The sequence below is a fragment of the Hemitrygon akajei genome, chromosome 8 (genome assembly GCF_048418815.1).
Source record: "Hemitrygon akajei chromosome 8, sHemAka1.3, whole genome shotgun sequence".
Taxonomy (NCBI): Eukaryota; Metazoa; Chordata; class Chondrichthyes; order Myliobatiformes; family Dasyatidae; genus Hemitrygon; species Hemitrygon akajei.
In genome coordinates, this window is record NC_133131.1 from 250887 (window position 1) to 322975 (window position 72089).

Here is a 72089-nt window from a genome sequence, read left to right on the forward strand (position 1 = left end):
ACAGAAAGGATGTGGAAGCCATAGAAAGGGTGCAGAGGAGATTTACAAGGATGTTGCCTGGATTGGGGAGCATGCCTTATGAGAATAGGCTGAGTGAACTCAACCTTTTCTCCTTGGAGCGATGGAGGATTGGAGGTGACCTGATAGAGGTGTATATGATGATGACAGGCATTGATCGTGTGGATAGTCAGAGGCTTTTACCCAGGCTGAAATGGCTAATACGAGAGCTAACAGTTTTAAGGTGCTTGGAAGTAAGTATGCAGAAAGTGGTGAGTTCATCGAATGGGTTGCTGGTGACGGTGTGGAGGCGGATACAATAGGGTCTTTTAAGAGACTCCTGGACAGGTCCATAGAGCTTAGGAAAAGAGGGCTATGGGCAACCCTAGGTAATTTCTAAAGAAAGTACATTTTTGGCACAGCATTGTGGGCCAAAGGGCCTGTATTGTGCTGTAGGCTTTCTATGTTTCGTTGTCCGTTGGTGAGCTGAGCCCAGATAAACTCTAGTGAACACAGGCCTGGACTCAAGGCCTCTGTGTGTTGACCTAGTGAGCTCCAGCCACCCACACACTGTCCCTATCCTGCACACAGAGGTACACACAGCTTCCCCATTCAGGTCAAGATTGCTTAATATCATTTCCAGTATAAAGAATCAAAATTAGGTTTATTATCACCGACATGTGACATGAAATTTGTTAACTTAGCAGCAGTTCAATGCAATACACAATCTAGAAGAGGGAAAAAAATAAAATAAAAATAATAATAATAATAAATAAACAAGTAAATCAAACATGCAAAAAACAGAAATAAGATATATTTTTTTAAAAGTGAGGTAGTGTCCAAGGATTCAATGTCCATTTAGGAATCGGATGGCAGAGGGGAAGAAGCTGTTCCTGAATCACTGAGTGTGTGCCTTCAGGCTTCTGTACCTTCTACCTGATGGTAACAGAGAGAAAAGGGCATGCCCTGGGTGCTGGAGGTTCTTAGTAATGGACACTGTCTGAGACACCACTCCTTGAAGATGTCCTGGGTACTTTGTACGCTGGTACCCAAGATGGAGCTGACCAAATTTATAATCCTCTGCAGCTTCTTTTGGTCCTGTGCGGTAGCCCTTCACCCCCACCCATACCAGACAGTGATGCAGCCTGTCAGAATGTTCTCCGCAGTACAACTATAGAAGTTTTAAAAGTGTATCAGAATCAGAATCAGAATCAGACTTTAATCGCCAAGTACCTATGCACATACAAGGAATTTACTTCCGGCAGATGTTGTCTCTCTGCTCATAACAATAATAATGATAAATATAAATGAAAATATAGATTATACATACTGGTAGTGCAATCCAAGTAATAGTTAGCCGACAGTTAACCGGCAGTTAACTGTTCAGCAAAGTGACTGCAGTAGGGAAAAAACTTCTCCAGTGCCTATTAGTCTTAGTCTGGAGGGATCTGAAGCGCCTACCAGACGGAAGCAGATCAAACAGTCCGTGCGCAGGATGGGAGGAGTCCTTTATGATGTTCCCCGCCCTCTTCTTCAACCTGGAAGAGTACAGGTCCACAATAGAGGGCAGGGAGGCTCCAATAATGCGCTCGGCAGTCCTCACTGTGCGCTGTAGCCTGGTTCTATCCTGCTTGGTGGCGGCTCCAAACCACACAATGATGGAGGTGCACAGGACAGACTCAATGACTGCAGTGTAGAACTGCAGCAGCAATTCCTGAGGCAGACCGTATTTCCTTAAGAGCCACAGGAAATACATCCGCTGCTGGGCCTTCTTCAGGATGGAGCTGATGTTCTGCTCCCACTTCAGATCCTGAGAGATGGTGGTTCCCAGGAACCTGAAGTTCTCCACGGTGGACACAGGGCTGCAGGACTGTGAGGGGAGACATAGCGGGGGGATGTCTCCTGCCAAATCTCTTCAAATGCCTAATGAAGTATAGCCGCTGTCTTGCCTTCTTTATAATTACATCGATATGTTGGGACCAGGTTAGATCCTCAGAGATCTTGACACCCAGGAACTTGAAACAGCTCACTCTCTCCACTTCTGATCCCTCTTTGAGGATTGGTATGTGTTCCTTCATCTTACCCTTCCTGAAGTCCACAATCAGCTCTTTCGTCTTACTGGCGTTGAGTGCCAGGTTGTTGCTACGGCACCAGTCCACTAGTTAGCATAACTAACTAACTCCTATATGTCCTCTCATCACCACCTGAGATTCTACCAGCAACGGTTGGATCATCAACAAATTTATAGATGGCACTTGAGCTATGCCTAGCCACACAGTGAAATAATTGAGAGTCAGGATCTGATGCAGCACAAAAAACTCAACAAGATGAAGAAAACAATAACAAAAAAACCCACAATAAATACATAAGATAGCTTCTCTACAGATTGATTGTATGTCCATAAAGTGACGCCAGGCACAGGAGTGTCTGTACATAAGGTGACTGACAGGAAATGAGAAAGTAGTGGTGACTGGGGGTGTGGAGGGGTGGGTCAGTGGGTGGAGGGGTTGATCAGCCTCACTGCTTGGGGGAAGTAACAGTTTTTGAGTCTGGTAGTCCTGACGTGGATTCTACATAGCTTCCTCCCTGATGGGTGTGGGACAAGCAGCGCACTGGGTGGGTGGGATCTTTCATGATGTTACTGGCCCTTTTCCAGCACCTTTCTGTATATATGTGGGTAGGCTGGTGCCAAGATGCATTGACTAGTTGTGACTGCACATTGCAGACTTCCTCCAGTTCATTCAAGCATAAACATGAACAGTGAAGTATATGTTAGCTCCCTGGATGCTCAGTATGAGGGATGATTAATGCTTAGCTGACGGTTTCTCTGTTGCTTATTCTGTTTATCCCTTCCCATGCCGGGTGCCCACTTCACGATGGCTGAGCCCTACTGCCTCTGCTTGCACAGAGTGTCCTGCTGTTTCCTGACCTCATGTGCAGTGACTGAAATTGGCCAACACTTGCAGTCCTCTTGTGGAGCCGTGATGAGCCTCACCTACGCAGCACAATAGCATAGTAGTTAGCACAACACTTTACAGCGCCAGTGATCTAGGCTCAGATTTACCGCTGTCTGTAAGGAGTTTGTACATTCTCCATGTGACCATGTAGGTTCAGCTGCTCCGGTTCCCTCCCACCTCCCAAAGACATACTAAGATGTGGCCATGCTACACTGGTGCCTGAAGCATGGTAACACTTGTGGGCTGCCCCCAGCAAATCCTCGGACTGTGCTGGATGTTGACGCAAATGACGCATTTCACTGGATGTTCGATGCTTTGATGTACATGTGACAAATAAAGCTGATCCCTGACACGTGTACTTCATCGGGGTGGAGATGCCCTGGGAGGAAATTCTGCCTCTCTAACTGCCTAACCCTAAAAAAGTACATCATAGAAACAATCCTTTCGGCCAAGCACGTCTGTACTGACCACGATGCCAAATTGATCCATGCTTACGCACGACCCCAGTCTTTGGACAGCATGAGGTCAGCAGTGGCCCCTGTCGCATCGAGCTGGAGTCTTCTCAGAGTCAAGTTGCTTGTGAATGCAGCCCAAAGCAGCAGTAAACTCTATCCAAGGATAAACACTGGCATGGGACCGAAAGTCAACAAGTAAGGGAAAGTTGAAAAGAACATAAAAATTACTATGAATTACAATGAGAATATATAAAAGTAAATAGATCAAAACAAGAGCAAAATAATGTTCAAGATTGTTTAATGTCATTTTAAGTATTTATAAGTGGGTGCCAGGGTAGCATAATCATTAGCACAAAGCTATAAAGGCTCGGGTTGCCCGAGTTCAAAGTTCAGTTCCCGCATCCTCTGTAAGGAATTTGTACATCCTGTGGAATGTGTGGGCTTTCTCCGGATGTTCCCAGTTTCCTCCACAATCCAATGACGTACTGGTTAGTAGGTCAATTGGTTATTGTAAATTGTCCTGCGATTAGGCTAGTGTTAAAAGTAGTGGGATGCAGGGCTAGAAAGGCCCATTTCGCGCTGTATAGCAACATGTAAATAAATAACCAAGATGGCTTTAATACATTATTTGATAGTATGTCCATAAAGTGATGCTAGGCACAGGAGTATCTATAAACAAGGTGACTGACAGGAAATGATGTGAGTGGGACAATAGGCGAGGCAATTATTTGTACATTTCTTACTGTAACACATAGTAATTTTTATGTACTGCAAAACAACAAGTTTCATGACATATCAGTGATAATAAACCTGATTCTGAAAGGCAGATAGGTGGCCAAAAGCTGGCTGTGGAAAGCTTTGAGCTCAGTACAGGCAGCTGGTTACATCTGGTCTCAGAGATACTCCCTGCCTACTGGCACACAGTCAGAAAGCCTGGGAACCTCGACCTACCAAGGCTTCCTTCTCACATCCAGATCCCAGATTATTCCCAAAGGGCCAACAGGCTCTTTGCCTGCCAGGGGTGTGTCACTGTGGAACAACAGAAAGCATTCAATTTCCAAATACCGTCAGCACGAAGCCTTCCACACGTTGAAGCAGAGTACTAAAACAGAAGCAGGTTTGGATCCTGTTGCCTCGGCAACCTCCGAGTGACAGGCTGCTCTGAACCTCTCACTGAGGCCAGTAGGGGAACACTCCCCCCTCACTTCCCAATCAGGTTTATTATTCCATGCTGTGAAGTGTTGTTTTGCTACAACAGTACATGGCAATACATACATATTATGATAGGTTTCAATAAGAAACAAAAATAAATAAGTAGTGCAAAAAGAGAGCACAATAGCCATTTGGAAATCTGACAGCAGAGGCGAAGAGTGACCTCCACAGAACTGACAGCTTTGTGGCCAAGTCTGCAGATGATAGGTGCAGGTGCAGGGGCAGGTAGTGTTGAGGAAGCAGGGAGTCTGCAGATGATAGGTGCAGGGGCAGGTAGTGTTGAGGAAGCAGGGAGTCTGCAGATGATAGGTGCAGGTGCAGGGGCAGGTAGTGTTGAGGAAGCAGGGAGTCTGCAGAAGGACTTTGGCATCTTGGGAGAATGGGTGAAGAAGTGACAGATGGAATATAGTGTAGGTACTTGGTGTCATGCACTTTGGCAGAAGGAAGAAAGGTGTACAGTCGATTGCTTTCTAAACAGGAAGAAAATTCAAAGATGAGAGGTGCAAAGAGGCTTGGGAGGCCTTGTGCGGGATTCCCTAAAAGTTAACTGGCAGGTCGAGTCGGTGGTAAGGAAGCAAAGTGCAATGTTAGTGTTCATTTGGAGAGGACTAGAATATAAAAGCAAGAACGTGATGCTGGGGGCTTATAAGGCACTGGTCAGACCGCACTTTGGGCCCCTTATCTAAAAGCAAAATATGCTGACATTGGAGAGGGTTAATGAGAATGATTCTGGGAATGAAAGGGTTTGAAGTACAAGGAGCTTTTGATGGCTCCTGTACTCACCTGTACTCACTGGAAGAATGAAGGGGGGGATCTCACTTAAACCTATCAAATATTGAAAGGCCTGGATACAGTGGATGTAGAGAAGATGTTTCCTATGGTCGGGGACTCTGGTCCTAGAGGGCACAGCCTCAGAATAGAGGGACGCCCCTTTAGAACAGAGATGAGCAGGAGTTTCTTTAGCCAGAGGGTGGTGAATCCATGGAATTCATTGCCACAGACGGCTGTGGAACCCAAGTCATTGGGTATATTTAAAATGGAGGTTGACAGGTTCCTAATTAATCAGGGTGTCAAAGGTTATGAGGAAAAGGCAGAATAAGGATAATAAATTCAGCCATGATAGAATGGCAAAGCAGAGTTGATGGGCTGAATGGCCTAATTCCACTCTTATTTCTTATGGTTCCACCTCCCTCGCCCCCTCTGCTAGGGTGGGTGGGTGGGAGCGTCATCCTGCGGAAGAACCCTTGCCAAGGAAGGACAATTTACAAGAGGTGCCTTCTTTTGGATTAACCATTAGACAAAGACGTTGATGTCAGGAACCTCCACAGACGCAGGAAATCTCTGGGAGTCCTGGGGGGTGGATTCATTACTCTGAAAACACACAAACCCTGTCAATTTCACACTGCCAATTGTGTGATCGTGCTCTGCCATTACACTCCCCCATACTTCAGCAATCCCACTGGTGAAGGGATGAGAAAGATGTAATGAAAGGTTAAAAATGAAAGATTAACTTTATTCATGCCCACAGCTTATTCAGGTTTACTAATCCATACAATTTAGGAATGTGGGAGAAATCTGGGGCACCTGGGGAAACCCATGTGGTCACAGGGAGAAAGTACAACTCCTTACAGACAACAGTGGGAATCAAACCCTGATCGCTGGTGCTGTAATCACTACACTACACTAAATACAAATTCCTTATATACCCTTCAACCTGTCATCAAATCTCCTGCTTTGTATGAAACACTCAGATAGAAATCAATAGTAAGCTGGGTCCAAAATCTCCTCTATATTCAGCTAAGTGTTCCAGCAAATCGCACTGCCATTTCAAAGCTCCACCTGTCCTGAACTCTCGTCCACCTCGCTGTGGCTCTGGCGAGGCACCACAGGCATCTTCAGAAGTGCGCAACAGGCTCAGGACACTGGGCGCTGTGGCCCTTTCAGGAAAACACCTTTAACTACATCCACCCAGCAGTGGTCAGCACAAACATCGTGCAGGCCCAGAGGGAGATGCACACGATGGCTCCCTGTGCATGGCTCCATGAGCAGAATGCCTCATTCCAAACCTCACCAAGAACTTGCTTGGCTGTCAGTGAGTGGAGCCTGACTTATCAGCACAGAGACTCACCCCAACACACACAGCCTCAATACAGCTGTGAAGAGAATCATACAACTTCCTGCTCTTTGTGAATGGTGTATTTGCAAAGAAGGTGTGGGAAAAGATGCAGATAAGATCAGCTTTATTTGTCACATGTACATCAAAACGGTGAAATGCGTCATTTATATCAAAGCTGTGCTGGGGGCAGCCCACAAGTGTTCCCATACTTCTATGTCAACAAAGCATTCCCCCAATTTATTAACTCTAACCCATACATCCATGGAACATGGGAGGAAACCCACCTGGCCACGAAGAGAACAGACAAACTCTGCACAGACAGTGGTGGGAATTGAACCCCTCTCATAGCTGATACTGTTAAATGTTCTGCTATTATGCAGCCAAGTTGCGCGCTAAGGTCCTAGTTGAGGTTCATCCCTAGCAGAGGACTTTCTGGTGTACAGGCTGTGCCCAGGGACGGACACGCATCAAGCGCTGCTGGAAGATCATCAACTCAGTAAAAGTCACCTCCAAACCAGTGGACGCATTGATTTATTTAGAGACAGCACAGTAACAGGCCTCTCACGCTGCCCAGTTACAGCCATGTGTAATTGTGATCTTCCAGTATAACTACATTTCCGTGGGTGAATGCCGCTAACTGGCGCATTTCAGATGTCAGAGCACCTGAGGGATATATGGAAGCTCAGTGCAGCCAAAGCAAAGGTTGGTGGGGGAGGAGCACAGTCTATGGTGCTGACACTGCTGGATCCTGATGTGGGCACTGTCAATGACTAGCACCGGACCTTTGTACATGGAATGTACAGACCTGACCACACGATCAATGTAAAGAACTGCTTTGTATTTCTTTTATACATTTTTATGAATTAAGATTCTTTTTGAAATATAAAAGACAGGCACATTTGTACAGTTCTCAGCTCCACCACCCCTCCCATCATATCAGGGAGAGAGGCCACTCATCTCAACAGATCATTATCAACCAAAGTGCCACGTTGTGAACAAGCTATGAATTAAACTGACCTCACACTCACATTTATAATTACAGTAATTAGTGGGTGATCACACATTGTTGATCATCAGTCTGCTGCAAATAAAGAGCCATTACATGTCCCCAGAGCAGTCCAAATGCAGCTACAATCATCCTACACTAAATCTGAGTTGCTGGAAGCACTCAGCACATCAAGCAGCTTCTATGGAGAAAGAGGCACATTAACAATTCAGGTTGCAGACTAACCCTACAGATGAACTATCACCAGCCTAAGGTGGTAACCAGTTTCTCTTTCACATGTGCTGACTGACCTCCTGCAGATTCCAAGAAACATAGACAGTAAGAGCAGGGACAGGCCATTCAGCTCTTCGAGTCTGCTCCACCCACCAGTACCTGTCCCCACCCTCTTCCCTCACAGGCTCTGATCCTTTTAACATTAAAAAATAGCATTATTACATATTGAGATATGAAAACATACAGTGAAATGTATCACTTGCATCAAATCAAAATCAATGAGGTTTACGCTGGGGGATGCCCGAGGTAGCAACACGTTTCTGGTGCCAACATAGCATGCCCACGACTCACTAACACAAACCATAAGATATCGACCTCCTTCCTGAATACAGTTCATTCTCTGTGGTGGAGAATTGCACAGCTTCACCAAAGTCTGACTTTGACTTAAGATTTCCATATTTGGCCTTGGTAGTACATTTAAACATTAGATTAGTTTTATTTGTCACATGTACAGTGAAATGTATAACTTGTGCCAATGACTAACACAATCTGAGGAGGTGCCGAGGGCAGTCCACAAGTGTCACCATGCCTCTGGCACCAACGTAGCACGTCCACAACTTCCTGACTGTAACCCGCACATCTTTGGACTGTGGGAGGAAACCCACACGGTCACGGGGAGAACGTACAAACTCCTTACAGATAGCAGCAGGAATTGAGCTCTGCAAAGCATTATGCTAATGAACCGCCCGTTTTAAATGTTTACTATTGCAGTTCATGAAACTGAGCCCCCATGTAAAACATAGAAAACAACAGCCAGATATCCATTGACCAATTAACCTTCTGGCAGCAACATTGACAAGAGAGCAGCCCAGCCTTCCCCACACCCCCATTTATTACTGAGGAATGTTATCCCTACCTGTCTGTCCCTTTAAAACAGAGATGAGGAGTTTCCTTAGCCAGGGGGTAGTGAATCTATGGAATTCATTGCCACGGATGGCTGTGGAGGCCAAGTCATTGGAAATATTTAAAGCAGAAGTTGATAGGTTAGAAACAGCACAATATAGGTCTTCTGGCCCATAATGCTGTGCCAAACATGCCTTTACCTTAGAAATTACCTAAGGTTACCCATAGCCCTCTATTTTTCTAAGCTCCATGTACCTATCCAGGTGTCTCTTAAAAGACCCTATCATATCCGCCTCCACCACAGTCGCCGGCAGCCCATTCCACGCACTCACCACTCTCTGCGTAAAAAATCTTACCCTGACATCTCCTCTGTACCTGCTTCCAAACATCTTAAAACTATGCCCTCTTGTACTAGCCATTTCAGCCCTGGGAAAAAACCTCTGACTATCCACACAATCAATGCCTCTCATCATCTTATTTGGCCTTGATTAGTCAGGTTGCTAAAGGTAACAGGGAGAATAATGGAGTTGAGAGGGATAATAAATCAGTCATGGTGGAATGGCAGAACAGACTCAATGTGCTGAATGGCCTAATTCTGCTCCTATGTCCTATAGTCTTCACAAACAAGAGAAAATCTGCAGATGCTGGAAATTAAAGTAAATCTCACAAAATACTGGAGGAACTCAGCAGGCCAGGCAGCATCTATGGAAAAGAGTAAACAGCTGGCATTTCGGGCCGAGGCCCTTCATCAGAACTATAGTCTTCAAATGGATCACACTTTCTTGACACTACAGTGGAGTGAGTGGTGGGCTGGATTCCGTACTAAACCACAATGTCTTGACTGTACGTCGACTTGTACTAAACTAACACCAGCAGTTTTAGGTGCCTGGTTTCACTCCTGATCCCAGATACAAGGAGTCATAGACAATCAGTTATACAGGATTGACAAAGGCCCTTTCTAAGCAAGACCCATATCCTTCTAAATATTCCTTATCCACAAACCTATCCAAATAGCTTTTGCACATTCTCCCCATGAATGCCCGGCTCCCCTGAGTACTCCGCTTTCCTCCCACACCCCAAAGATGTACTGGGATGTTAACTGGATATTTAAATGCCCAAAAAGGATCAAAGAGCAGTTGATGGTTGTTTGTGAGACAGACTGAGTTGCAAAGGAGATGGGCAGTGATGGGATTGCTCCTGGGAGCCAGCAAGAAGCTGGCCTCTTTGAATGGCCTCCTGTTGCCGTAAGTGTGGTAAAGAACGGAAGTCAAAGGGTTGTTGGTGATTGTGAGCTACTGGGTGCACAGGCAGAGGCTCCTCATTGGGGAATGCCTGGAAATTTGACAGAAATGATTGGCACTAGGTTAATTGGAATAGGGTAGTTTGGCAGAGATGGGGAAATCCCATAATGACACAGCATGGAAGGAGACCATCCAGTCAATCAAGACCCTACCTATTCAGATTTAGATCAGCTTGATTTGTCATGTATACATTGAAACAGAGTGAAATGCATAACTTGTGTTAATGACCAACAATCTGAGGATGTGCTGGGGGCAGCCCACAAGTGTCTCCACACTTCTGGTGCCTTTCCTAACATGACCACAAACTCCTAACCCTAACATCTTTGTAATGCCAGAGAAAATTGGAGCATCTGGAGGAAACTCACATGGTCACGAGGAGAATGTACAAACTCCTTACCGACAGCAGGAAGCCCCTCGCCTCTCCCTGAAATCCTTCCCTTCAATACCTACCCAACTGGCTTTCGAACCCTGTCATGCAATCTGCCTCTACTACTCCACTGACCCTGCAGTGCAGCTCAAGCACTCGCTGTGTTAACAAAAGAAGATTTTCTTCATTCCTTTCAGTTCGTCTGTCACCACCATCCTTCCCTTATCTCTAAATAAATTAAAAAACAACTCCCTCACTCTTCTACCCTGTGCCTCATGAAGCCCAGAAACCTAGGTGTTTTGTTTTAAACGTAACCTGCCCTGCAACTGTCAAGGAACAATGCAAACATGAGGACGAGAACCAGAGTAAGCAGTCTGGCCCTCAGGCCACTCAATAAGATCACAGAGCATTCTCTACCTCAGTACACGTGCAGGCACTAACCTTTTATCCTTGCATTGCACCTGGGTAGCCTCCAACCTCACGGCATGTAATATCCGGTCATTTCTCCTCCTTTCCCCCTTCTGTCTTTTTCCATTCCCCATTCTGACTCCCTCTTACCCCTTTCTCTTCTCATCAGCTGCCCATCATTTCTCTCTGGTGTCCATCTTAGGGATAGTATCAAGTCCAAAGAAGAAACATATAAATTAGCAAAAAAAAAGCGGCACACCTGAGGACTGGGAGAAATTCAGAGACCAACAGAGCAGGACAAAGGGCTTAATTAGGAAAGGGAAAAAAGATTATGAGAGAAAGCTGGCAGGGAACATAAAAACTGACTGTAAAAGCCTTTATAGATACGTGAAAAGAAAAAGATTGGTCAAGACAAATGTAGGTCCTTTACAGTCAGAAACAGGTGAATTGATCATAGGGAACAAAGACATGGCAGACCAATTCAATAACTACTTTGGTTCTGTCTTCACTAAGGAGGACATAAATAATCTTCCGGAAATAGTAAGGGACCGAGGGTCTAGTGAGATGGAGGAACTGAGGGAAATACATGTTAGTAGGGAAGTGATGTTAGGTAAATTGAAGGGATTAAAGGCAGATAAATCCCCAGGGCCAGATGGTCTGCATCCCAGAGTGCTTAAGGAAGTAGCCCAAGAAATAGTGGATGCATTAGTGATAATTTTTCAAAACTCCTTAGATTCTGGATTAGTTCCTGAGGATTGGAGGGTGGCTAATGTAACCCCACTTTTTAAAAAAGGAGGGAGAGAGAAACCGGGGAATTATAGACCGGTTAGTCTGACATCGGTGGTGGGGAAAATGCTAGAGTCGGTTATCAAAGATGTGATAACAGCACATTTGGAAAGAGGTGAAATCATCGGACAAAGTCAGCATGGATTTGTGAAAGGAAAATCATGTCTGATGAATCTTATAGAATTTTTTGAAGATGTAACTAGTAGAGTGGATAGGGGAGAGCCAGTGGACGAAGTATATTTAGATTTTCAAAAAGCTTTTGACACGGTCCCACACAGGAGATTAGTGTGCAAACTTAAAGCACACGGTATTGGGGGTATGGTATTGATGTGGATAGAGAATTGGTTGGCAGACAGGAAGCAAAGAGTGGGAGTAAACGGGACCTTTTCAGAATGGCAGGCAGTGACTAGTGGGGTACCACAAGGCTCAGTGCTGGGACCCCAGTTGTTTACAATATATATTAGTGATTTAGACGAGGGAATTAAATGCAGCATCTCCAAGTTTGCGGATGACACGAAGCTGGGCGGCGGTGTTAGCTGTGAGGAGGATGCTAAGAGGATACAGGGTGACTTGGATAGGTTAGGTGAGTGGACAAATTCATGGCAGATGCAATTTAATGTGGATAAGTGTGAGGTTATCCACTTTGGATGCAAGAACAGGAAAACAGATTATTATCTGAACGGTGGCTGATTAGGAAAAGGGGAGGTGCAACGAGACCTGGGTGTCATTGTACACCAGTCATTGAAGGTAGGCATGCAGGTACAGCAGGCGGTGAAAAAGGCAAATGGTATGTTGGCATTCATAGCAAAAGGATTTGAGTACAGGAGCAGGGAGGTTCTACTGCAGTTGTACAAGGCCTTGGTGAGACCGCACCTAGAATATTGTGCGCAGTTTTGGTCCCCTAATCTGAGGAAAAACATTCTTGCCATAGAGGGAGTACAGAGAAGGTTCACCAGATTGATTCCTGGGATGGCAGGACTTTCATATGAAGAAAGACTGGATCGACTAGGCTTATACTCACTGGAATTTAGAAGATTGAGGGGGGATCTTATTGAAACATATAAAATTCTACAGGGATTGGACAGGCTAGATGCAGGAAGATTGTTTTCAATGTTGGGGAAGTCCAGAACAAGGGGTCACAGTTTAAGGATAATGGGGAAGCCTTTTAGGACCGAGATGAGGAAAAACTTCTTCACACAGAGAGTGGTGAATCTGTGGAATTCTCTGCCACAGGAAACAGTTGAGGCCGGTTCATTGGCTATATTTAAGAGGAAGTTAGATATGGCCCTTGTGGCTAAAGGGATCGGGGGTATGGAGAGAAAGCAGGTACAGGGTTCTGAGTTGGATGATCAGCCATGATCATACTGAATGGCGGTGCAGGCTCAAAGGGCCGAATGGCCTACTCCTGTACTTATTTTCTATGTTTCTATGTTCCTTTCCTTTTTCCTATGCTCCACTCTCCTTGATTAGATTCCCTCTTCTTCAAACCTTTTACTTCTTCCACCCATTCCCTTGGTTTCTTAATTCATCCCCTCTACCCCATCCAGCCACCTTCCCCCTCATCTGGCCTCACCTATCACCTGCCAACTTGTGCTCCTTCCCCGTCCCTCACCGTCTTATTCTGGCTTCTTCCCCCTTCCTTTACAATCCTGATAGAGTATCTCAGACCAAAATATCAACTGCTCATTCTTCTCCATAGATGCTGCCTGACCTGCTGAGTTCCTCCAGCATTTTGCGTGTGTTGCTCTGGATTTCCAGCATCTCGTGTTTGTGTTTATTCTTGGATTATTTTCTGTTTTGCTCACCTCTCCCGTCCCTGTACCCTTTTAGCATTGTACATATTCACTGGGCCTAAAAGGAATATTTTGTCTTACTGAGTGTTCAATTTCATCTGCCACTTCAGACCTCATGTGAATGAAAACCATGGGAGCATTTGCTGCCTCTGGAGTTTAGAGAAAGAGGGAGGATCTCACTGAAACCCGTCAAATATTGAAAGACCTCAAAAAAGTGTCATGGAGAGGATGTTTCCCACAGTGGGGGAGTCTAGGACCAGAGGACACAGATAGAGTGGGTGTGGAGAGGATGTTTCCCACAGTGGGAGAGTCTAGGACCAGAGGACACAGATAGAGTGGATGTGGAGAGGATGTTTCCCACAGTGGGAGAGTCTAGGACCAGACGGCACAGATAGAGTGGATGTGGAGAGGATGTTTCCCACAGTGGGAGAGTCTAGGACCAGAGGACACAGATAGAGTGGGTGTGGAGAGGATGTTTCCCACAGTGGGAGAGTCTAGGACCAGAGGACACAGATAGAGTGGGTGTGGAGAGGATGTTTTCCACAGTGGGAGAGTCTAGGACCAGAGGGCACAGATAGAGTGGGTGTGGAGAGGATGTTTCCCACAGTGGGAGAGTCTAGGACCAGAGGGCACAGCCTCAGAATTGGATGTCTCTTTAGAACAGAGCTGAGGAGGAATTTCTTTTGCCAGATGGTGGAAAATCTGTGGAATTCATTGCTACAGATGCTGACGAGACCAGTATATTTAAAGCTGATAGATACCTGATTAGTAAGTGTGTTAAAAGTCACAAGAGAATGGGGTTGAGATGGAAAATAAATTCCATCGGAGTTCAATTCCAGTGTCCTCTGTAAGGAGTTTGTGCATCCTTCCTGTAAGTGTGTGGGTTTCCTCCGGATGCTCCGGTTTCCCCTCAGTCCAAAGGTACCGAACTGGTCATTGTCAATTGTCCTGTGATTAGCCTAGGACTAAATCCGTAGGTTGCTGCGCAATGTAGAGGGCTGTATCACGGTGCATCTCTAAATAAAAAAAATACCAGAGCAGCCTCGATAGGCTAAATGGCCTAATTCTACTCCTACGTCTTATGGTCTTTAATACTCTGCTTCACGTACTTCACCATGCCTCCAACTCCAGTGTCATTTGTAGATTTGGAAATTATGCCTTGTACGTTAAGTACAAGTTGCTAATGTACCTCAAGAACAAACCTGGTCCTTTAACTCAGTCCAGGGAACTCCATTCTACACTTCCCAATGGTCTAAAATACCTGTAAAAGCCTAGAGTTGTAGAAATAACTGTGATCTGACAGATAGCACAGAAGGGGCTGAAACTTTATTACATTCTCTTGCACCAGAGGGGATAACTTCACTCACCCACTCACTCAACTATTCTCACACCCTATACACTCACTTTCAAGGACTCTTCACCTCTGTTTTCCTATTTATTTATTAATAATTTTGGGGTTTTTTTGTATCTGCAATGTCTTTTCCACATTGGTTATTTGTCCATCTTCTGTTATGCAGTTGTTCATTGATTCTATTGTGTTTCTTTGTATTTACAATGAATGTCCACAGGAAAATTAATCTCAGGGTCATACACATATAGTGCCATCTATGTACTTTGAACTTTCCTCACTGTAATGATTAAAATCTCTGACTCGCCCACCTGATCACCCTGCTCTGGAGATCAGGCCGGGGAGGTTTCTATCCTCGACATGAAAGGACCAAACACAGGTGGGCCTTGACACAGACTCCAGTCTGAAACAACATCCTGTTACATACAAGTTGCTCTGCTGCCTGTATCACCAAACACTCAAGCAACTTTCCACATATGTACAGTGGAGAACAGTTTAATTGGTTGCATCACCGGCTGCCGTGGACGGGCTGTTGCATAAGATCAGATAAAAGCTGCAGAGGGTTGTAAACTCAGCCAACTCCATCACAGGTACTAGCCTCGCTACCGTTGCATACATCTTCAATAGACAATGCCTCAAAAGGGCGGCATCTATCATTAAGGACCTCTTCTCATTGCTACCATCAGGAGGCGGTATAGAAGGCAGGAACAGCTTCTTCCCCTCCACCATCAGATTTCTAAACAGACAGTGAACCCAAGAACACTAATCAGTGTTTTTGCTCTTTTTGCACAACTCATTTGCATACATATTTCTTATTGTAATTTCTCTTGCACTGTAGTGTTGCCACAAAACAACAAATTTGATACATGTCAGTGATAACACACCTGATTCTGAACATCATTCTTCCTCTTTTCGAATAAGTATTTTTGTGTGACTCATAAAAGCTACAGTGGTTATTAAAGTTTAAGTACTGTAGAAATTCTTAAGCTGAAGTCACATGATGTCTCGGAGGAGTCAGCAGCTGACCACCAGCACAAGACCCAGCCAGGGTCATTGCCTCTCACACTTGTCACATAGATGCCATTCTCAGAAGCTCAAGACATATTTTAAATTATTCCTCCAATGCAGTAAACTTTTGGGTGAATTAACAAATGTCAAGAACTACTAAGAGCATGAAAAAAAAACTGAGTATAGAGTCCCGATGAAGGGTCTCAGCCCAAAACATTGTCTGTTTATTCCTCTCCATAGATGCTGCCTGACCTGCTGGGTTCCTCCAGCATTTTGTGTGTGGTGCTCTACATTCCCAGAACCTGCAGGATCTCTTGAATAGAATGTGGGGTAGGAACAATCATGGTATCTGTGCAAGTTCTCTCTCTCTCTGCCCCCCCCCCCCCCCCCCAAGGACAGACACAACATGACAGGAGGCATGCTTTGGTGCTCCTGGGCAATAACTGACAGTCAGATCACTGCTCAAAGAACAAGATATTCTCCTCTACGAGATTTCCTGCTTTCGAATGCAAGTTTATTGTATACAACCAAATGAAACAATGCTCCTCCGGACCACGGTGCACGTATATCACACACGCACAACACATAATAAAGGATAATTCAACATGCATTGCACAGATAAATAGCAAAAGGCCTGCTGACCTAATGACGAGATCTCCGTGGTGACAGGGTATTCATTAGTCTCACAGCCTGAGGGAAGAAGCTGTTACACAGTCTGACAGTCCTAGTCCTGATGTTCCTGTACCTCCTTCCTGCTAGAGACTTCAAGTCAAGTCACTTTTATTGTCATTTTGACCATAACTGCTGGTACAGTACATAGTAAAAATGAGACAACGTTTTTCAGGACCATGGTGACTTGAGGAGATTCCACCAACGACGTTTTGTTCAACACAGAAAAGTTTCTCCTTAGCTACAGAACTACTCACCCTGTGTCTCTACCCCACCTTCCTTCCGTCTTAGGGTGTAACTATTCAGACACTTCCAACAGAATGCCGCCTGAAGATATCCACACTGATCAGATAATGTGTGGCATCCCTTCCTAGGGTCCACGCTACTGACCACGGTAGCTGGGAGTTCAGCTCTCAGCGTAAAAAAAAATCAATAGCAAAGACAGTACGAAGAGAGAGATAGCAGACTCACATAGAGACAGACCCCTCTCCCACCAGCTCCACATGCCCACACCTAGCACAAACATTCCTCCGTCTCTATATAGAGGCCAGTAGTAGCACCAGGCTCTGAAGCGAGCGTCTGCCATGTGCAGAAGGGTCGGGTCACATTCAGTGTGAGAAATCACTACACAACGCGCACTTACCGGGCACACTTGGTTACGTTACAGCACTCTTCAGCAGACAAGTTGGTAAATGCTAGTCTGAGGGGTGGGGAGAAATGGGCAGGACTGCAGATCCTCTAACCATCCAGGACCGTATCTGAGCCCGGGACACACCTTCCATACAATGACCTTGCAACAGGAAGAGCTCTCTGCCAATCACAGCCAGCGCGCCAATGAGATCATCGAGCGCTGACGTCAGGGGGGAACCCGAGGGAATTACCGGGCCGGTTAGTAGCCATCCGGTAGGTGGGCGAGCGAAGTGAGTGACTGCCAGATGCCGTCGTTCACGACGCCGGTTGGCGGGCCCCCGAGTCCAAATGATCACCGCGTGGCCGCCAGTTCCTGCCACCTCGTTGGAGCGGAGGCCACATGAATCCCCTCGCTTCCCCCCGCCACCGAAAAAAGGATCCTATTTAAAGAGGCCAAGGCGTAGAACGATCGGCGTTTGAACTCCGCCAATCTGGGTCGGGTATTGGGTGGAGGGCCAAGGAGTTCTGGTAGGACTTGGGGTATGAGGCTAGTTGGGAGCCAGCGAGTACTGGCAACTTCTCTCTGCTCACCCGCCCCTCGTGTTGCTGGTTATTCACAGCACCAGCCGGTTTATCCACAGCGGCCCACTACCAACTATACAGTTAGAGATGAAAGCGGGAGCCCGGTCTGTCCGCTGTCCGCCCGCCCCCCTCGGACCTGCCCGTGCGCAGAGTCCAGCTCACTGCCCGCCCAGTTACAGACGCTGGATTTCCAACACGTGGATTGGAGAGAACTGCTGTCTGTGAAGGGCAGAGAGAGCTGTGCGCAACGTAGAGCTCAAAATGATCAAATACCGCAAAATAGGAACCGAGAACGGCCATAGATTCTGCGGCCGAGGGATGATTAACGTCGACCCCTTTATTATTAGCCAGAATAATTATCAATTCCAGCAGGAATAAAGGTGTCAACCTTTTAAAGAAAGTGTACCTTAAACAGAACCAGAATATGGGAAACGAAACAGTTAATATTTCATGAGAACAGAGAGAGGAAAAACCAGTTAATCGAGGTAGGGAGGGACATGGGTGCTTGCGGGTGAAATAACGCCCCAATGGAACACGGCAGGGGTTGGTGCCCAGTCCCAATCTACAATAACACACAAGATGCTAGTGGAAATCGCCAGGTCAGGCAGCGTTTATGGAGAGAAATAGATAGTCAACGTTTCGTGCTGAGACATAGCTGCTGACTGATCTGCTGAGTTCATCCAGCATTTTGTGTGTGTTACTCTGGATTTCCAGCATCTGCAGAACCTCTTGTGTTGCAATCGACAACAAACCGGCTCATCTAACTTCGATGTTACCGGATTCATTATGTTCCAAGGCTGAAAAACAGTGAACCAAGCCCGTGTCCTCAGGAATATAATTTTTTAAAAATCATGTACTCTTCCTTAGCTGTCAAATGCAACTGAATTTCACTATTGCTGGACCCCGTATGTCCTATGTAGCTAACAGCCACACCTATGGCTTCGAGAAACACCCTTGAATTACAGTACTCGGAATTAGAATCAGGTTTAATATCACTGGCATATGGTGTGTAATTTTGTTTTGCGGCAACAGTACGTTGCAATACAGAAGAACACTAAGTTACAATAAGAAATGTATAAAAAACAATAAATAGCGCAAAAAGAAAGCAAAATAGGAAATGTCCATGGACCGTTCAGAAATCTGATGGAGGAGGGGAAGCTGGCTCTAAAATGGTGAGTGTGGGTCCCTGGGCTCCTGTTGGTAGCAATGAGAAGGGGACATGTCTCGGGTGGTGAGGGTCCTTAGTGATGGATGCTGCCATTATGAGGCAACGTTCCTTGAAGATGTGGGGAGGCTGGTGCCCAGGGTGGAGCTGGCTGAGTTCACAACTTCCTGCAGCTTTCTCCAATCCTGTGCAGTGACCCCTCCTGTACCCCCTCCCTGATGGTAGCAATGAGGAGCGGGGTCTTCAGGCTCCTGTACCCCCTCCCTGATGGTAGCAATGAGGAGCGGGGTCTTCAGGCTCCTGTACCCCCTCCCTGATGGTAGCAATGAGGAGAGGGGTCTTCAGGCTCCTGTACCCCCTCCCTGATGGTAGCAATGAGGAGAGGGGTCTTCAGGCTCCTGTACCCCCTCCCTGATGGTAGCAATGAGGAGAGGGTATGTCCTGGTGATGGGGGTCCTTGAGGATGGATCACTTTTCGAAGATGTTCTCGATGCTGGGGAGGCTGGTGCCCAGGGTGGATCTGGCAGAATTCACAACTTTCTGCAGCTTTTTCCCTTCCTCCGTACCAGACGGTGATGCGGCCATTTAGAATGCTCTCCACTGTACATCTGTAGAAATGTGCTAGTCTTTGATAATATACCAATTCTCCCCAAACGCCTCATGAAATATAGCCGTGTGCTCCCCTCTTTGTGATCCCAACAATATATTAGGACCTGGACCCAGGAATGAAAACTGTTCACCCTTTGCACTGCTGATCCCTCTCTCCGTTATTCCACTAATGTCACTTCAGTATGTTTACACTACTTCAGACTGTCCTACAACCTTTGTACCATCCTCCTGTTCTGCACTCATCATTGTACTTGCCCTGTATTTATTACTATTACATACACTTGTTACCCTGTGAGCTTTACACCAACAAGGAATTTCATTGCACCCTTGTGTATATGACAATAAACTAATCTAATCTTGTCTTGGGTGGTGGGATGGAGATACATCTCTACCAAAGGAGGTGTAAGATGTTCTTTCCCTCCACTAGACTGCAGGTCATCCTTCAGCAGGGTGTAGCATTTGTTTAGCCCCCGATCACGGTCACGTGAAACCATGGGAGCAGATGGTGGATGCACATCACAAGTCTTGGTTATGTGACCACTGGTGGCAGACAATCTCTGATGAGTAATGATAATGGCTGATTTGTAAAGACATTGCCCAGAAGACAACAATGGCAAACCACTCTTGTGAAAAAATTTGCCAAGAACAATCATGGTCATTGACAATGATCACCTTCATCATGTCAAAGCACATAATGATGATGTCATATGACGAGCACATGATGATGATGAATCTAATCTTTGGATGTTTCTTCCTCAAAAGGCAATGGGAGCAGAGTTTTTGAATATGTTAAGACACACATGTTCTTGGTAGACAAAAAGTGATTTTTTTAAACTGGGAGTGAGAAGGAATGTGGAGAGAAAGCTACAGTCCAGGCCCTGTTCCTAATACATGTGCTCCATATTCACACCCTTCCTGGGTCAATATTGAAAGCACTCGCTGACAACTTGATAAACAAGTGCCGTGGAATGTGTCTGAACTAGCTTACGGTATATTGTAACCAATACCTGCCCTAGTGTCCCTGGCATCCAGCACGTCTTCAAGGAGCGATACCTCAAAAAGGCAGCATCTATTACGAAGGACCCCCATCACCTAGGACATGTCCCCTTTTCATTGTTACAATCAGGACGGAGGTATAGGAGCCTGAAGGCCCACACTCAATGATTCAGGAACAGCTTCTTCACCTCTGCCATCCGATTTCTGAACGGACAATGACCCCATGAACATACCTCACTATATTTTTTTCTCTTTTTGCACTGCTTATTTAATTTAAATTTTTATATATATACTCACTGTAATTTAGTTTTTATTGTGTATTGCACTGCATAACAACAAATTTCACAAATATGCCAGTGATATTAAACCTGACACGCACAAAATGCTGGAGGAACACAGCAGGCCAGGCAGCATCTATAGGGAGAAGCGCTGCTGATGTTTCGGGCTGAGACCCTTCGTCAGGGCTAACTGAAAGGAAAGATAGTAAGAGATTTGAAAGTAGTGGGGGGAGGGGGAAATGGGAAATGATAGGAGAAGACCGGAGGGGGTCCTCTATATCCATGGCCTCCTCTATTGTCAAAATGAATCCAGACTCAGGTTGGGGGAACAACACCTTATGTACCGGCTGGGTAGCCTCCAACCTGATGGCATGAACATTGACTTCTCTAAACTTCCATTAATGCCCCTCCTCCCCTTCTTACCCCATCCCTGACATATTTAGTTGTTTGCCTGTTCTCCATCTCCCTCTGGTGTCCCCCCCCCCCTTTCTTTCTCCCGAGGCCTCCCATCCCATGATCCTTTCCCTTCTCCAGCTCTGTATCACTTTCGCCAATCACCTTTCCAGCTCTTAGCTTCATCCCACTCCCTCCGGTCTTCTCCTATCATTTCGCATTTCCCCCTCCCCCCCACTACTTTCAAATCTCTTACTATCTTTCCTTTCGGTTAGTCCTGACAAAGGGTCTCGGCCCGAAACGTCGACAGTGCTTCTCCTATAGATGCTGCCTGGCCTGCTGTGTTCCACCAGCATTTTGTGTGTGTTGTTGTTTGAATTTCCAGCATCTGCAGATTTCCTCGTGTTTGGATATTAAACCTGATTCTAATTCTGAAATTGTTGTGCCTTCATTCTGGACTGCATGGGTGCCTGCTCGCTGCCTGACTAGTTCACCTCCATTGCAGCTCAGCACTGTTATCAAGAGAAGACAGGGATGATATCTGGTCACTTAAACATCTATTCAGACTCTGGGCTGCTTTGCACCACCACAAACAATGGCATAGTTTTTTTACGGGCTGTTATTTCCTCTGGGGGAATCTGATTTCTTCCTCAATGTTTATGAGAAAGCTTCTCAGCACTGTTCCCTCAAAGCTGCACGGGTGCATAGCCGCGCAGTAACGGAAATGCTCCCATATACATAGCCTTTGTTGCAGTGCAGTTGAATTTTCTTTTATATAAAGTTTTATTAAAGTGCTGTGCAGTTTTCAGGTCATGTAAAGATTTCCAGCTCAGAGCTATGGTTGGTCTGCGCAGTTGTAAGAAAATTAAGAGGGAACATTGCTTCTCAGATTTTCACTTCTCTGGTAATACCCTGCTACAACAAAAGTCATTTTGGGAAAGAACCATGAGTTGATTTACTTCTCCATGAGAGAATGCTCAAAATCTCAGGTTATTCGGAGTCCTTTTTTTTTTACAAAACTATAAAAGTTTATTTACAACACATACAAAAGAATACTCAGATTAAAATATGGTTACTACTGTCTATAAAACAGTCAATACACCAGGGGGCCCACTGTTCCCCGAAGTGCCCCATTGCAACTGTGTGCACCCTCTCCGAGGACAACCAGGCACAAACCTATCCTCGGAAGAGGGGCAAGCGGTCGGCCCAGGCAGCACACTCCACCTTCCGCCGCCTAGACCCATGAATGGCCATCTTGGCCAGGATAAGCCCACCAGGAGATCCTCCTCACACCCTGCCCCCTTCCTAAGTGGGTGCCCGTAGATGAGGAGCACAGGACTAAAGTGCAGCCAGAACTGCAGCAGCAGCTCCTTGAGAAACTCAAAGAGCAGCTGCAACCTCTCACATTTGTGTAAGTGTGGTACACTGACTCCTCCTGGACAGGTGGACAGTGAACCTGCTCAAAAAGCTGTTGTGCAGTACTGTAGCCCTCCTTCATTAGTACCCCTCTATAATGAAGCACTCTCTCAGCATTGCCCCTCCAAGAACTTATCTTTCCTTGGAACGGCAGTCTGAGAATTTAGTCCTGAACGGCTTGTATTGTAGGACTCTCAATACTGTCTCTCCAGTAATGTGCACCCTGTCAATACGGTATGATGGAGCTGAGGATGAGACAACTGGTTTACAAGTAGATGATGGGTGTAACATGAATGTAAGGAAGGACAAGCCAACTATTGGGTATAATTGCAGACAGTGCAAAGAGTTAAATTGCACCACAGAAGCAAAATTCATAAGGGTGAAGAATACAGGACTGAAGATGCTGTATTTAAATGTACGTAGCATTCAGAATAAGGTGGACAAACTCGTGGCACAATTAGAAATTGGTCTGTATGATGTTGTGGGCATCACTGAGATGTGGCTGAAAGAATGCCATATTTGGGAATATAAAGGATATATTTTATACTGATAGGACGGACAAGAAGGCATCAGTGATATGGCTCCATTGGTAAGAGATGGAATTACTTCTTTAGAAAGAGGTGACAGAGGGTCAGAGAATATCAAATCTTTGTAGGTGGAGTTAAGAAACTGCAAGGGTGAAAAAAACGTTATGGGAATCATATGTAGGCCTCCAAATAGTAGCCAAGATGTGGGGGTGAGATTGAGATGTGGGGGTGAGATTGCAAAGGAAACTGGAAAGAGCATGTAATAAGGGTAATGACACAATTGTAATTTATGACTTCAATTTGCAAGGGGATTGGGAAAATCAGGTTGGTGTCGGATCGCAAGAGAAAGAATTTGTTGAATGCCTATGAGATGGTTTTTTAGAGCCGTTTTGTGCTCAAGCCTACTAGAGGAAAGGCTATCTTAGATTGGGTGTTGTGTAATAATTCAGATTTTATTTGTCAGCTTAATATAAAGGAACCCTCAGGAGGCAGTGATCATAATATGATTGAATTCATACTGCAGTTTGAGAAGGAGAAGCATAAGTCATGCGTATCAGTATCACAATGGAAAAAAGGGAATTATAGAGGCTTGAGGGAGGAGCTGCCCAGATAGATTAGAGAGGACACTGATGGGCATGATGGCAGAACAGAGGTAGCTGAAGTTTCTGGGAATAGTTCACAAGGTGCAGTATAGACATGTCCCACAGAAGACATTGTTCCCAAATGGCAGGGGTAGGCAACCATGGCTGACAGGGGAATTTAGGACTGCATAATAGCCAAGGAAATGGCATATAGGGTAGCAAAAGTGAGTGGGAGATTGGATGATTGGGAAGCTTTTAAAATCCAACAAAAGGCAACTAAAAAAGCCATAAGAAGGGAAAAGATGAAATATGAAAGCAAACTAGTCAATAATATAAAGCAAGATACCAAAAAGTTTTTCAGTTATATAAAGAGTAAAAGGGAGGTAAGAGTTGATATTGGACCACTGGAAAATTATGTTGGTGAGGTAGTAACAGGGGACAAAGAAATGGCAGATGAACTTAATAAGTGCTTAGCTTCAGTCTTCACTGTGGAAGACACGAGCAGTGTGACAGAGGTCTGTGTGTGTCAGGGAGCAGGAGTGAGTGCCATTGCTATTACAAAGGAAGAAGTGCTAGGCAAACTCAGAGGTCTTAAGGTGGATAAGTCACCTGGGCCAGATGGACTACAACCCAGAGGCCTGAGAGGTTGCTGAAGAGATTACAGATGCTTTGGTCATGATCTTTGAAGAATCACTAGATTCTGGCATGGTCCCGGAGGACTGAAAAATCGCAAATGTCACCACTCTTTAAGAAGGGAGGAAGGCAAAAGAGAGGAAATTATATGCCAGTTAGCCTAATTTCAGTGGTTCGGAAAGTGTTGGAGTCTATTATCAAGGATGATATTTCAGGGTTCTTGGAGACTAATAAAATAAGTCAAAGTCAGCATGGTTTCTGTCAAGAGAAATCTTGCCTGAGAAATCTGTTAGAGTTCTTTGAGGAAGTAACAAGCAGGATGGACAAAGGAGAGGCAGTAGATATCATTTACTTTGATTTTCAGAAGGCATTTGATAAGGTGCCTCATGTGGCTGCTTAACAGGATAAAATCCTATGGGGTTCCAGGAAAGATACTGGCATGGATAGAGGAATGGCTGACAGGCAGGAGGAGTGAATGGGAATAAAGGGGGCCTTTTCTGGTTGGCTGCCAGTGACTGGTGGTGTTTCTCAGAGGTCAGTATTGGGATGGCTACTTTTCACATTGTTTGTCAATGATTTAGATAATGGAACTGATGGTTTTGTGGCAAAGTTTGCAGATGATACAAAGGTAGGTGGAGGGGTAGGTAGAGCTGAGGAAGCAATGAGATTTCAGTAGGACTTAGACAAATTGGAAGAATGGACAAAAAAGTGGCAGATGGAATACAGTGTTGGGAAATGTACAATAATACATTTTGGTACAGGGAACAATAGTGTGAACTATTATCTAAATGGAGAGAAAACACAAATATCAGAGGTGCAAAAGGGACTTGGGTGTCCTAATTCAAGACTCCCAGAAGGTTAATTCACAGGTTGAGTCTGTGGTAAAGAAGGCAAATGCAATGTTGCCAATTATTTCAAGGGAAATAGAATATAAAACACGGAGATAATGCTGAAGCTTTATAAGACACTAGACGGCCACACCTTGAGTATTGTCAACACTTTTGGGCCCCTTATCTCAGAAAGGATGTGTTGTCATTGAAGAGAGTCCAGAGGAGGTTCACGAGGATGGTTCCGGGAATGAAGCGATTAACGTATGAGGAGCATTTGGCCGCTTTGGGCCTGTACTTACTGGAATTTAGAAGAATGCAGGGGAATCTCATTGAAACCTACCGAATGTTGGAAGGGCTAGATAAGGTGGATGTGGAGAGGATGTTTCTTCTGCTGGGGTATCCAGAACTAGAGGGCAAATTTGAGGGATGACCTTTTAGAACGGGAGTAAGGAGGAATTTTTTTAGCCAAAGAGTGGTGAATCTGTGGAATGCTCTGCCACAGACTGCGCTGGAGGCCAAGTCCACGGGTATATTTACAGTGAAAGTTGATAGATTTCTGACTGGTCAGGGCATCAAGGGATATGGTGAGAGGGCAGGTGTATAGGGTTGAATGGGATCCAGGATCAGCCATGATGAAATGGCGGAGCAGCCTCAATGGGCTGAATGGCCTAACTCTGCTCCTGTGTCTTATGGTCTAATACAAAGGTTCCAAATGTTCATTTATTATGAAACCATACAACTCTGAAATGGCCACAAAACCGAGAAAGAACCAAGCAGCACAATCATCAACCCCCAAATACTTCCTCTCTACATAAAATAAATGAACAAAAATGGGACAGGCACATCGTCTCCGCCCCCCAAATCTCCCTCCCCAGCACACAAAAAAACAAGAAAGATCATGCAAGAAACACAGAATATAAAAAACTATAAGTCTGAAAAAAGTCTGAATTAATTTCCAAATCGCAGAAGACCTGGTTAACATTCTCCAAGCATAGTGGCAGATGTTTTCATCTCTGGCAACAAGCAATCCTATCAGTGATCAAACGGCAGTCTCTCTCTCTGGTAGCAGAGCAGTCCCCCAACGATAAAAAGACAGTCTCCCCTCTCCTGTGATAAAAAGACAGTCTCCCCTCTCCAGAAGCAGAGCAATACAGAACCTCTGACAACATGATGTTCCCTCTGGACTGAACCTTCGATTGTCAGTGCTCCCTTATGCCCCACCAGTGGTATACTCAGTATACAATGCCTCAGTCTTGCCCTCCATGTGTCCAACATACTTTGTACTGCACTCACCACCACCTTTGATACAGCCCACAACAGCAAACTGGTATAGGGTGCTGGAGCTTTGCTTAGCCACACAGTCATAGGTGTAAAGCGAGCAGAGAAGGGGTCTAAGCACACATCCCTGTGGTGCTCCTGTGCTGATGGAGGTTGTGGAGAAGTTTTTGCAAACGTGAACTGACTAGGTCCTACAAGTGAGGAAATCCAGGATCCAATTGCACAAGGTGGTATTGAGGCCTAGGCCTTGGAGTGTACTGATCAGTTTTGAGGGGATGATAGTGTTAAATGCTGATCTGTAATTGATAAAGAGCATCCTACTACTACTAAATAGCTGCTCTACCTGACTCTGCTTTGGACACTTTTAACTTGCACTGGACACTTATAACTTGATTTTAACTGACACGTGGCTGTTGTGTTTTACTATTTATTGTTGTGTTGTTATGTTATGACTGCACTTGCCCCTGGGAAACACTGTCTCATTTTTGCCCTGCAGAGCTGATGTATGGTTGGAATGACAATAAAGATTTTGAATCTCTCTTGAATCTCTGATGTATGCACCTTTGCTGTCCAAATATTCCAGGGTTGCATGAAGAGCCATTAAGATGACATCTGGTGTAGACCTGTTGCTTAGGTTGGCAAAAAGGAGTGTCACCACTTGGACAAAATCTGATCTGATCCAACACCAGGCTCTCAAAACACTTCAACACTGTGGATGTAAGTGCCACTGGGTGATGGTCATTGAGGCATAGGTAAGATTGAAGCCTGCTTGAAGCAAATGGGTACCACACACTGTCAGATATCTGTGAACACACCAGCCAGTTGGTCAGCACAGGTCTTCAGTACTCAGCCAGGTATTCCATCCTTGGATTCACTCTCTTGAAGGCAGCCTGCACGTCAACTTATGTTTTCACTGTATGCTTTGATTTACAGGTCATAAATAAATGAATTTGAATCTGAACCTTGCACTTGTCTGTACTAAATACCTATCGCTACTGCTGTGCCCAACCTCCTATTTGATCTACATTTCCCTGTGTCCTTGGCCAATGTTCTCTGCAATTTAACAGGCGAGATTTTGTTGAGACAATAGACAATAGGTGCAGAAGTAGACCATTCGGCCCTTCGAGCCTGCACCGCCATTCTGAGATCATGGCTGATCATCTACTATCAATACCCAGTTCCTGCCTTGTCCCCATATCCCTTGATTCCCCTATCCATAAGATACCTATCTAGCTCCTTCTTGAAAGCATCCAGAGAATTGGCCTCCACAGCCTTCCGAGGCAGTGCATTCCAGACCCCCACAACTCTCTGGGAGAAGAAGTTTTTCCTTAACTCTGTCCTAAATGACCTACCCCTTATTCTCAAACCATGCCCTCTGGTACTGGACTCTCCCAGCATCTGGAACATATTTCCTGCCTCTATCTTGTCCAATCCCTTAATAATCTTATATGTTGCAATCAGATCCCCTCTCAATCTCCTTAATTCCAGCGTGTACAAGCCCAGTCTCTCTAACCTCTCTGCGTAAGACAGTCCGGACATCTCAGGAATTTACCTTGTGAATCTACGCTGCACTTCCTCTACAGCCAGGATGTCCTTCCTTAACCCTGGAGACCAAAACTGTACACAATACTCCAGGTGTGGTCTCACCAGGGCCCTGTACAAATGCAAAAGGATTTCCTTGCTCTTGTACTCAATTCCCTTTGTAATAAAGGCCAACATTCCATTAGCCTTCTTCACTGCCTGCTGCACTTGCTCATTCACCTTCAGTGACTGATGAACAAGGACTCCTAGATATCTTTGTATTTCTCCCTTACCTAACTCTACACCATTCAGATAATAGTCTGCTTTCCTGTTCTTACTCCCAAAGTGGATAACCTTACACTTATTCACATTAAACGTCATCTGCCAAGTATCTGCCCACTCACTCAGCCTATCCAAGTCACCCTGAATTCTCCTAACATCCTCATCACATGTCACACTGCCACCCAGCTTAGTATCATCAGCAAACTTGCTGATGTTATTCTCAATGCCTTCATCATTTACATCGTTGATGTAAATCGTAAACAGCTGTGGTCCCAATACCGAGCCCTGTGGCACCCCACTAGTCACCACCTGCCATTCCGAGAAACACCCATTCACCGTTACCCTTTGCTTTCTATCTGCCAACCAGTTTTCTATCCATGTCAATATCTTCCCCCCAATGCCATGAGCTCTGATTTTACCCACCAATCTCCTATGTGGGACCTTATCAAATGCCTTCTGAAAATCAAGGTACACTACATCCACTGGATCTCCCTTGTCTAACTTCCTGGTTACATCCTCGAAAAACTCCAATAGATTAGTCAAGCATGATTTGCCCTTGGTAAATCCATGCTGGCTCGGCCCAATCCTATCACTGCCATCTAGATATGCCACTATTTCATCTGTAATAATGGACTCTAGCATCTTCCCCACTACTGATGTTAGGCTGACAGGACGATAGTTCTGTTTTCTCCCTCCCTCCTTTCTAAAAAAGTGGGATAACATTAGCCATTCTCCAATCCTCAGGAACTGATCCTGAATCTAAGGAACATTGGAAAATGATTACCAATGCATCCGCAATTTCCAGAGCCACCTCCTTTAGTACCCTAGGATGCAGACCATCTGGACCTGGGGATTTGTCAGCCTTCAGTCCCATCAGTCTACTCATCACCGTTTCCTTCCTAATGTCAATCTGTTTCATTTCCTCTGTTACCCTATGTCCTTGGCCCATCCATACATCTGGGAGATTGCTTGTGTCTTCCTTAGTGAAGACAGATCTAAAGTACTTATTAAATTCTTCTGCCATTTCTCTGTTTCCCATAACAATTTCACCCAGTTCATTCTTCAAGGGCCTAACATTGTTCTTAACTATCTTCTTTCTCGTCACATACCTAAAAAAGCTTTTGCTATCCTCCTTTATATTCCTGGCTAGCTTGCATTCGTACCTCATTTTTTCTCCCCGTATTGCCTTTTTAGTTAAGTTCTGTTGTTCCTTAAAAATTTCCCAATCATCTGTCCTCCCACTCACCTTAGCTCTGTCATACTTTTTTTTAAAATGCTATGCAATCTCTGACTTCCTTTGTCAACCACTGTGGCCCCTTTCCCCCCTTTGAATCCTTCCTTCTCCGGGGATGAACTGATTTTGCACCTTGTGCATTATTCCCAAGAATACCTGCCATTGCTGTTCCACTGTCTTTTCTGCTAGGATATCCGTCCAGTTAACTTTGGCCAGCTCCTCCCTCATGGCTCCATAGTCTCCTTTGTTCAACTGCAACACTGACACCTCCGATCTGCCCTTATCCTTCTCAAATTGCAGATAAAAACTTATCATATTATGGTCACTACCTCCTAATGGCTCCCTTACTTCAAGATCGTTGAGCTCTGATATGAAACACGATCTGGGTGTCTGAGTGCATGATTCACCAATAGCCAGTTACAGTGGGTAGTTGAGAAAGCCAACAGAAAGCTAGTTTATTACTAAATACTATAGTGGGGATTATTAGGTTTTTGGTGAGACCACATCAGGCACCACAGTACTGTAGTGGTTAGCACAATGCTATAGCAGCTAGGAATGTCAGAGTTTGGATTTCAATTCCGGTGTTCTCTGTAAGAAAGTTTGCGTGTTCTTACTGTGAGCATGTGGGTTTCCTCCCACAGTCCAAAGACATCCGGATAGTAGGTTAATTGGTCATAGTAAACTGTCCCGTGATTAGGCTAGGGCTAAATAGGTGGGTGCTGGGCAGGGTGGCTCGTTGGAAGACCCTATTCTATGCTGTATCTCTAAGTACATATACACATAAATAATTAAATGTATCTCCTTATTTAAGCCTGTTAATATGTAGAAACAATTAGGCAAGGTTTACATGACTGATCCCTGGAATGGGTGAGTTAACTTATGAGGAAATGTTGAGCAGGCGGGGCTTGAATCTGCCGTAGTTCAGAAGAGTGAGAGGGGGTAATTGACATCTACAAGATCACGATGGTCTTGACAGAGTGGACGTAGAGAGGGTATTTCCACTTGTGAGAGAATCTCAAACTAGGTATTACTGTCTAAAGACACAAATTTAAGATAGAAATGAGTCACTTTTATTTTCTTTCAGAGGGTAGTGAAAGGCAAAGGCAGAGGTAGATAGATTCTTGATAAACAAAGCGGTGAAAGGTTACAGTGGACAGTAGACAGGAATGTAGGGTTGAAGTTACAATTAGAGCAGTCATAATCTGAGGGATCTTGGGATCTACGTTTATAGATCTATCAAAGGTCAACAAAGCCAAAGCATGTGGTGTGTCAGCCTTCATCAGTGGGGGGATTGAGTTCAAGAGCTGTGAGGTACTATCTAGAGTTACATTATAAAAGTTTTATACTCTAACTCCAGATAGTAATAAGTAAGTGTCTGTGTCAATTTTACTTTCCTAATGGATATCGTTTTCTTCAGGATGTATCAAGATTGTGGCAGGAAAGGCAATTTTGGTTAAATAACAACCACTGCTCTGAGAAGAGATAACGTCTGGGAAGGAACACTAAATGAGAAGAAAAAAGAATAAATACAGTACAATTCATAAGGACAAGAGATTCTGCAGATGCTGGAAATCCAGAGCAACACATACAAAATGCTGGAGAAACTCAGCAGGTCACGCAGCATCTATGAAGGTGAATAAATGGTCAACTTTTTGGGCTGAGATCCTTCATCAGGGCAATTGCTCTGGTGTACTGCAGAGCTCCAAACAGTTAAGGCAGATAGTAAAGCAAACTTGTACTCACATTTTGCCATGCGCAAGAGTGAGATTTTTTTGGTGAAGGGGGGAATTCTGGATTTATTTTCAAGAAATGAAACCAGGCAGACAGAGAATTAGTGGGAAATATTTTTGTGGTAGAGATCATAACTCAGTTAGATTTAGTATAGTCACAGAAAGGGACACAGACACAACTAATTTGAGGATCTAAGTTAGGGTGGGGTCAATTTTGCAAATTTAGCAGTGACTCAGCAAACATAGTCTGGAAACAGCTCATTGAAGGTAGATCAGTCTCAGCAATGGGCAGCCGGTCAGAGAAAAAGATTGGAATGGAGATGAGGAGGAATTTCTTTAGCCAGAGAGTGGTGAATCTGTGGAATTCGTTGCCACAGGCAGCTGTAGAGGTCAAATCATTGGGTATATTTAAAATAGAGTTTGACAGGTTCTTGATTGCTCAGATCATGAACAGTTATGGGGAGAAAGCAGGAGAATGGGGCTGAGAGGGAAATGGATCAGCCATGATGAAATGGCAGACCAAATGTGAAAAGTCAAATGGCCTATTTCAGCTCCTCTATCTTATGGTCTTATCTACAGTTTTCTGAATAACAGCACAAAGATGATAAAGTAAAATGGAGAAACTCTTTTTGCAGGGTCTGGATACAAAATGTCAACTGTGTCCTTTGCCTCAACAGATGCTGCTTGACCCACTGAGTTCTTACAGTAGTTTATCTTTCGAATAAAGATTCAGAATTGAAGATTCTAGTTCATTTATCACATGTAGCTTGGAAAATACAATGAAATGTGTTGCTTGCGGTACAGCCAACATGGTCAAGGGTGTTTGAGGGGCAGTCCTCGCACACCCATCGCCACACATTCCAGCTGCAACATGCCATGTCCACAATGCTCAGCAGAACCACCCAAAACACAACAGAGCAGAATCAGAATTAGGTTTAATATCACTGACATATGTCATGAAATTTGTTGTTTTGTGGCAGCAGTACATGATGGTTTTGGTTATGGATCCCTCAACCCATCTGGGTCGTGAAGGCACTGTGCAAGTGAGTGCCTCCGTCTCTCACAGCGGGCAAGTGCCTGTGTTGCGGCAAACCTCTCTCAGGTCCACGCTGCAATGTAGTCGGTCCATTTCTTCCTCTGTCTGACCCTTTTCCTTTTCCCCTGCGCCGGCCCCTGAAGAATGGTGTTTGACAGCCCACTTGATCTTGTTATGAGACCATACCGTCTTAGTGTCCTCTCCTTTACTGTGGACAGTAGATCTTCGTAGTGTTTCATATGCTGGCTGACGGTTCTTTGTCATTTGAGACATGATCTACATAGCAGATGCCGATGAGCCTTCGGAAGCATCTCATTTCTATTGCCTGGATATTCTTTTGCAGTTCTGCTGTCGAAGTCCATGATTTGCATGCATACAAGAAGATGGAGATCAGAAGTGCATGTAGGACTTTCAACTTGGATCACAGAGCGATGTTATTACCTCTCCAACTGGTTTTAGTTTAGCTGGCGTTGCTGTTGTTTGGGCTGTCCTTGCAAGGACTTCAGGCTTTGACCTTTCTTGGTTGATGATGGTGCCAAGATATTTGAACCATTTGACAGTCTCTAGTTCTTGTCCACTGACTGTGATTTTTGTCACGATTGGCTCCTCACTGTTTCTCACCAGCTTGGTTTTCTCTGTGCTGATCTCCATGCCTGATCTGGTAGACTTGTCATCCAGATGGTTCACAAGGCAGGCCAATTCATCCTCACTTCCTGCCAACCCACCAACATCATGTATTATCCAGACGGTTCACAAGGCAGGCCAATTCATCCTCACTTCCTGCCAGCCCATCAGTGTCATCGACAAACCTGAGGTTGGTTATGATCTGTCCTCCGATGCTTACTGTGCCAATATGGTCTTCCAGGGCATCTGTCATTATTTGATCCAGCAAAATGTTGAACAGCATTGGTGTAAAGAGTACATTGGAATACATAATATAATAAGCTATAAATTACAATAAGAAATATATATATATATAAAATTAAAACCCAGACAGAACCCATTAAATGCAACAGAAAACCACTAAACACACAATGTGTGGAAAAAGAACAAAAAACAAATTGTGCAAACATCACTCAGAACTGAAGTTCACAACGCCAGGCATCGCTGCAGCCGATTCAAAGATCCATTAGTTGCAGGCCATAGCCTCAGTCCAGCACAGAGACAAGTAAACCCCACATAGCAGTGAGCCCAACTGGCCTGCTTCTTGCCTCCAATCATTTCAATCTGGCCCAGTACTTAAATTATCCAAACCTTTGGCTGTTCCTTGCCCATGAGTTCAGGCTCCACCACACTGAATTGCCTCTAAGTCCATTCCAGCAACTCCAACCCAGACATGCTGCAACTGTCCTGCCCCAGCGAGACTGCAGCCACATTGCAAAAATGCCAGATCGTACAGGTGATTTAGCTCAGCTCCAACAGGGAAGCACCAGGCTACTGTTAGCAGCCATTGTTTACCAGGAAAAGTGTGAACAACAAAGCATTTAGTTGCATTTTTTGTTTCATTGGCCACCAACAAGCTGTTGCTCAAACCAGTAAGTAGCGTCATCTTCAACCAGATTTCTTAATGTTTGGTGAAGCATTCAGAAATCTGATGGTGGAGAGGAAGCCTGAATTGTTGAGTGTGGGCCTTCAGGCTCCTGTACTTCCTCCCTGATGGTAGCAATGAGAATAGGGCATGTCCTGGATGAAGGGAGACACAACAAACATCAAAACAACGACAACAGTAAAACAAGCCCTCCCCAATCACACCCCATTCCTTGCTCCCAACCATGCACATACAATCCTCTAACTCCAAGACAATTTTTATTCTTCGGCCTCCAGCCTCTTCCTCTCCACCATCAGCATTTTGAACACACTACTCCTTTCTTTGTACTGTTTAGTTTTGTAGTTAATAGGATTTTTATACCTTTGCACCATACACTGCTGCAAACAAATTTCAAATCATGTAAGTTAGTGATGATAATTCTTCCGTCCTTGGACTCACTTTACATCGCACACTGTCAGAGCAGTGCTGCCAGGATAATCAAGGACACGACCCACCCAGCCAACACACTTTTTGTCCCTTTTCCCTCTGGGAGAAGGTTCAGGAGCTTGAAGATTCATACGGCCAGATTTGGGACAACTTCTTTCCAACTGTGATAAGACCGCTACACGGATCCTGACCCGGATCTGGGCCATACCTTCCAAATATCCAGACCTGACTTGCACTACCTTACTTTCCCTTTTCTATTTTCTAATTCTGATTTATAATTTAAATTTGTATTATATTTACTTCGATTTGTACTCCAGGGAGCACAATGCGCAGAATCAAATATCGCTGTGATGATTGTACGCTCTAGTATCAATTGTTTGGTGACAATAAAGTAAGCAAGTATCTTTAAGTTGAATTTGTAGGTAAGTCAGAACAGGTACATATGGTTGTAATTTAGTGTGTTAGTCAAATGTTTGTCTTAGTATATAGTATATATTTTACCTTTCTATGCAGAGCTTTTCTTTTTCTCATCATAAATGGCCTTGTAGCAGCTGAGGGCCTCAGTAACTGCACGGTAAACTTTGGTGAACCTCTCTGTATTAGGGTCTTGCTCCTCTAACTTTGCCATCCCTGCTTCAATGAGACGAAAGGCTTCAGCTAAGTCTTTCGTCAAAAACTTTTTCAGTTCTGGAGTTTTTAGGTCCCAGTCTTCTTCCTCAAATGCTATCATCACTTTACCTTTTAAAATTGTTCCAATCATTGACCGACTGTAGCCTAACGCTTTTCCATTGACTGATGGCATTTCACCTCTTTCCGATCTTTATTTTCAATCGTGGTCGTTTTCCTTTTCTTTGATGTTATCACCAGCACTTGCATTGAATTTATGCTTTGGAGGCATGGCTACAAGGGTAAATAAAAGGAAAAACTTAAGCCAAATACGAAGTTACACACTCAGCACAGTGTTAACAGCAACGTGATCTGACTTAAAATGGCGGACGGTGTTCTCCTTTATCGAGCTGACGAACCGCTGAAGTCACGCAATGTTTTCATGAGCGTCACAAAGTAGGGCGTGCGTTCGTTATTACTAACCATTGTATTTAACTCAAATTGTTAATATAATAGGCTTTATGGCAGTCCGTTCCTAAGTACGAGTTGTCCATAAGTCGGACGTTTGTAACCCGGGGACTGCCTATTAAGGAAATCGCAGGAAAATGGTGCCGAGGTAAAAGATCTGCCATGATCCTGCTGAAAGGTGGAGTCGATAGAACACAGACATCTACAGCACATTACAGGCCCTTCGACTCACAATGTTGTGCCACCTACGCTAGAAGCTGTCTAGAATTTCCCTACTGCATAGCCCTCTATTTTTCTAAGCTCCATTCACCTATCTAAGAGTCTCATAAAAGACCTTATTGTATCCACCTCTACCACCATCACTGGTGCACCCACCACTCTCTGTGTGAAAAACTTACCCTCTGACATTTCCTCTGTACCTATTTCCAAGCACCTTAAAATTGTGCCCTCTTGTTAGCCATTTCAGCCCTGGGAAAAAGCCTCTGACTATCCACCCAATCAACACCTCTCATCATCTTATACACCTCTATCAGGTCACTTCTCTTCCTCTGTCGCTTCAAGGAGAAAAGGCCGAGTTCACTCAACCTATTCTCATAAGGCATCCTCTCCAATCCAGGTGACATCCTTGTAAATCTCCTCTGCACTCTCTTTATATGCCAACATACTATGACTTCTTAACAACACTGTCAACCTGGGTATGGACAAGGAACCCAAGATCCTCCACACTGCCAAGTCTTACCATGAATACTACATTCTGTCTTCGAACTTGACATACCGAAATGAACCACTTCACACTTATCTGGGTTGAACTCCACCTACCACTTCTCAGTCCAGATCTGCATCCTATCAATGTCCCGCTGTAACCTCTGTCAACCCTCCAGACTATCCACAACACCCCCAATCTTTGTGTCATCAGCAAACTTACTAACCCATCCCTCCACTTCCTCATCCAGGTCATTTATAAAAATCACAAAGAGGAGGGTTCTCAGAATAGATCCCTGCAGACCACCACTGGTCGCCATCCTCCATGCAGAATACAAACCATCTACAACCACCCTTTGCCTTCTGTGGACAAGCCAATTCGGGATCCACAAAGCACGGTCTCCTTAGATCCCATGCCTTCTTACTTTCTGAATGAGCCTTGCATAGGGAACCTTATCAAATGCTTTACTGAAATCCACATACACTACATCTACTGCTCTACCTTCATCAATGTGTTTTGTTACATCCTCAAAGAATTCAATCAGGCTCGTAAGGCATGACCTGCCTTTTGACAAAGCCATGCTGACCACCTCTATGTCTCTCCAAATGCTCATAAATCTTACCTCTCAGGATCTTCTCTAACAACTTACCCACCACTGATGTAAGATTCACTGGTCTATAATTTCCTGGGTTATCTCTACTCCCTTTCTTGAACACAACATTTGCAACCCTCCAAACCTCCAGTACGTCTCCCGTCCCTAATGATGATGCAAAGATCATTGCCAGAGGCTCAGCAATCTCCTCCCTTGCCTCACACAGTAGCCTCGGACATATTTCACCCGGTCCTAGCGACTTATCTAACTTAATGCTTTTCAAAGCCTCCAGCACATCCTCTTTCTTAATTTCCATATGCTCAAGTGTTTCAGTCCATTGTAACTCATCCCCACAATTGCCAAGGACCTCTTCTTTGGTGAATACTGAGGCAAAGTATTCATTAAGTACCTCCGCTACCTCCTCTGACTCTATGCACACGTTTCCATTATCACACCGGTTTGATCCTATTCTCACACGGCTCATCCTCTTGCTCTTCACATACTTGTAGAATGCCTTGGAGTTTCCCTTAATCCTGCTTGCCAAGACCTTCTCATGGCCCTTTCAAGGTCTCATACTTTCATTCTTCAGCTCCTTCCTGGCATCCATGTAATTTTCTAGAACTCTTATCAGTATCTAGTTTCTTGAACCTTCGTAAGCTTTTCTGAACTAAAATTTTCCACATCCTTTGTACACCATGTTTTTTTTAACCCTCCCATCCTTTCCCTGTCTCAATGGAACATACCTATGCAGATCGCTATGCAAATGTTCCCAAACATTTGCCACATTTCTACTATGCATTTCCCTGAGAACATCTGTTCCCAAGTTCCCGATAGCATCATATTTTCCCCTACCCAATTAAATGTCTTCCTAAATTGTCTGCTCCTATCCCTCTCCAGCGCCATGGTAAAGGAGATAGAATTGTGATCACTACCTCCAAAATGCTGTCCCACTGAGAGATCTGACACCTGACCAGCTTCATTTCCCAATACTGTACCAGATCAAGTACAGCCTCTCTTCTAGATGGAGGGCTCAAATGTCCCACTCCGATTACTTACTGAAAATAAAACTCTTCGAGAAATTTCCCAAACACCATTCTCTATCATGTAAGGCTGACAACTCAGGTAACCCGGGGGGGGGGGGGGGTTCGATCCTGACTCTGGTTTTGCCGGTTCTACTTGTGACAGTGTAGTTTCCGCCAGGTATTCCAAAGGGAAGTCTGTTACCATACATTACTCCCTGCATTGGGTGGGGGCAGGATTTGAAGTGTGACAGACACTGAATGGGAAGGGGGCTGCTGGGATTTCTCCTCACACTAGTATAGATTCCACGTGTTCACAACATATAAAATATGAGATAGGGACTGACTGCACCTTGACTCAAATTGCCTCCCGGACCTTTCTCTCCAAAGGACGTTGTGAAATCAGTGGCCATTCCTTGAACATTCCCCAGGGGAGGAGAAGAGAGCGGGAGAGGGAAAGCGTTGCGTGATGGATGATGGGGTTTGTAGTTCATTACAGGTTTCGCTTCCGGTTCTCGAAGGCAATGCGCCAACTCAAAAACTACATTTCCCGACTGGTAGTCATTATACAATGTTCGTTTTCTCAAAAAGATTAGCAAATTTTATGAGATTTCACAAATACCCAACACTATATAATAGCATTCTTAAAATCTTAACGAAATATATATCATACTGACTGCTCGTACTTTTTCCAGTCGTTTACCTCAGTCGTTTACCTCAGAATTCAAAAAATAACCGTCAGTGTGGCATGGGAGGAAGAGAAGGGAAAGAATGGATAGAGAATGAAAGGAGAATAGAGGGAGGGAGAGAGGGAAAACGTGATGGGAAATGGAAGAATTGGGGAGAGAAAGTGAAAGGGGGAATGGGGAGAGCAAAACTAGAAGGGGAATACAGAGAGAATGTGAAAGAGGGAATAGGGAATGTAAAACTGGAAGGGGAATACAGAGAGAATGTGAAAGAGGGAATAGGGAATGTAAAACTGGAAGGGGAATACAGAAAGAATGTGAAAGGAATGAGAAAGTGAAAGGGGATAGTAAGGGCAAAGTGAGAGCAATATGGGGTTAGAAGGCAGAGGAATGCGGAGCTTGAAAGTGGGTAAGTGAGTAAGGGGGTAACAGGAAGGTGGATGAGCTAAGGGGTGAGGGAATGAAGAGATGAGGGGCAGGAGTGGCTGAGTGAAGTTGAGAAATAGGGTGAAAGAAGTATCAGGAGAAGGATTCAGAAACATATTTTCAGGGAAACTGGGGGAAACAGACAGGGAGTGAAGTGGGAAACTGGGAGACAGACGGAGCGGAGTGGGAGACTAGGGAGACGGACAGGGAGTGGAGTGGAAAGGGATGGTAAGAGACACTGGCTGACAGGATGGGCTGATATGGGAAATATGAACGGGAGAAGTTGAGGAACTGAAGTAGAGAGCCTGAGGAACGGTATCCATGAGGCAAACGGGCTGACTGAACCTGAGGCTAATAGAGAGGTCAGTAGAAAAAGGGAAACAGCCAGATGAAGACACTGATCAGCAATGTTTAGGTTAATCCACACTAATCCGATGAAGGAGGTGAGATATATATTTATGCTTTCATGTTATGAGCTAGACAATTTTCCTAAAAGGGTAATAGAGGCAGATTCAATAGGAATTTTCAAGGGTTGTGGATTACCACTTGAAAAGGGAATGATTATAGGACTGAAGAAAGAACCCAGATGTGGTTGTTTAATTAAAAGAACTGGAGTGACCCAGTGGTCTGAATGGCTTCTACCTCTGCTCTTTTCAACCATTAGACTACAGCTCAGACTCAGAGTAAGCTGGATGGTACAACAGAGTAGATACAGGGTAGTTGGAGTTCATCTGAACCTGTTGGTGCAGGGAAAGGCCTCTAAACATCTCAGGTGCTCTTCATTAATGTAATATATAGGGGGTAACCCTTGGCAGCCTCAGAATCACTGATATCTGTCGTGAAACCTGTTTTGTGGCAGGTGTAACACTTATCGAATGATGAAAGGCCTTAATAGAACGGATGTGGAGAGCATATTTCCTATGGTGGGAGTCTAAGACCAGAGGACCTTTCAGAATGGAGATGAGGAGGAATTTCTTTAGCCAGGGGGGTGATGAATCTGTGGAATTCTTTGCCACAGGCAGCTGGGGAGGCCAAGTCTTTATGTATATATAAGGCAGAGGTTGATAGATTCTTGATTGGTCAGGGCATGAAGGGATATGGGGAGAAGGCAGGAGATTAGGGCTGAGAGGGAAAATGGATCAGCCATGATGAAATGGTAGAGCAGACTCGATGGGCCAAATGGCCTAATTCTGCTCCTATATCTTATGGTCTTATGGAGTACAGTGCAATGGATGAAATATACTATAAATTATAAAAAAAATAGTGCAAAAGATGAATATTTAGATCATATTCGTGGATTTGTAAACTGTTCAGAAATCTAATAGTGGAGGTGGGGGGGAAGAAGGTATTCTTAAAATTTTTTTATGAGTGTTGGTCTTCAAGCTTCAAGATTGCTTAATGTCATTTCCCGTAAACAAGTGTAAAGGAGAACAAAATAATTGTTATTCTGGATCCAATGCCACAGAAGAACCCAATAAATATAAATACATAGGATAGCTTATATACATAGATTGATTTATCTTTGTGTTCCTCTCTGATGGTAGTAATGAAAAGAGGGCATGTCCCAGATGGTGAGGGTCTTTCATGATGAAGTGGCGACTCTTGAAGATGTGTTTGATGGGGGCAGAGTGTTTTGTTGCTGTGTTTAATGCAAACCATCGGGGCCCCACATTGCGAGTGTTCAACACCAGGTTATGGTCATCCTGACTAAATCCAGTCATGCTATATAAAAGGGAAATTGCACTGGAGCTTCAATTAGTATTTGGAATTTGCTAGAAACCATGAGCAATCAATGGTGATAGTGCAGACATCTGGAGTTTTCCAAAGTGGAGCTAGAGCCATTAGTGAGAAAGGTATAGGAGAGAAAGGACTAGAAAGAGCTGCTTCTTCCTCCAAATTCTGTGCACCACTCTCTCTGCCATGCAGAGGTATCTGCAGGCCCTGATTCAGTCACTGTCCGCAACAGGCAGGATTTCCCAGTGGCCGACCATTGTAATTCCAGTAACCGTATCCATTCCGTCGTGTGGGTCCAGTCCTCCTCCACTGCCACAATGAGGCCACTCTCAAGTTCGAGGAGCGACACCGCATATTCCATCTGGGTAGCCTCCAACCTGATGGCATGAATATCAATTTCTCTAACATCCAGTAATTTCTCCCCCCTCTCCTTCTCTCTTTTTAAATTCCCCATTCTGACTCCCCCCTTACCCCTTCTCCTCACCTGCCCACTTGCTCACCTCATATAGTGTCACAGAGACAACATTTTCACCTGGACAGGTGGTAGAAGCTACATTATATATAGATTAGGACAGCTGCTGGACAGGACCTTCAGCCCATCATCTTGTGCTGTACGTAAGCTAGTAATGCCGAGGTACACTAATCCCTTCTGCCAGTACATATCCCCCTGTTCTCTGCATATTCATTTGCCCAAGAGCCTCTTAAACACCTCTGTCATATCTGTCTCTGCTGCCACCTCAGGCACCCACGACTCTCTCTGGGAAAAAAAACAACTTGCCCTGTACTTCTTTAAACTTTCCCTGTCTCAGCTTCAGTGCAGGCCCTCTGATATTAGACCCTGGGTAAAAAAGTTCCAGCTGTCTACTCCATGCCTGTTATAAATTTCTAATAGTTCTCTGCATCAGAATCAGGTTTCATACCACTGACATACGTTGTGAAATTTGTGGCAGTGGTACTTTGCAATACATAACTTTAAAATACTATAAATTACAATAAGAAATATATATATTAAGTAGTGCAAAAAGAGAGAGAAAAATAGAGAGGTAGTGTACGAGTTCATTGTCGCCTTAGTCTCAGTGTTTATATGTACCTGAGATTTTAGATGTCTATTCACCAGAGCCCCCTATGTAATCACAGTAAGGTGGTGTCAGTTTTCTTTGTCTTCTTAAGTACTTGCTGAATCGGCACATAATCTTTCAGTAATTTATGTTCAAGCACACCTGAAATGGTGTGCAGCATTGTTTATAACTGTACAGAAAACCCAAGGGATCCAAATAGACAGGCTTTATGGAAAGGAATTTTACAACCATTGTGTGATAATAGTAGTCCTATATTCTAATCTTGTTGAACAGGGTTACTGGCACAATAGCTGCAGGATTAAAACACTGTGAGGGGGAGGAGTAAAATCTGACTTCTCCTGCCTACTTTGTATTAATGACATGGTCATAAATTAGTTATCCAAAAATTACTCTTATTTGAAACATTTCAGAGAGGATAAAATGCCATGAGTTGAGGCAAAGAAAAATATGGAGTCTAAATATCTAAAACAAAATTATGTACATCATATTTCCCAGATTTATTTTTGCATATTTGCTCAGTGTAATTGCAAAACTATCTATCACAAATACTTTATTTGGGGGACTGCTTTATCAAGCACCAATGCTCTATCTGCAAAAAGCAGTATTTCCTTTTCAATTTCAATTATCATTCCCATTCCGACATGTTGGTCTATGACTTCCTGTTCTGCCATGAGGAGGCCACTCTCTGGTTGGAGGAGCAACATCCTATATTCCAGCTGGGTAGCCTCCAAACTGATGGCATAAAGATTGATTTCTCCAACTTCCGGTAACTTTTCCCCCTCCTCCTTCCCTCTTCTTCAATTCCCCACTCTGGTCCCCTTCTCACCTCTCCTCCTCACCTGTCTATCACCTCCCCCTGGTGTCCCTCCTCCTTCTCATGGGCCACTCTCCTCTCTTATCAGATTCTTTCTTCAGCAGCTCCTTTTCCTTTTCCATCCATCACCTCCCAGCTTCTTACTTCATTCCACCTTCCCCACCTACCAGGCTTCACCTATCTATCACCTTCTAGCTTGTAATCTTCCCTTTCCCCCATCTTCCTGTTCTGGCATCTTCCCCTTCCCCCAGGATAAAGGGTCTTAGCCCTGTTTATTCCTGTTCATAGATGCCGCCTGACTTGCCGGGTTCCTCCAGCATTTTGTGTGTGGCATAAATACTGTTGATTTGTTCTAGTTTTACATCTAGAGACAGGAGAGTGACTGGCTTCACTTCACATGTCATGTTATTAGTGATAAAACTAATTGGAGTGATACTTCTTAATAAGAAAAACACATTCAACACCTGAGAGAGTAATAATTACAGTTGAAATGGAATCCAAGAAGTGTGAAATGTGTTTTCTTTCTGAATTAATATTTTTATGGTCTTGTTTTTTTTGGGAAATGTTATACAGATCTGAAACTGCAGCAACCTCTGATTTGCATGTAATTTGTGGTTTGAGTGAATGAAAAGAGTTCTTCAGGATAAATAGTGACAAACACAGACCAACATTTCTGCATAATCTTGCCTGTTGCAAGTTTCCAGAGTTACCCAACTTCAGAGGAATCACTGCTTCTGGATGACATTGTTGAAGGTGACTTTCAAACATGAATTAGACAGACCTCTACAACATGTTCGTAAGATTATAAGATATTGCAGCAGAATTAGGCCATTCAGCCCCTCAAAAGTGCTCTGCCGTTCAATCATGGCTGATTTATTTTCCCTCTCAACCCTCTTTTCCTGCCTTCTCCCTGTGACCTTTGACTCAAGAATCTGTCAACCTCTGCTTTAAATGTTGCCAATGATGATCTCCACAGCTGTCTGTGGTAATGAATTCCACAGATTCACTAACCTCTGGTTAAAGAATTTCTTCCTCATCTCTCTTCTAAGGGGATGTTCTTTTATTCTAAGGCTGTGCCCTCTGGATCTATACTCTCCCAATATTGGAAACATCCTCTCACTATCCACTCTAGCCTTTCACTGGGAAGAGGATGTTTTTCCTGAATTTGTGACAGGCTCAGAAGCAGATTTCTGATCTTTAAGTGCTAGTAAATCTGAAAAAGCTCTCATTCCCCTCCTGGAATTCAGAAGAATTCCAACTATGGAGCTTAGTCAGTGTTGACTAGCTGACAATAAGTTCGGGTCTTCCAGTTTTGCAAGGAGTCCCAAGATTCCTGATGTCATGTTGTGTCAAATTGATTGAGATGGATTCTATGCCAGTGGAGATCTCCAAGATGAATCATCACTTGGCAGCTCCGGTTGTACATGGTTGTAAATACTTGTTTTCGATTAGATAAAGCTCCTCACCCTTGTTAGGGGATGGGAATCTTCTCTTTCGCTGTCCTCCACAATTCATGACCAGATATGGCAGGACCACAGAGCTTTAGGCAGATTTTTTTGCTTAAGGGACAGCTTATAAATGTTGAGATATAAAACTTCAGATAGTTCATGTTTGGAATATTGTGTGCATTCCCGGTCACCACATTACAAGGAAGATGTGGAAGGTTCAGCGAGAGTGCAGTGGTTACCAGGATTAGCTATAAGGAGATGTTGGAAAAACTTTGATTGTTTTCTCTAGAGTGTCAAAGGCTGAAGGATGACCTGATAGGTTTATCTATCTATAGATTTATATTATGTGCCTAAGAATTTAGCACAGTACTGTAGTCATTTTATATATTGCACTGTACTGCTGCTGCTGCTGCAGAAGAGTTTATGACGTACTTGAGTGATGATAAACTTGATTCTGATATGGGTCCGTATTGTGATCTGAGAGAGGGAAGAAGGCAAGGAGAGAGGAATCATGGCGATGGAGCAGGAAGCTTCAGAGAGACATTCTGTAATGATCAATAAACCAATTATTTGGAATCTACTGACCTTGCCTGGTGTCTTAAGGCACGGTGTGTCTGCAACTGCGTTCACCCCTCCCTGGCACTCCTTCTCTACCACCAGTCCCACACCCCTCCTGGGGCACTCCACCCTCACTATTCCCAACATCCTTTGCTCCCACCAGATTTACAAACTCACTCTCTGCTCCATATTGACAAATACAGTACTGTGCAAATGTCTTAGGCACTATAACTCTACCATGTGCCTAAGACTTTTGCACAGCACTGTAACTCACGCACACACAACACATAAAGTAATATTACCACAAATGAATTAACAAATAATAAAGGTACATTTACAACACGAGTTAAAAAGTAAACAGTGTAACACCACTGGTGGTTCATACATGATGAGACCTGGGAGGAAGTTCAGTCATCTCTCAGCCTGGGGGAAGAAGCTGTTTCCCGTCCTAACAATTCTTGTCTCAATTCTCCGATACCTCCTGTGTAATAGTACAGTGGCAAAGAGATTGTTGAAGGGCTCCTAATAAATATCAGGATAAACAGGATAAGTAGTCAGTCTTCTTCCTAGGGTGGAGTGGTCAAATATCAACAGATTGAAGGTGAGAAAAGGAAAGCTTAAAAGAGATTTCTGAGGCAAATTTTGTTTTACACGGTAGGGAAAGTGGTGGCAGGGACATGATGGAAGCAGATACACTAGGAAGAGGTATTTAGACATTTCCGAGACATTCAGGGAACAGGGAGATACGAACCAATGACAGCCTTAAGACCTTAAGACATAGGAGCAGAATTAGACCATTCAGCCCATCGAGTCTGCTCTGCCATTTCATCATGACTGATCCCAGATACCATTCAAGCCCGTACATCTGCCTTCTCACCATGTCCCTTGCTGCCCAGACCAATCAGGAAACTATCAACTTCCACTTTAAATATACCCACGGAATCGGCCTCGAGTGCAGTCTGTGGCAGAGCATTCCACAGCTTCACCACTCTTTGGCTAAAAAATATCCTCCTTTTAGAACAGGAGTAAGGAGGCTGTGCCCTCTAGTTCTGGATACCCTCATCAGGGGAAGCGTCCTCTACGCATCCACCTTATCTAGTCCTTTCAACATTCGGTAGGTTTGAATGAGAACCCCACACATTCTTCTAAATTCCAGTGAGTACAGGCCCAAAGCTGCCAAACGCTCCTCATATGTTAACCCCTTAATTCCTAGAATCATCCTTGTGAACCTCCACTGGACCCTCTCCAATGACAGTACATCCTTTCTGAGTTATGGGACCCAAACTATTGACAATACTCCAGGTGTGGCCTGACTAGTGTCTTATAAAGCTTCAGCATTATCTCCTTGTTTTTATATTCTAGTTTCCTTGAAATAGATGCCAACATTGCAATTGCCTCCTTTACCACAGACTCAACCTGTAAATTAACCTTCTGGGAGTCTTGCACGAAGACTCCCAAGTTTCTTTGCACCTCTGATGTTTGAAGCTTCTCCCCATTTAGATAATAGTATGCACTATTGTTCCTTTTACCAAAATGTATTATCATACATTTCCCAACACTGTATTCCATCTGCCACTTTCCCCCCATTCTTCCAATTTGTCGAAATCCTGCTGCAATTGCATTCCTTCCTCAGCACTATCTACCCCTCCACCTATCTTCTTATCATTCGCAAACTTTGCCACAATGCCATCAATTCCATTATCCAAATCACTGACAATTAATTTGAAAAGCAGCAGTCCCAATACTGACCCTGAAGATCACCTCTAGTCACTGGCAGCCAACCAGAAATGGCCCCTTTATTCCCACTCACTGCCTCCTGCCTGTCAGCCATTCATGCCAGTATCTTTCCTGTAACGCCATAGGATTTTATCTTGTTAAGCAGTTTCATGTGTGGCACTTTATCAAATGCATTCTGAAAATCCAAGTAAATGACATCCACTACCTCTCCTGTGTCCACCCTGCTTGTTACTTCCTTGAAGAATTCTAACAGATTTGTCAGGTAAGATTTCCCTTTACAGAAACTATGTTGACTTTGACTTATTTTAACATTAGTCTCCAAATACCCCAAAACTTCATCCTCTAGTTCTGGATACCCTCATCAGAGGGAATGTCCTCTCCACATCCACCTTATCTAGTCCTTTCAGCATTCAGTAGGTGTTGGAATGCCCTGCCACAGACTGCACTCGAGGCCAATTCCATGGGTATATCTAAAGTGGAAGTTATGAGTGTTGGACTCCAACACTTTCCCAGCCACTGAGGTTAGGTTAACTGGCCTATAATTTCCTTTGTTTTGCCTTCCTCCCTTCTTAAAGAGTGGAGTGACATTTGCAATCTTCCAGTCCTCTGAAACCATGCCAGAATCAACTGATTCTTGAAAGATCATAACCAATGCATCAATTATCTCATCAGTAACCTCTCTCAGGCCTCTGGGATATAGTCCATCTGGTCCAGGTGACTTATCCACCTTAAGACCTTTCAGTTTGCCTAGCACTTTTTCCTTTGTAATAGCAAAGGCACTCACTCTTGCTCCCTGACACTTACGGACCTCTGTCACACTGCTCGTGTCTTCCACAGTGAAGACTGATGCAACCTAGTTACTAAGTTCATCCACTATTCCTCTGTCCCCCATTACTACCTCTCCAGCATCATTTTCCAGTGGTCCAATATCAACTCTCACCTCCCTTTTACTCTTTATGTAACTGAAAAACCTTTTGGTATCCTACTTTATATTATTGGCTAGTTTGCCCTCATAGTTCATCATTTCCCTTCTTATTAATTTTTTAGTTGCCTTTTGCTGGATTTTAAAAGCTTCCCAATCATCCAATTTCACACTCACATTTACAATACAATACAAATACTTTATTGTCACCAAACAATTGATACTAGAGCGTACAATCATCACAGTGATATTTGTTTCTGCGCTTCGTGCTCCCTGAAGTACAAATCAAAGTAAATATAATAAAATCAGTATTACAGTTGAACAAAGGGAACTATGGAGCTATGAGGGAGGAGCTGGCCAAAGTTCAATGGAACAATACCCTAGCAGGGAAGACAGTGGAACAAAAATGGCAGGTATTTCTGGGAATAATGCAGAAGGTGCAGGATCAGTTCATTCCAAAGAGGAAGAAAGATCCCAAGGGGAGTAAGGGGCGGCCATGGCTGACGAGGGAAGTAAAGGGCAGTATAAAAATAAAAGAGAAGAAGTATAACATAGCAAAGATGAGCGGGAAACCGGAGGACTGGGAAGCTTTTAAAGAGCAACAGAAGATAACAAAAAAGGCAATACGCTGAGAAAAAATGAGGTACGAAGGTAAAATAGCCAAGAATATAAAGGAGGATAGTAAAAGCTTCTTTAGGTGTGTGAATAGCAAAAGAATAGTTAAGACCAAAATTGGGCCATTGAAGACAGAAACGGGTGAATTTATTATGGGGAACAAGGAAGTAGCAGATGAGTTGAAAGATAAGTGGTGGATATGTGGAATGCTCTGCCCCAGAAGGCAGTGGAGGCCATGTGGTGAACTACATATACCTGTCTGGACACGCCCCCCCCCTGCTGACTGCTCCTGTGGCTCCTCCCACAGACCCCGGTATAAAGGCAATTGGAGGCACTGCTCCTCCCTCAGCCTCCAGGATGTTGTGTGGTGGTCTTTTGCTGCTGACAGTGCTCTCTCTTCCAGCTAATAAAAGCCTATCTCTCGCCTCACGTCTCTGAGGGTTATTGATGGTGCATCAGGCCAAGTCTCTGGATGCATTCAAGAGAGAGTTAGATAGAGCTCTTATAGATAGCAGGGTCAAGGGATATGGGGAGAGGGCAGGAATGGGGTACTGATTGTGTATGATCAGCCATGATCACAGTGAATGATCATGCTGGCTGGCTAGAAGGGCCGAATGGCCTACTCCTGCACCTACTGTCTATTGTCTATCATAAAAAATTAAATTATAAATCATAATTAGAGAATAGAAAAGGGAAAGTACGGTAGTGCAAGTCAGGTCCAGATATTTGGAAGGTACAAGTCATTTGTACCTATGTGCCCTTTCCTTGGCTTTGTGCAGTCCTTAACTTCCCTTGTCAGTCACAGTTGCCTATCCCTGCCATTTGAGAACCCTCTTCTGTGGGATATACCTATCCTGCGCCTTGTGAACTATTCCCAGAAACTTCAGTCACGTCTGTACTGCCATCATCCCCTCCAGAAACTCCTCCAATCTACCTGGGCAAACTCCTCTCTCATGCCTCTGTAATTCCCTTTATTCCATTACAATACTGATACATGTGACTTATGCTTCTCCCTGTTAAATTGCAGTATGTTTTCAATCATATTATGATCACTGCCTCCTAAGGGTTTCTTTACCTAATACCATCTGGATTACTACACAACGCTCAGTCTAAGATGCCTTTCCCCAAGCAGGCTCAAGCACAAGCTGCTCTAAAAAGCCATCTCATGGGCATTCATCAAATTCCCTTCCTTTGATCATAATCCCCTTGTATATTGAAGTCCCCCATTACAATAGTGTCATTACCTTTATTACATGCCCTTTCCAGCTCCCTCTGCAAACTCAACCCCACATCTTGGCTACTATTTGGAGGCCTATATATGATTCCCATAATGGTTTTTTACCTTTGCAGTTTCTATACTCCCTCCACAAAGATTAGACATTCTCTGACCCTCTGTCACCTCTCTCTAAAGATGTAATTCCATCTCTTACCAACAGAGCCACACCAAAGCCCATGCCCCCCTGCCTGTCCTTCATTACAAAGCATATCCTTTGATTTTAAGCTCTCAACTATGGACTTTTTTCAGCCACAACTCAGTGATGCCCACAACGTCATACTGACAATCACTAATTGTGAATACTACACATTTAAATACAGCACTTCCAGTCCTGGATTCTTTGCCCTTTTGAAGTTTGCCTCTGTGGTACAATTTAACTCTTTGCTCTGTCTGCATTTGTACCCAATCATTGGCTTGTCCTTCCTTACATTCATGTTACACCCATCATCTACTTGTAAACCTGCTGGCTCATCCTCAGCTCTATCGCACTGGTGCCCATCCCCCTGATATTTTAGTTTAAACCACTCCCAACAGCTTTAGCAAACATCCCATAAAAATATAGGTCCCCTCGGATTCAAGTGCAACCTGTCCCTTTTATACAGGTCACACCTTCCCCAGAAGAGGTCCCAATGATGCAGAAATCAGAATCCCTGCTTCCTGCTCCAATTCTTCAGCCACACATTTATCAGCCACCTCATTCTATTCCTATCCTCACTGTCATGTGGCATAGGGAGCAATCCCAGGATTAATACCCTTGAGGTCCTGCTTCTCAACTTCCTTCCTAACTCCCTGTATACTGTTTTCAGGACCTTTTCCCTTTTTCTACCTACGTCATTGGTACCAATATGTACCACGACCTCTGGCTGCTTACCCTCCCACCGCAGGATATTGTGGATGAGTTCAGAAACATCCTGGCACCTGAGAGGCAAGCTACCATCCATGTTTCTTTTTCACGTCCACAGAAACACCTATCTGTCCCTCTAACTACAGAGTGCCCTATTACTGCTGCCATTCTCTTCTGTTTCTGGCCCTTCTGAGCCACAGGGCCAGAATCAGTGCTAGAGGCACAGCCACTATTGCTTCCTGCAGGTAGGTCCCCCTCCAACAGTACTCAAAATGGAGTACTTATTGTAGAGAGGGATGGCCACAGGCGCACGTTCCACTATCTGACGTTCTCCCTTCCCTCTCCTGACAGTTACCCATTTATCTGTCTCCTGGAAGCTGGGGGTGACTACCCCCTGTAGCTCCTGTCTATCACTGCTTCACCTTCCCTAACAAGCCGAAGATCATCAAACTGCAGCTCCAGTTCCCCAACGCGGTGTCTTAAGGAGCTGCATCTTGATGCACCTGGTGCAGATGTGGCCATCGTGGAGATTGGAAATCTCCTGGAGATCCCATATCTGACACCCAGAACAGAACGCCACCCTTTAGAAATACCCCCTTTTCTTTCGAGTTAAATAAGAAAAAGAAATAAGAACTAAATTTACCTACTTAACTTGCCTCCTCCTGTTCTTGCCAAAGCCTGTTGAACCAAAGCCTTACCATTCTGACTCCCAACGATGACCATTCTGCTAGATGGTACCTCTCTTTTATGGAGAGAATACATACAGAGAATTCAGAAAGGGGGTGTACTGAGGGAATATACTACTGGGAATAGAACACAGAATATAGAAATCTACAGCACATTACAGGCCCTTCGGCCCACAATGTGGTACCAACCATGTAACCTACTCTAGAAACTGCCTAGAATTACCCTACCGCATAGCTCTTCTATTTTTCTAAGCTCCACGTATGTACCTAAGAGCCTTATTGTATCCGCCCCTATCATCATCGCCAGCAGTGCATTCCACGCACCCACCACTGTGTGAAAAACTTACCCCTGACATCCCCTCTGTACCTACTTCCAAGCACCTTAAAACTATGCCCCCTCATGTTAGTCATTTCAGCCCTGGGGTAAAAAGCCCACACAATCCACACAATCAATGCTTCTCATCATTTTATACACATCTATCAGGTCACCTCTCACCCTCCGTTGCTCCAAGGAGAAAAGGCCAAGTTCACTCAACCTATTCTTATAAGGCATGCTCTCCAATCCAGGCAACATCCTTGTAAATCTCTTCTGCACTCTTTCTATAGTATCCACATCCTTCCTGTAGTGAGGTGACCAGAACTGAACACAATACTCCAAGTGGGATCTAACTAAGGTCTTATATAGCTGTAACATTACCTCACAGCCCTTGAACTCAATCATATGGTTGATGAATGCTAACACACCATATGCCTTCTTAACAACATTGTCAACCTGGGCAGCAGGTTATGGACATGGACCCCAAGATCTCTTTGACCCTCCACACCTACCAAAATGAACCATTTCACACTTATCTGGGTTGAACTCCATCTACCACTCTTCAGCCCAGTTCTGAATCCTATCAATGTCCTGCTGGAACCTCTGACAATCCTCCAGATGATCCACAGCACTTCCAACTTTTGTATCGTCAGCAAACTTACTAACCCACCCTTCTACTTCCCCATCCAGGTCATTTATAGAAATCACAAAGAGGAGATGTCCCAGGACAGATCCCTGCAGAACACCACTGGCCACTGTCCTCCATGCAGAATACAGAATTTAGAACAAGAGCAGAAAAAATATTTTGGACAAAGGGTCATGAGCAGAATTAGTGACTCAAGCCAAAGCTCACATTATGACTAAATGCCATATCAGTGGCTGAGGAAGTGAGGAAATGTCAGTGTGGTTGGTTAGGCTCATGTGCCTGTGAGTTATAATTACCATGTCAATTTATAAAGACATTTATCAAAATTAGGATTAGGAATTGTTGTTCACAGTAATATCAGGTTTAAGAGGTAGGGTAACACTAGGTCAAACTCTTCATTGATCTGGAGATGATATTGAAGTGGACAGTATGGAGGCTAAGGGACATTTCTGGAGAAAGGAGTGATTGTTATCATTGCTTATCTATGCTTTTCTTTACATTTTGTAAGAATTTCTGCAATCTTACAATAAAGAAGGTTAAAAGCAATACATTTCTTACTGAAGTCCTGAAGATGGGTCATGACCTGAAACATCGACTGTTTACTGTTTTCCATGGATTCTACCTGACCTGCTGAGTTCCTCCACCATTTTGTGTGTTGCTTTGGATTTCCAGAATCTGCAGACTTTCTCATGTTTGAAATGTCTTACTTTAGTTCAAATTTACTATTTTTTTAAAAAACTTGGGCCATCATGTCAGAGAGGAAGCTATTATTACTTTTAAAATTTTATTTAGATGTACAGTGCAGAACACTGAGCTGTGCTGCCCAGTAATGAACACTAGCCTAATCAGAGGACAATTTACAATGACCAATTAACCTACCAAGTGGTATGTCTTTGGACTGAGGGGGGGGGGGGGGGGGGGGGGAGGGGAAACAAGAGCACCCAGAGGAAACCCACACACACAGGAACATAAGAAATAAAAAATAGGAGCAGGAGCAGGCATCTAGCTTGTCGAGCCGACTCCACCATTCAATAAGATCATGGCTGATCTGGCCATGGACTCATCTCCACCTACCTGCCTTTTCCCCTTAACCCTTAATTCCCCTACTATGCAAAAATCTATCCAACCTTGTCTTCAATATATTTACTGAGGGAGCCTCTACTGCTTCACTGGGCAGAGAATTCCACAGATTCACCACTCTCGGAAACAACACACACAAAATGCTGGTGGAACTCAGCAGGCCAGGCAGCATCTATAGGAAGAAGTACAGTCGACATTTCGGGTCAAGACCCTTCGTCAGGACTAGCTGAAAGAAAAGATAGTAAGAGATATGAAAGTGGGAGGGGGAGGGGGAAATCTGAAATGATAGGAGAAGACAGGAGGGAGACGGATGAAGCTAAGAGCTGGAAAGGTGATTGGCAAAAGGGATACACAGTTGGAGCAGGGAAAGGATCATGGGACGGGAGGCCTAGGGAGAAAGAAAGGGGGAGGGGAGCACCAGAGGGAGATGGAGAACCAGGCAAGGAGTGATTGTGAGAGGGGCAGAGACAGAAAAAAGGAGAGAGAAAGGGGGGGGGGGAGAGAGAGAGAGAAATAAATAAGGGATGGGGTAAGAAGGAGAGGAGGGGCATTAATGGAAGTTAGGGAAACCAATGTTCATGCCATCAGGTTGGAGGCTACCCAGACGGATTATCAGATGTTGTTCCTCCAACCTGAGTGTGGCTTCATCTTGACAGTAGAGGAGGCCATGGATAGACATATCAGAATGGGAATGGGACATGGAATTAAAATGTGTGGCTACTGGGAGGTCCTGCTTTCTCTGGCGGATAGAGCGTAGGTGTTCAGCGAAACGGTCTCCCAGTCTGCATCGGGTCTCACCAATATATAAAAGGCCACACCGGGAGTACCGGACGCAGTATATCACACCAGCCGACTCACAGGTGAAGTATCGCCTCACCTGGAAGGACTGTCTGGGATCCTAGGTGGTGGTGAGGGAGGAAGTGTAAGGGCAGGTGTAGCACTTGTTCCACTTACAAGGGTAAATGCCAGGAGGGAGATTGGTGGGAATGGATGGGGTGGGAACGAATGGACAAGGGAGTCGCGTAGGGAGAGATCCCTGCGGAAAGCAGAAAGGGGGGGAGGGAAAGATGTGCTTGGTAGTGGGATCCCGTTGGAGGTGGCAGAAGATACGGAGAATTATATGTTGGACCTGGAGGCTGGTGGGGTGGTAGGTGAGGACAAGGGGAACCCTATCCCTAGTGGGGTGGCGGGAGGATGGGGTGAGAGCAGATGTGCGGGAAATGGGAGAGATGCGATGGAGAGCAGAGTTGATGGTGGAAGAAGGGAACTCCCTTTCTTTAAAAAGGGAAGACATCTCCTTCGTCTTGGAATGAAAAGCCTCATCCTGAGAGCAGATGCAGTGGAGGCAGAGGAATTGCGAGAAGGGGATGGCATTTTTGCAAGAGACAGGGTGGGAAGAGGAATAGTCCAGGCAGCTGTGAGAGTCCGTAGGCTTATAGTAGATATCAGTAGATAAGCATTCTCCAGAGATGGAGACAAAAAGATCAAGAAAGGGGAGGGAGGTGTCAGAAATGGACCAGGTAAATTTGAGGGCAGGGTGAAAGTTGGAGGCAAAGTTAATGAAGTCAACGAGCTCAGCATGCGTGCAGGAGGCAGCGCCAATGCAGTTGTCGATGTAGCGAAGGAAAAGAGGGGGACGGATACCCGTATAGGTTTGGAACATGGACTGTTCCACAAAGCCAACAAAAAGGCAGGCATAGCTGAGACCCATGCGGGTGCTCATGGCTACACCCTTGGTTTGGAGGAAGTGGGAGGAGCCAAAGGAGAAATTATTGAGAGTAAGGACTAATTCCGTCTGGGAAAAGCAGTTCCTCCTTATCTCCATCCTAAATCTACTCCCCCAAATCTTGAGGCAATCTCCTAGTTCCAGTCTCACATACCAGTGGAAACAACTTTTCTGCCTCTATCTTATCTATCCCTTCCATAATTATTTATGTCTTTATAAGATCTTCTCTTATTCTTCTGAATTCCAGCGAGTACAGTCCCAAGCAACTCAATCTCTCCTCATAGTCTAACCCATTCATCTCTGGAATCAACCTGGTGAATCTCCTCTGCACCACCTCCAAAGCCAGTATATCCTTCCTCAAGTATGGAGACCAGAACTGCACACATACTCCAGATGCAACCTCACCAGTACCCTGTACAGTATAGCATAACCTCCCTGCTCTTAAATTCAATCCCTCTAGCAATGAAGGCCAACATTTCATTTGCCTTCTTGATAGCCTGTTGCACCTGCAAACCAACCTTTTGTGATTCATGAACAAGCACTCCCAAGTCCCTCTGCACAGCAGCATGCTGCAACTTTTTTTTACCATTTAAATAATCTGTTCTTTCATATTTCCTTCCAAAGTGGATGACCTCGCATTTAACAACACTGTACTCCATCTGCCAGACCCTTGCCTACTAAGGGATGTACAAACTTGCTTAGTGAGAGGATGCCAGAATTGATCTCCAAACTCCAATGCCCCAAACTGTAAAAGTGTCGAGTTAACAATTACACTATGATGGCTTCAGAATAAATTAGTGCACACTTGCCCTTTGCCCTTTGCCTTGGAGTCACAAGTCCCACCTCAGCAACTTCCTGATCTAATCTACGGGATGTTCCACCATGAGTACTGTTTAACTGAAGGTGCATTCTTCCATAAACTGATGCTTCATGTGCTCTAGAGTCATTGAATATTAAGCACAAAATGAGATCATTCAGTCCATCTGGTAGTGGTGGTAGCCTCTCCCACTTTACCCTGTCTGAAACCATGATGGCTTATCCACCTCTATTTGTTGTCCTTGTAGAACTCTGATCTGAGCAGAGCAGGTCAGCTCTCCCTGTCTAGCCCTGTAGACCTCACCTCTGGAATCATTCTCTGGAAGAGGCTGAATTTCACATGGCCCTTTTGGAAAAGTCTTCTCACTGTCAGGGCTAATATTATCTTCTAACTGACACCACTAAGCACAGATAATCCATTGACTTTCTTTCTGCTGATCACAAATTAATCACACTGTCAGTTTCATTATAATAGGGGTGCATGTCGGAAGTATTGAGTTCACAAAAGGCAATGCAGAAATACAGAAATTATCTTGTTTATCTTTTTGTTATCCCTCCTCTAGCACACATCCAAACAAACCAAACTTAATTATTTCCACATTGATCGACACTGTCTCACTGTATAAGTCATCAGCTTCAGAAAGAGGAGGTAGGTAGGAGAGACCTGCAAAATTCAATATTAACTCCTGGGGTTCCTCCAGAGACTGTACAGTGCCAGGTCATCCGGAAGAGGTTGCTGAGATATACCCAACAGCAGCTTCTCCATCATTCATGAGTTGTGTACAGTATATTTACTGGTAGTAGTAGTGTCTTTTTGATATTTTGGCAGATATGAAACTGACAACAAAGGCTTGTATTTGTTTAGCACAGTAAATAAAAGTTCTTATCAAACACAATTTGACATTCACAAAATGCTGGAGGAACTCAGCAGGTCAGGCAGCATCTGTGGAAATGAATAAACAGTCATCATTTCAGGTTGAGACCTTTCATCAGGTCTGGAAAGGAAGAGGGAATAAAAGTGGGAGGGGGAAGGAGGATATCTAGAAGGTGATAGGAGAAGCCAGGTGGGTGGGAAAGGTAAATGGCTGGAGAGGAAGGAATCTGATAGGGGAGTGAACCATAGGAGAAAGGGAAGTAGGAGGGGGCCCTGGGAGAGGATAGACAGGCGAGAAGCAATAAGGGGCCAGAGTGGAGAGTAGAAGAGTGGAAGAATTTTTTTACCAGAAGGACAAAACAATGTTCATGCCATCAGGTTGTAGGATACCCAATCAGAGTGCAAGGTGTTGCTTCCCCAGCCCGAGGATGGCATCATCGTGGCACAAGAGGAGGCTGTGGAGTGACCATGTCGAAAAGGGAATGGGAATTAAAATGTTTGGCCACCAGGAAGTTCCACTTTTGTTGGATGGAGCAGAGGTACGACGAGTCTCACCAATGCAGAGGAGGCCCCATCGGGGGCACGGGACACAATGGACAGCAGAGGAGGCCCCATCGGGGGCACGGGACACAATGGACAGCAGAGGAGGCCCCATCGGGGGCACGGGACACAATGGACAACCCCAGCAGATTTACAGGTGAGGAGCTGCCTTATCTGGAAGGATTGTTTGGGGCCCTGAATTTGACACTGATCCGCAAAATATGGGAGGCCTAAGGCTTGTTAAAAAAACAGGGGTTGAGGGTATTTTAAAGGGGGAGGGGAGAAAGAAAGGCAGAAATATTTAAAGAGGGAACTTCAGCACCCTAGAGATGATGGAGTTATGCAGGGACAAGGCCATGGTTTTAAAATCAAGGCTTTGTTAGATCAGGAGTCAGCAATGGGGGAGTGAATGGGAAGGAATGGGAAGGAATGGGATTGGGAATGAGAAGTTAACGTTCCAGCAGAATGGTTTTTGATATTTATTTATTTATTTAGAGATACAGTGCAGAACAGGCTCTTCTGGCCCAATGAGCTACACCGCCCAGCAAACAGCTACTTAACCCTAACCTAATCACAGGACAGGTTATAAGAACCAATTAGCGTACTAACTGTTCATCTTTAGAATGTAGGAGGAAACCAGAGCACTGGGAAGAAATCCATGCATCTCATGGGGAGAATGTATAAACTCCTTACAGATGGCACCGGAAATAAACTGGGATCTCTGGAACACCCCGAGCTGTTGTAGTGTTGTGCCAACCACTGTGCTACCATGGATGCAGGCTAATGGAGTGTGTGAGAGAACGCAATATTGTCCATTCCTAGGTCAAAAGGTATTAATCCATAGATTACTTATCCATGACTCTGAATTATAAATCCAGTAACTCCATTGACAAAAATGAAATGTCGTTGAATAAACTAAGGGTTTAAGAGTTAGGAATAGGGGTATGGTTGAAGGTCAGAGTACAGAGACTGGAATAAGTGGAATATTTTTAGGATTGGTTCTAGGCTCTCAGCTACATTACTTATTTTGATGTGAAAAGTTGAGGAAACGTTGGAGCCAAGTCGGTAGAGTATATCAACATTAGAAGGATCCATGAATCAGAGTGTCAATACTACAACCTCATCTCATTTGAATGTGGCTTATATGCTTTCCTCTAAAGGATCAGCCACTGCCCAGTCGACTAGAGATGGTTTATTTATCTCATCTACATTGAAACATAGAGTGAAATGCCAGTCAGCAAGGATTGTGTTGTGTAACCCACAAGTGTCCCCACACTTCTGGCACCAACTCACTAGCTCTAATCCATACGTCCTTAGAATGTGGGAGGAAACCGGAGCACCCAGAGGAAACCCACACATTCATGGGGAGAATGTGCAAACTTCTTATAGACAGTGGTGGGAATTAAACCCCAGTCAGTGATGGCTGACACTGTAAAATGATACACGAACTGCTCAGCGGAGATCACTTCATTCTGATTTCGTGGGAAATCGTTCTGATTATAAAGGCTTATTGAAGTTAATGAACATTCACATTAATAGAATACCTGTAATACCACTCTGCAAATCTACAATAGAATGTCTTCTCAAGGGCCATTGGGGAGGAAAATGCTGAGGTTTTAAATGTACAGCATTGGCAATTCAGATACTAGATTTCAGAATCAGGTTTATTATCACTGGCAATGTCATGAAATTTGCTGTTTTCTGGCAGCAGTACAGTGCAATACATTAAAAATTACTGTTACAGTAAAATAGTATATAGTAGAAAAACATCAGAAAAAATTACTGAGGTAGTGTTAATGGGTTCAATGTCCATTCGGAAATCTGATGGCAGAGGGGAAGAAGCTGTTCCTGAAATGTCTTCAGGCTCATGTCCTGGGTGCTGGGGGTTTGTACTGCAGATATACGCAGCTAATGTTTGTCCCCTTCTAGCTGAGGGAGGAGTTTTCAGCTGCACCCGCACTGCTCCGGCTCCACTATTGGTCCCACGCAGAAATATTTATGTGACTTGTACAACTGATATTTCACCAGATATCGGAAGTTCAAAGTAAATTTATTATCAAGGTACAAATATGCCACCATATATACAACCGGAGAGTCATTTTCTGACGGTTATTCACAGTAAATACAAAGAAACACAATAGAATTGTGACCAGAGTAGGCCTTACACAGTGAGTGGTAGGACACTGAGGAGTGCGGTAGAGCAGAGAATACAGGTCCATAATTCATTGATAATGGCCTCACAGATAGATAGGGCTGTAAAGAAAGCTTTTGGTACATTGACCTTCATAAACAACATACTGAGTACAGGAGATGGGATGTTCGTGTTGAAGTTGTATAGGACGATGGTGTTCAGGGTCCCAAACGGTCCTTCCAGGTGAGGCGACACTTCACCTGCGAGTCTTTGGGATCATCTACTGTAAATGCTCTCAGTGTGGCCTCCTGTATATCGGTGAGACCTGATGTAGATTGGGAGACTGCTTTGCTGAGCACCTGTGCTTCGTCTGCCAGAAGAGGCATGATCTTCCAGTGGCCACCCATTTTAAGTTTACTTCCCAGTCCCATTCTGACATGTCAGTCCATGGCCTCTAACACTGAGGCCCCACTCAGGCTGGAGGTGCAACACCTTATATTCCATTTGGGTAGCCTCCAACCTGATGGCATGAACACTGATTGCTCGAACTTCCGGTAATGCCTCCCCCCTTCACTATTCCCTATTCCCATTTCCCTCTCTTATCTCCTCACCTGCCCATCACCTCCCTCTGATGCTCCTCCTCCTTCTTTTCTCCCATAGTCTCCTGTCCTGTCAGATTCCCCCTTCTCCAGCCCTGTATATCTTTCACCGATCAACTTGCCAGCTCTTCACTTCACTCCTCTCCCTCCCCAGTTTCACTTTCACCTACTACCTTGTACGTCTTCCTCCCCTCCCCCACCTTCTTGCCTTGATTTCTCATCTCCGATCCTGATGAAGGGTCTCAGCCCGAAACATCGACTGTTTACTCTTTTCCACAGATGCTGCCTGGCCTGCTGGGCTCCTCCAGCATTTTGTGTGTGTTGCTTCGATTTCCAGCATCTGCAGAATTTCCCTTGTTTGTGATATGACGTTGCTGAGGCCTAATTTGGAATACTGTGTGTGGTTTTGGTCACCTATCTACAGGAAATAAGTAAACGCGGTTGAAAGAGTACAGAGAAATTTACAAGATTGTTGCTGAGTCTGGAGGACCTGAGTTATAAGGGAAGGTTGAATAGTTTAGGACTTTATTCCTTGGAACATAGAAGATTGAGAGGAGATTTGATAGAGGTATATAAAATTATGAGGGGTATAAGATAGGGCTAATGCAAGCGGGCTTTTTTCCACTGAGGATGGGTGGGACTACAACTAGAGATCATGGGTTAAGGATGAAAAGTTTAAGAGGAACATGAGGGGAAACCTTCACTCAGAGGGTCGAGAGAGTGTGAAATGAGATGCCAGCACAAGAGGTGCATGGAAGCTGGATTTTAATGTTTAAGCGAAGTTTGAATAGGTAACGTACATATTAGGGTATGGAGGGTTATGGTTCCGGTGTAGGTCGATGGGAATAGGCAGTTTAAATGGTTTATTTTTCTGTGTTGTATTTTTCCATAACTCAGACTCTAATCAATGAAATACTGCACACAACAAAATAGTCAAATAACCATAAGACATAGGAGCAGAAATAGACCATACAGCCTAATTCTATGCAATGTGAAAAAGATAACAAACTGTGCAAATACAGCACAATAATAATAAATAAATAAGCAATAAGTATCGAGAACATGAGTTGAAGAGTCCTTGAAAGTGAGTCCAGAGGTTGTGGGAACAGTTCAGTGATGGGGCGAGTGAAGCTGAATGAAGTTACCCCCTTTGATTCAAGATCCTGATGGTTGAGGGGTAGTAACTGTTCCTGAACCTGGTGGTGTGAGTCGTGAGGTTCCTGAACCTTCTTCCTGTTGGCAGCAGTGAGAAAAGAGCATGATCTGAGTGTTGGAGGTCCCTGATGCTGGTTTCCTGCGATTGCACTCCATGTAGATATGCTCAATGGTGCTCAATTGCAAGGAATGAAGGATATGTTACTGATCATCCAAAACTTACCATAAAACACAACACAGTGTTCAACAAAGCATTGAAAACAGAAAATGCTGGAAACTTCCAAAAGCTCAGGCACAAATGTGGTAATAGAAGCACAATTGTGTTCAAATACTTTTCAACAAAACAAAGACAATTCTCATTGATCGAGTACTTTGATAAAATAACAGAGTTAAAATGGACAGTGGGCTTGATACTACATTTGTTAGAGTGTCACATAATGTACATTTGAAGCACAATATTGTAACGGTTAGAACGATCACTTTACTCTGCCAGTGACCACTGATCGGGGTTTAATTCCCATTGCTGTTTGTAAGGAGTTGTACATTCTCCCTGTGACAGCATGGATTTCCTCCGGGTGCTCTGGTTTCCTCCCACATTCCAAACATGTACAGGTTAGGGTTAGTATGTTGTGGGAATGCTATGCTGGTGCCAGAAGTGTGACAACACTTGCAGGCCGCATCCAGCACAGCATTGGCCGTGATGCATTTGACAGTGTGATCATTCGCTGTCTAGGCTGAAGGGAAGGATGCAGCAATGAGTTTGGAGTTGATTGCTCCTCTTTCGGATGTAAATCGCGTTAACAAACTTGTGATGAGTGGCAAGAGTTTAAAACTTTCTGAGAATACAGAGCTCAGAAGGATGGCAAACATTGGAGAAGGTTTGGAAACTGCAGAAGGAGAAATGAACAGACACACTAGTTGACAGTACAATACAGAAAAATGCCAGGGAGGTGTGAGGAGGACTGATTTAAACTGAGTGGTATAATGTTAAAGAATTGGCACAGGCACAACGGTTTGAGCTGCCCTGACATTCTTCGGTGATTTGGTATGGTTTAACATTCAATGAGCAAATGATTAAATCAGCCACAATATTGACCCCATCTAGGGGTTTTCTCCATGAAGCAATTCCTAGTTTTGAAACTACAGTATATTCATTCTTTCTATCATAAAGAGATTATGTGCCATGGCTAATGCATTTCCACAGCTAAAACATTTCCTCCTTACCTATGGAGTTTGAATTCTAATCCATTCCTCCTGAGGATCGCATTTATCCAGCACATTTGCTTGGTTTTAGCCAGACTAGTTTGGATACTTAACCAGATTACCAGACATGTTATTCAACAGGAACATGGTTAATTTGGCACGCCAATTTACTTCCACCAATCTTAAAATTAAACATGACATTATTTCACCCATCACTAAAGGGGGAAAGGGGGAAGCTTTTCTTTCTGATTGAATGGAATGATTGGCATGAGTGTTGGCACAGGTTTGTAAGGAAGTTCCTGTTTGTTAATTTCAAAAGAATGATGCACTTGGATTCTATTTAAAGTTGTTTGTACAGGAAATCAGTCAGTATGAGGTCAACGTCAGGTTGGAGGAGAAATACCAGATAGTCCATCCTCTAATCCAATTGAAGGCAAGACATTGAATTCTCGAACTGCTGGTAACCACTCCTCATCTGCCTTCTCTCCTTTTCCACTCCCCATTCTTGTTACCCTCTCACCCCTTTTCTTCTCCTTATCTGCCCATCACCTCCCTCGATTTCCTCTCCTCTTTCCCTTTCTCCCATGGTCCACTGACCTGTCCTATCAGATTTTTTCTTCAGCTCTTCCCCTCCCAACTTCTAAATTCAAGCCCCTTTCCCAACCTTCCCACCTTTTGGTCTCACCTATTACCTGCCAGTTTCTCCTACGTATACCTGTCTGGACACGCCCCTCTGCTGACTGCTCCTGTGGCTCCTCCCACACACCCCTATATAAAGGCGATTGCAGGCACTGCTCCTCCCACAGTCTCCAGGATGTTGTGTGGTGGTCTCTTGCTGCTAATAAAAGCCTATCGTTTGCCTCCCATCTCCGAGAGTTATTGATGGTGCATCACCCACCTTCTTATTCTGGCTTCTTCCCCCTTGCTTTCCAATCTTGATGAAGGGTCTCAGCCTGAAATGGCGACTGAGACCATCCGTAGATGCTGCCTGACCTGATGAGTGCCTCCAGCATTTTCTGTGTGTTCTTTATCTTGAGATGCCCTTGCATATTTATTATCCACTTCTCGCCAATCTCCTTGGTAAATACTGATACAAAGTCCTTATTTACGTCCTCGCCACACATCCTGCGCACTCTCCTCCCCTTAAGCTTGAGTGGTTATACCTGCTGCCCAATTATCCTCTTGTATGTATAGAACACCTTGAGATTCTCTTTAATACTACTTGCCAAGGGCTGTTCATGCTCCCTCCTGGCTTCCCTAATTCCCTTTCGGATTTAATTCATTTAGAGATACTGTACAGTGCGGAACGTTGTTAGATAACCATGGGCTGATCAGGTAAAACTCAGCAGAGCCGCCAACAGGAGCTGGCTGGTACTGCAGATGCAGTTACTAAGTAAAGACTGTATCTATAATTTTGAAGTCCAGTCACAATTATAATACAAAAAGCATGGCAGCCAATTTGCACATACCAAATTCCCCCAATAACAACTTGATCATGAAATTTGGAGGTGTTGGTACTGAAGAAGGTTATCAGATATTACAGAGGAATCTTAAAGCTGAGCGAAGGGCGCTGAGTAGGCTACGGTCAATTATGGAAAACTCTGAACATCCTCTACATAGCACCATCCAGAGACAGAGAAGCAGTTTCAGTGACAGGTTACTGTCGATGCAATGCTCCTCAGACAGGATGAAGAGGTCAATACTCCCCAATGCCATTAGGCTTTACAATTCTACTGCCAGGACTTAAGAACTTTTTAAAAGCTATTACTAATGCTTTTTGAGATAGTGATTTAGATGCATATCATATTTTTTTTACTGAGTTAAGTATTGTATGTAATTAGTTTTGCTACAAGTGTATGGGACATTGGAAAAAAGTTGAATTTCCCCATGGGGATGAATAAAGTATCTATCTATCTATCTATCTATCTATCTATCTATCTATCTATCTATCTATCTATCTATCTATCTATCTATCTATCTAAAGGGATTTACTACATGCACTAAGTTAGCTAGGCAGGCCAAGGAGTGGCAAATAGATTTCAGTACAGAGAAGTGTAAAGTGATGCATTTTGGAAAGTCACACCAGTGTAGGAATTACACTGTGAAAGGTAGGCCAGTAGAGAGTGTAATGCACTTAGAAGTACAAGAGCATAGTTCATTGAAAGCAGAGTCACAGGTGGACAGCGTGGTGAAAAGGGAATTTAGCACACTGGCCATCAGTCAGAGCATTGAGTCTAGGAGCTGGGACATTGTGTTGCAGTTTACAAGTCCTTGAAGTTTGAAAACGTCGAGGACGACAGTGGGTGTTTAGCGCCATCTACCTGCAGGTCTCTCTCTCCCTCTCCCTCTCGTCTGCTGCTCCTGGAGGAAGGTCCCTGTATTCGAATGGACTCTCTCTCTCCCTCTCCCTCTCGTCTGCTGCTCCTGGAGGAAGGTCCCTGTATTCGAATGGACTCTCTCTCTCCCTCTCCGTCTCGTCTGCTGCTCCCGGAGGAAGGTCCCTGTATTCGAATGGACTCTCTCTCTCCCTCTTGGTCCATGCTGCCAGAGGATAGTGCTGGAGCCTGGGGCCGTGGCAAGGTTAAATCTACGTGGCTTGTGGACCAGACTCTGTAGATCATGTTATGGTGTGTTTCTGGTTTCTGCTCACTCCTTTACTGTTGCTATTTGGTGCGGTTTTGGTCGGAGTGGACTGGCTCTGAGGCCTGCAGTCAATGAACACCGTGCTACTGGACTGAACTGAATATGCCTGGGCTGTTTTGATGATCTGTGGTTTAGTGTTTTTATATTCTGTGGTTTTCACTCAATCTTTGCCGATTGTGTGATCTGTTCTTTTTTTGCACATTAGGGGTTCAATGTTTTTCTTTGAACGGGGCCCATGGTTTTCTTTCTTTGTTTTGGGGCTGTCTGCAGGAAGATGAATCTCAGGGTGTATTCTGCACACATACTTTGAATCTTTGGTAAGGCCGCACTTGGAGTACTGTGCACAGTTTTGGTCTGGAGAGAGTGCAGAGCAGATTTACAAGGATGTTGCCAGGACCAAAGGGCCTCAGTTAAATGAAGAGGTTGGCCGGGCTAGGTTTTATTCATGGGAATGTAGGAGAATGACGGGTGGCCTTATTGAACTTTGGTGATAGTTTACATAAGGAAGGGATAAAGTGGAAAATCGTATTGAGGGGAAAGGACGTGAACATGGAACAAGGAATATTACTGCACAGAGCAGGCCATTCAGCCCACTATATTGTGCCAGCCTTTTAACTTAATATAATATCAATCTAACCCTTTCCTCCCATGTAGCCTACCATTTTTTTGTTCATCCATGTGCCTGTCTGGGAGTTTCTTAAATGCCCCAAATGTATCTGCCTCTTCCACCACCCTGGCAGCGTGTTGCATGAACCCACCACTCTCTGTGTAAAAAAAACTACCTCAACTACCTCTGACATTCCCCCCTACAATCCTCCAATCACCTTAAAAGTATCATTAGTTCTTTATGAGCCATGTTGGATGATGTGGCCGATCATGACCATAAGTGTTCTTAGCAAATTTTTCTACAGAAGTGATTTGCCATTACTTTCTTCTGGGCAGTGTCTTTACAAGACGGGTGACCCCAGACATTATCAATACCCTTCAGAGATTGTCTGCCTGGCCTGTCCACCATTCAATAAGATCATGGCTGATCTGGCCATGGTCTCATCTCCACCTTCCTGCCTTTTCTCAATAACCCCTTAATTCCCCAACTATGCAAAAATCTATCCAACCTTGTCTTAAATATATTTACTGAGGTAGCCTCCACAGCTTCATTGGGCAGAGATAGGGCAGCAAAAGTAAGTGGGAAGTTGGATGATTGGGAAGTTTTAAAAATCTTAACAAAAGGAACTAAAACAGCTATAAGAAGGGAAAAGATTAACTATGATGGCAAACTAACCAATAATATAAAGCAGGACACTAAAAGTTTTTTCAGTTATGTAAAGAGTAAAAGGAAGGTGAGGGTTGATATTGAACCACTGGAAAATTATGCTGGTAAAAGGAGACAAAGAAATGGCAGATGAACTTAATGTGTACTTTGCATCTGTCTTCACTGTGGAAGACACTAACAGTGTGCCAGAGGTCTGTGAGTGTCAGGGAGCAGGAGTGAATTCCATTGATATTACAAAGGAAAAAGTGCCAGGCAAGCTGAAGGGTCTTAAGGTGGATAAGTCACCTGGGCCAGATGGACTACATCCCAGAGTCCTGAGAGAGGTTGCTGAAGAGATTCATTGGTTATGATCTTGATCCTGGCATGGCCCTGGAGGACTGGAAGATTGCAAATGTCGCTCCACTCTTTAAGAAGGGAGGAAGGCAAAAGAAAGGAAATTATAGACCAGTTATTCTAACCTCAGTGGTTGGGAAAGTGTTGGAGTCCCTTATTAAGGATGAGGTTTTTGAGATACTTGGAGACTAATGATAAAATAAGTCAAAATTAGCATAGTTTCTGTAAAGAGAAATTATGCCTGACAAATCTGTTAGAGTTCTTTAAGGAAGTAATAAGCAGGGCGGACAAAGGAGGGGCAGTGGATGTCATTTACTTGGATTTTCAGAAGGCGTTTGATAAGGTGCCACACATGAGACTGCTTAACAGGATAAAGTCCCATGGGATTACAGGAAAGATACTGGCATGAATAGTGAATGGCTGACAGGCAGGAGGCAGCAATTGGGAATAAAAGAGGCCTTTTCTGGTTGGCTGCCAGTGACTAGTGGTGTTCTTCAGGGCTTAGTATTGGGACTGCTGTTTTTCACATTGTTTGTCAATGATTTGGATAATGGAATTGATGGCTTTGTGGCAAAGTTTGTGGATGATACAAAGATAGGTGGAGGGGTAGGTAGTGCTGAGGAAGCAATGCGATTGCAGCAGGATATAGACAAATTGGAAGAATGGGGAAAAAGTGGCAGATGGAATACAGTGTTGGGAAATGCATGATAATGCATTTTTGTAAAAGGGACAATAGTGCAGACTATTATCTAAACGGGGAGGAGGTTCAAATATTGGAGTTGCAGAGGGACTTGGGAGTCCTCATGTAAGACTCCCAGAAGGTTAATTTACAGGTTGAGTCTGTGGTAAAGAAGGCAAATGTAATGTTGGCATTTAGTTCAAGAGGAATAGAACATCAAAGCAAGCAGATAATGCAGAGGCTTTATAAGACATTAGCCAGGTCGCACTTGGAATATTGTCAACGATACTGGGCCCCATATCTCAGAAAGGATATGTTGTCATTGGAGAGAGTCCAGAGGAAGTTCATGAGGATGGTTTTGGGAATTAAGGGGTTAACATACGAAGAGCGTTTGGCAGCTTTGGGCCTGTACTCACTGGAATTTAGAAGAATGTGGAGGGATCTCATTGAAACCTACCGAAAGTTGAAAGAACTAGATAGAGTGGATGTGGAGAGGATGTTTCCTACTGTGGGGGCATCCATAACTAGAGGGCACAGCCTCAAAATTGAGGAGCCACCCTTTAGAACAGAGGTAAGGAGGGATTTTTTTTTAGCCAGAGAGTAGTGAATCTGTGGAATGCTCTGCCACAGATTGCAGTGGAGGCCAAGTCTGTGGGAATATTTAAGGCGGAAGTTGATAGTTTCCTGGTCAGTCAGGGCATCAAAGGTTATGGCAATAAGACAGATGTGTGGGATGAGTGGGATCCAGGATCAGTCATGATGAAATGGTGCAGCAGACTCAATGGGCTGAATGGCTTAATTGTGCTCCTGTGTCTTATGGTGTTGAAGCTCACATAGACATCAGTGTAGAGGTAGAACAGGTGAGGATGGACATCAGAGTAGGGGAAGGAGAGGTGTCGATAGACATCAGGCTCAGCGAAGGAAAGGTGTAGAGGTCCACATAGATGAAAGTGTAAAGGTTGGAGAGGTGTGTAACAGAGCATAAGCCTATATTGTGTGCAGCATCACCTTGTCCATCTCTCACGGGTTTTATTTCCATCGGCTAGAGGAAGAGTAGTAACTGAGCCAACACTACCTGCTCTACACTGTCACCATTGTCAGCATTCTCCCCAGAGTGCTCAACAAACCATAAAATGACAGAAATAGCTTCGTTCACAATAATGCATCAATTGTTTACTGATACTTTTAGAAGCCAGATATTAAATTTCAGTCTTTTACTTACTCCCTAGTGTCAATTTTTTTAAAAAGTGGGCCTACCATTGTCTTAATAAAATGAGAGCTGGTGTGTGACAGGTGAAGTACAAATGGTGTGAGGTGCATTGCTGGGTGACTGCTGAAAGGCTTTAGACCTCGTCTCTGCTGAGTGTGTCACACTTCACTGCCACAGTGATATCCTTCTCTGTTCCCTCAGTTTGATGTGAGTTTTTGTGCTCGGTACCCATGGAAAACAAGTGTTAACCAATGAAACATTTCATTCAGCCAATGAAATGGTGAACTCCCTGCCAATCCGATCACCTTGCTGCGGTGCACTGAGGCTTCCTGGGCAAAGAAGCTTCCTCAAGCTTTGCTGTATTGGCTGACTGGGTTACAGTACAGAGTGAGACCTTTCTGCCCGATATATCCATACTAGATCTCTATCATGGCAACTTTCCGCTCCCACCCACCAGCCCTTTTTTCTTGCAAATTTTTCCTCACTATCTTGAAGGACACAGAGGAAGATGCTTTCATCCTATCTGCAGACAGAGAATTCCACATTCCAGCCATTACATTGTGTTTGCCTCGTTTCACTAATCATTCTCTTCCACTTTACTTTATACCTGTGATTTGCAGTCCTTGACTCCTCTAGCAACCTCCATTACCCTCTCAGTCCACACTCCCCATCATTTTATATCTGATCACCCTTCAGCCATCTCTTCTCTAAGCCTGTCTAAACTATCCTTTAACTGTTGAGCAACATACACAAGATCTAGAGGAACTCAGCTCCTATGAAAGAGAATAAACTGTCGACATTTCAGGCCAAGATCCTTCATCAAGACTGAGTCCATGCCAGCTCTTTATCACTGAGTCCCGATGACGGACCTTGGCCTGAGTAGCTGTTACTATCCTCCATAGATGCTGCCTAACCTGCCGAGTTTATCCAACACTTTGTGTTTCCTTCACCTGCAAAATCTCTTATGATTGCAACGGTTGTCTCACAACCAGGAACCATTCTTGAACCAGGAACCTCTTCAACACATCCATTTCCTTCCTCTATTGTGGCAACCTAAAGTCAAGAACAGCTTTGAAAAGCCTTAGTATCCAAATTCTTATACATTATGCCTCTTTAGACAAAGCCCAGAAATGCTGGCCTTCCTAATTCTCTCAGCCCGTTGTGTCATCTTCATTAATTTTCCCTACAGTCACACCAGCACAACTATCACAACAGAATTTGTCCCTACAGTCACTCCTGCACACCAATCACAACAGAATTTGTCCCTTCGGTCACTCCTGCACACCGATCACAGCAGAATTTGTCCCCATGGTCACTCCTGCACACCGATCACAACAGAATAGGTCCCTACGGTCACTCCTGCACACCGATCACAACAGAATTTGCCCCTACGGTCACTCCTGCACACAGATCACAACAGAATTTGTCCCTGTGGTCACTCCTGCACACCGATCACAACAGAATTTGCCCCTACGGTCACTCCTGCACACAGATCACAACAGAATTTGTCCCTACGGTCACTCCTGCACACCGATTACAACGGAATTTGTCCCTTTGGTCACTCCTGCACACCGATCACAACAGAATTTGTCCCTACGGTCACTCCTACACATGGATCACAACAGAATTTGTCCCTAAGGTCACTCCTGCACACCAATCACAACAGAATTTGTCCCTATGGTCACTCCTGCACACAGATCACAACAGAATTTGTCCCTACGGTCACTCCTGCACACCGATCACAACAGAATTTGCCCCTACGGTCACTCCTGCACACCGATCACAACAGAATTTGTCCCTACGGTCACTCCTGCACACCGATCACAACAGAATTTGTCCCTAAGGTCACTCCTGCACACCGATCACAACAGAATTTGTCCCTACGGTCACTCCTGCACACCGATCACAACAGAATTTGTCCCTAAGGTCACTCCTGCACACCAATCACAACAGAATTTGTCCCTACGGTCACTCCTGCACACCGATCACAACAGAATTTGCCCCTACGGTCACTCCTGCACACCGATCACAACAGAATTTGTCCCTAAGGTCACTCCTGCACACCAATCACAACAGAATTTGTCCCTACGGTCACTCCTGCACACCGATCACAACAGAATTTGTCCCTGTGGTCACTCCTGCACACAGATTACAACAGAATCCTTCTGGACATCTAAGTCTGGAACATCCAAGTCAAGCCTGCGATCGGCGAGTTCTGGGGTGAAGTCCAGAGTTGGAGGCATTACGTTTATGAGTTCAGGGCCAAGGCCTGGAGATGGAGTGTCTTGGTGTTGGAGGCCTATCAGTGTGTGAGATGGCAGGGGGATGGGGTGTGGTTGAGAGGGAGGGTGGGAAAGGGGCTTGTTTTGCTGAAAGTGGTGGACACACTGTGTTGTCACCAGAATGTGTGGTGGAATTTGTAGTCTGCCCCTAGCATATGTCTATGTTGATTCAGTTTTTAACGCTATCAACACATTTCACTGTATGCTTCGATGTACATGTGATAAATAAATCTGAATCTGAATCCTTAACCTCAAAGTTGAATGTCAATTTATTATCAAAGTACATAAATATACGTCACCATTTACAACCCTGAGATTCATTATTCAAATTCAGTGACCACAATAGAATCAATGAGAGACCCCAGCGCAGAGAAACTACCAGTGTGGAAAAGACAATAGACTCTGCAAATACAAAAAGGAAGAAAAGCAAGCAAAAGCACTAATAATAATAATGACACGGTAAATAAATAAGCAATAAATATCAAGAACATGAGATGAAAAGTCCTTGAAAGTCAGTCCATAGGTTGTGGGAACAGTTCAGTGATGGGGCAAGTGAAGTTGACTGAAGTTTGGTTCCTGAGCCTGATGGTGTGAGTCCTGAGGCTCCTGTACCTTTTTCTTGATGGCAGCAGTGAGAAGAGAGCATGGCCTGGGTGGTGGGGGTCCCTGCTTTCCTGTGACAACATTTTACATAGATGTGCTGATTGGTGGTGAGGGCTTTACTCGTGATGGACTGGGCAGTATCCACTATTTTATATAGGATTTCCATTCAAGGGCACTGGAGTTTCCATACCAGGCAGTGATACAGCCAGTCAATATACTCCCCATTACTTGTCAAAGTTTTAGATATCATGCTGAATCTTCATAAACTTCTAAGGAAGTAGCGGTGCTACTGTGCTTTCTTCATAATTGCACTTGCATGCTGGATCCAGGACAGAACCTTTGAAGTAATACACTGAGAAATTTAAAGCTGTTGACCCTCTTGATCACTGGCTCATGGACCTCTGGTTTCCTCCTCTTGAAGTCAATAATCAGCTCCTTGGTCTTGCTGAGGTTGTTGTGGCACCGTTCAGCCAGATTTTCAAACTTCCTCCTATATGGTGATCCATCACCACCTGTGATGCAGCCTGATTGCCTGTCCTCGTTCTCCCCGCCAATATGAATCACCTCACGTTTCTCCGTATTGAACTTCATCTGCCAGTTCTTTGCCCGTTTCCACCTGCCTGTTTATCTCCTGCTCCTATCTTTCTTCTACACTTCACAGTTCTACCAAATTTAAATCATCTACAAATTTAGAAACTGTGATTGCATCCCCAAATTCATTTACTGAGATCAATAAAAAAACACCCGTTGCCTCATTAGTATTGATCAGAAAAACAATAGTCCAAATGCTGAGCACCTGGGGCGCCACTGTTCATCTCCCTCCATTTATCACCAGCCTTCATTGTTACCTTACACACTTGACATCCGTGCTGTCAGTGACCACTTTATACCATGCTTCATCTTTCTGTTAATCAACTTACCAAATCACCTCTCTGTGTGTGTGTGTGAGTATACATGTGTGCGCACGCGCGCGCACACACACACACACACACACACACACACACACACACACACACACACACACACACACACACACACACACACACACACACACACACACACACACACACACACACACACACACACACACACACACACACACACACACACACACACAATCTCTCAAGTCAAGTATGATGTTCTCAGAAGGGGTTGTCTATTGGAGGGTCCATAAACGGTACAGTTGTGGGCAAGAATAAGTGGTGGCCATGGTCAGCGTTTGGGTCTATTGGTTGCTTAGTTTCTCCTTTTGCAGCTGCCACTTGGTCTCTGTGACACAGAGGAGGTCGCAGCTCCCTCTTCAACAGATTTCCTCCAGGTGCATCTATTGAGTGCAAATGTCTTCCCAGTTTTTGGATGTAATGTTGAATTTCTTCAGGCAGATTTTGATGTTAACCTTGAAGCGTTTCTTTTGCCCACCAGGGGCTTGCTGACCTTCCTTCAGTGGGGAGTAAAGAATCTGTTTGGGAAAACACAAGTCATGCATCCAGATGTCATATCCATTGGAGTTGGTGCTGCTTTATTGTGGTGGA

The 72089-nt window shown here is 44.4% G+C and overlaps 1 long non-coding RNA gene across 1 annotated transcript; it reads right to left on the reverse strand.

The window, feature by feature from the left end:
- Nucleotides 1-30860: 30860 nt before the first annotated feature.
- LOC140731527 (uncharacterized) lies at nt 30861-38065 on the reverse strand. The gene is made up of 3 exons (XR_012099858.1): nt 37976-38065; nt 34974-35135; nt 30861-33943 (listed from the first exon to the last, which is right to left on the reverse strand). It is a non-coding gene; the product is annotated as an uncharacterized lncRNA (long non-coding RNA).
- Nucleotides 38066-72089: the final 34024 nt, after the last annotated feature.